This window comes from Triticum aestivum, chromosome 1D (assembly GCF_018294505.1).
Source record: "Triticum aestivum cultivar Chinese Spring chromosome 1D, IWGSC CS RefSeq v2.1, whole genome shotgun sequence".
In the NCBI taxonomy this organism is placed as follows: Eukaryota; Viridiplantae; Streptophyta; class Magnoliopsida; order Poales; family Poaceae; genus Triticum; species Triticum aestivum.
In genome coordinates, this window is record NC_057796.1 from 315308742 (window position 1) to 315380830 (window position 72089).

The 72089-nt window shown below is 45.2% G+C and overlaps 2 protein-coding genes across 3 annotated transcripts; one reads left to right on the forward strand and one right to left on the reverse strand.

Annotated features, from left to right (window-relative positions):
- Nucleotides 1-13339: 13339 nt before the first annotated feature.
- LOC123181713 (probable inactive receptor-like protein kinase At3g56050) lies at nt 13340-16244 on the forward strand. Its single transcript, XM_044594037.1, has 6 exons — nt 13340-13676; nt 13865-13907; nt 14348-14838; nt 14933-15123; nt 15236-15368; nt 15453-16244. The coding sequence occupies exons 1-6, from the start codon at nt 13553-13555 to the stop codon at nt 16061-16063; spliced, it is 1593 nt and encodes a 530-aa protein (XP_044449972.1). The 5' UTR covers nt 13340-13552; the 3' UTR covers nt 16064-16244.
- Nucleotides 16245-16273: 29 nt separating this feature from the next.
- LOC123181712 (importin subunit beta-1) lies at nt 16274-20557 on the reverse strand. 2 transcript variants are annotated; one of them, XM_044594034.1, is made up of 3 exons: nt 20387-20557; nt 16838-19264; nt 16274-16736 (listed from the first exon to the last, which is right to left on the reverse strand). In XM_044594034.1, exons 2-3 carry the CDS (start codon nt 19246-19248, stop codon nt 16541-16543), a joined length of 2607 nt encoding a protein of 868 aa, XP_044449969.1. In that variant the 5' UTR covers nt 19249-19264; nt 20387-20557; the 3' UTR covers nt 16274-16540. The 2 variants fall into 2 exon arrangements, with proteins under 2 accessions (XP_044449969.1, XP_044449970.1); XM_044594035.1 differs by having other exon boundaries at nt 16838-19259; nt 20387-20548.
- Between the last annotated feature and the right edge of the window lie 51532 nt (nt 20558-72089).

The window sequence follows — 72089 nt, forward strand, 5'->3', positions numbered from 1 at the left end:
AATCTGAGATAGGATCCATGTATGAGAACAAAGTGTGGACTTTGGTGGATTTGCCCAATGATCGGCAAACCATTGAGAATAAATGGATTTTCAAGAGGAAGACGGACGCTGATGGTAATATCACTATCTAAAAAGCTCGACTTGTCACAAAAGTGTTTTCGACAAGTTCAAGGGGTTGACTACAATGAGGCTTTCTCACCCGTAGCGATGCTTAAGTCCGTCTGAATCATGTTAGCAATTGCCCCATTTTATAATTATGAAATCTGGCAAATGGATGTCAAAAATTGCATTCCTTAATGGATATTAAAGAAGAGTTGTATATGATGCAACCAAAAGTTTTTGTCGATCCTAAAGGTGCTAACAAAGTGTGCAAGCTCCAACGATCCATCTATGGACTGGTGCAAGCATCTTGGAGTTGGAATATACGCTTTGATGAGGTGATCAAATCATATGGTTTTATACAGACTTATGGTGAAGCCTGTATTTACAAGAAAGTGAGTGGGAGCTCATATGTCGATGACATATTATTGATTGGAAATGATATAGAATTTCTGAATAGCATAAAAAGGATACTTGAATAAGAATTTTTCAATGAAAGACCTCGGTGAATCTACTTATATATTGGGCATCAAGATCCATAGGGATAGACCGAGACGCTTAATAGGACTTTCACAAAGCACATACCTTGACAAGATTTTGAAGAAGTTCAAAATGGATCAGTCAAAGAAAGGGTTCTTGCCTGTGTTGCAAGGTGTGAAGTTGAGTAAGACTCAAAACCCGACCACGACAGAAGAAAGAGAGAGAATGAAAGTCATGCCCTATGCCTCAGCCATAGGTTCTATAAAGTATGCCATGCCATGTACCAAACTTGTTGAGTACCTTACCATGAGTTTGGCAAGAGGGTACAATAGTGATCCATGAGTAGATCACTGAACAGCGGTCAAAATTATCCTTAGCTACCTAAGAGGACTAAGGAGATATTTCTCGATTATGGAGGTAATAAAGAGTTCGTCGTAAAGGGTTACGTCGATGCAAGCTTTGACACCAATTCGGATGACTCTGAGTCTCAATCTGGATACATATTGAAAGTGGGAGCAATTAGCTAGAGTAGCTCCATACAGAGCTTTGTAGACATAGAAATTTGCAAAAATACATACGGATCTGAATGTGGCAGACCCATTGACTAAACTTCTCTCACAAGCAAAACATGATCACTCCGCAATACTCTTTGGGTGTTAATAACATGGCGATGTGAACTAGATTATTGACTCTAGTAAACTCTTTGGGTGTTGGTCACATGGCGATGTGACCTATGGGTGTTAAATCACATGGCGATGTGAACTAGATTATTGACTCTAGTGCAAGTGGGAGACTGAAGGAAATATGCCCTAGAGGCAATAATAAAGTTGTTATTTTATATTATATTTCCTTATTCATCATAAAGGTTTATTATTCATGCGAGAAGTGTATTGATCGGAAACGTAAATACATGTGTGAATACATAAACAAATACCATGTCCCTAGTAAGCCTCTACTATACTAACTCGTTGATCAAAGATGGTTAAGGTTTCCTAACCATAGACATGTGTTTTCATTTGATAACGGGATCACATCATTAGGAGAATGATGTGATGGACAAGACCCATTCGTTAGCTTAGCATAATGGTCGTTCAGTTTATTGCTATTGCTTTCTTCATGTCAAATACATATTCCTTCGACTATGAGATTATGCAACTCCTAGATACCGGAGGAATACCTTGTGTGCTATCAAACATCAAAACATAACTGGGTGATCATAAAGATGCTCTACTGGTATCTCCGAAGGTGTTTGTTGAGTTGGCATAGATTGAGATTAGGATTTGTCACTCTGAGTATCGGACAGGTATCTCTGGGCCCTCTCGGTAATACACATCACCTTGCAAGCAAATGACTAAGTAGTTAGTCACAAGGTAATGTATTACAGAATGAGTGAAGTGACTTGCTGGTAATGAGATTGAAATAGGTATGAAGATACCGACGATTGAATCTCGGGCAAGTAACATACCGATGGACAAAGGGAATTACGTATGTTATCATAACGGTTTGACCGATAAAGATCTTTGTAGAATATGTAGGAGCCAATATGGGCATCCAGCATCCGCTATTGGTTATTGACCGAAGAGGTGTCTCGGTCATGTCTACATAGTTCTCGAACCCGTAGGGTCCGCACTCTTAACGTTCGTTGGCGATATAGTGTTATATGAGTTATATGTTTTGGTGACCGAATGTTGTTCGAAGTCCAGGATGAGATCACGGACATGACGAGGAGTCTCGAAATGGTCGAGAGGTAAAGATTGATATATAGGACGAGGGTATTTGGACAATGGAAGTGTTTCGGGAAGTACCGGGAAGGAATCTGGTCACGAGAAGGGGTTCCGGGCACCCCCCCCCCCCGGCAAGTTATGGGCCTTATGGGCCAACGGAGGGGACAGACCAGCCCACAAGGGGGCTGGTGCACCTCCTCCCTTGTTTGGTCAGCCCTAGGGAAGGAAAAGGGGGAGGGCTAGCCCTCCTGCCTTTCCCTCTCATCGGAGAAAGGAAAGGGGGGGCACCCACCCCTTCCTTTCCCCGCACTCCAAATAAGGAAAGGGGTGGCGCAGCTTGGGAGGGACCCCTAGTAGGACTCCTCCTTTGGCTGCTCCTCCCTCCCTCCCACCTATATATATGTGGGAGGGGGGCTCTTAGCACACAACAGACAATTGCCTAGCCGTGTGCGGCGCCCTCCTCCACTGTTTACACCCCCGGTCATATTTTCGTAGTGCTTAGGCGAAGCCCTGCGGAGATCACTTCACCATCACCGTCACCATGCCATCATGCTGCTGGAACTCATCTACTACCTCGCCATCTTGCTGGATCATGAAGGCGGAGGACGTCACCGAGCTGAACGTGTGCAGAACGTGGAGGTGCCGTACATTCGGTACTTGATCGGTTGGCGCGCGAAGAAGTTCGACTACATCAACCACGTTGTTAAATGCTTCTGCTTACGGTCTATGAGGGTACATAGACACACTCTCCCCTCTCATTGCTATGCATCTCCTTGATAGATCTTGCGTGTGCGTAGAAATGTTTTTGTTTTCCATGCAACTTTCCCAACAGGGTTGCCAAAGTTTACGGGTTAGGTGACCGCCCCCCAAGGGTTGCCATTTGTACGGGTTCGGTGACCGCCCTCAAGGGTCCCTTAGTGGAATCACATCATCTTGCATTGTGCGAGGGTGTGAGGAGATTATAGTGGCCCTAGTGGCTTCTTGGGGAGCATTGTGCCTCCACACCGCTCCACATAGAGATTTTCATCCGCAAGGGTGTGAACTTCGGGATATATCGCCGTCTCCTCGTGCATCAGTTATCTCTTACCCAAGCCCTTTACTTATGCATTTTACTTTGTGATAGCCATAGTGTTGCATGCTATATATATCTTGCTATCACTTAGTTGTTTATCTTGCTTAGCATAAGTTGTTGGTGCACATAGGTGAGCCTAGTTGTTTTAGGTTTTGTGCTTGACAAATTAACCGCTAGGTTTATTCCGCATTTGTTCAAGCCTAAACCGTAATTATTTTAAAGTGCCTATTCACCCCCCCCCTCTAGGCGACATCTACGATCTTTCACTCTTACTTATCGAGAAAGGCTACAATTGATCCCCTATACTTGTGGGTTATCAAGACATTTTTCTCGCGCCGTTGCCGGGGAGCAATAGCATGGGGTGAATATTCTCTTGTGTGCTTGTTTGCTTTATCACTAAGTAGATTTTATTTTCTGTTCTAAGTTGTTCTCTATCTTTAGTTATGGATATGGAACACAAAATGAAAAAAATAGGTGTACTTGCTTCTCATGAAGATGGGGAACCTCCTAAAACCCTCAATGCTCGTTATGTGAAAAATATTAAACACTACTTTGATGATCCTGAGAAAAACCCCATTCAACTTGATAATGGGAGACACGTTCGATCAACATGAATACTTTAGGGATTATCGCTTGACTCAGAAAGGGAAACTCTTATGGGATCAAATTGAAATATTGCATTGGTATGCTTGGAATTTATGCTTGAGATATGATTACACTTGTTGCTCTAGGATGAAGGCTCCACACCTTCCCTTTTCATGTAAATTTAATGATAATGAAACATTGGCTTCTTATGCTAATGGTATATACGATTACTATGATGTGGAACGAATAGAAGAATTTGTTTCTTTTAAGTGTGCTTATGAAATTGAATCTTTGTTTGAAAAGTGTAAAAATTATGATGATGTTGTTTATAGACCTGAAAATTATGATATACTTAAATATTTCTCCCTATGAGAATTATGAATTAATGTCGATACTAATGATTTTATTGAGAAAGTCTCCGCTGTCCAAGAAGAGACTAATATTTTGCAGGAATCTATGGAAGAAGAAATTGATGACACTGTGAGCTCATTAGATGAAAAAGATGATGAGGAGAGTGAAGAACAAAGGGGGATGAGCGGATTAGCTACCCGTGCCCACCTTCTAATGAGAGTAACTCTTCAACTTACACATTGTTTAATTTCCCTTCATGCTTACCGAAGGATGAATGATGATTGCTATGATCCCTTGGATTCGTTTGAAATTTCCCTTTTGATGATATTGATGCTTGCTATGCTTGTGGCCATGATGCCAATATGAATTATGCTTATGGAGATGAAATTACTATTGTTTCTTATGTTAAACATGAAAATGTTGCTATTGCACCCACACACGGTAATCCTATTATCTTTTTGAATTCTCCCAACTACACTATACCGAAGAAGTTTGCGCTTATTAAGGATTATATTGATGGGTTACGTTTTACTACTACACATGATGATTTTTATAAATATAATATGCATGTGCTTGCTGCTCCTAATTGCAATTATTATGAGAGGAACCACATCTCCACGTCTCTATGTTTCCAATACGATGAAATTGCAAGAAAAAGTTTATGCTATGTATCAGCATTTACTAGATGTGCATGAATTGTTATTTTATGACATGTCGATGCATAGGAAGAGAGTTAGACTTTGTTGTTGCGTGATATATGTTGTTTTGTGCTCACTATATAAACACAAATCATTGTTAATTAAAATTGGCTTTGATATACCTTGGGATCCGGGTAGATCAATTACTTGAGCACTTTATGCCTAGCTTAATGGCTTTAAAGAAAGCGCTGCCAGGGAGACAACCCGGAAGTTTTAGAGAGTCATTTTATTCTATTGTGTGCTTTTAAAAAAATTAAAAACAAAAAATATAGAGGGGAACCTAAATTTTTTCGAAAAGGAAAGTGAAAGTAAGAAAGACGAGCACCGTTGAAGTGGGGGAGCTCCTTGAACTTTGTTCATGCCCATGGAAACTTTGCAAACATTGATTACTGAAATTTTTCAACAAAAATAATTATCCCTTGTACAAATCCATTGTATAATAAAAATAATGTGCCAAGATTTGCCATTAGGATGTTTAGATTGCTTGTTTGGTATGTGCAGTGCAAAAACAGAAACTTTGGCTATGGTGCGTGAATTTACTTTTTTACTAGAACGTCAAAAGTTTATAAAATTGTTACACAGTACTTATATGAATTTTTTTATTTTTGCCTAATTTTTTATAATTTTAGGAGTTACATAAGTATGGCCAATGTTCAGATTGCTACTGATTGTTCTGTTTTTGACAAATTTTGTTTTTGTTGCGATGTTTGCTTGTTTTGATGAATCTATGGATTGTATCGGGGGATATAAGACATGGTGAAGTTAGAATACAGTAGGTATAATGAAAAAATAAAATATGAATGGGTTTGCAAAGTACTTAAAGTGATGATTTGCTTTATTATACTAACGGATCTCACGAGGGTTTTGTTAAGTTTTGTGTGATTGAAGTTTTCAAGCTTTGGGTGAGACCACGATGCATGAAGGAATAAGGAATGGCAAGAGCCTAAGCTTGGGGATGCCCGAGGCACCCCAACGTAATATTCATGGACTCCCAAGCAACTAAGCTTGGGGATGCCCCGGAAGGCATCCCTCTTTTTTCTAACAACCATCGGTAATTTTACTTGGAGCTATATTTTTTCGTCACATGATATGCGTAAATTCTTGGAGTGTCTTTTGTGTTTAATTTTCCTTTTTCTTTTATGCACCATGCTGGTATGAGATATTCCTTGGTTGATTTATAGAATGCGCTTTGCACTTAACTTATACTTTTGAGTATGGCTTTATAGAATGCTTCATGTGCTTCACTTATATCATTTAAAGTTTGGATTGCCTGTTTCTCTACACTTAGAAAACCACCATTTGTAGAATGCTCTTTTGCTTCACTTATATTTGTTAGAGCGTGGCCAAAGCTTTTGTAGAAAGAATTAAACTCTCTTGCTTCACTTATATCTATTTAGAGAGTCAACAGGAATTGGTCATTCACATGGTTAGTCATAAAATCGTACATGAAACTTGTAGATCACTGAGTATGATATGTTTGATTCCTTGCAATAGTTTTGCGATATAGAGATGGTAATATGTGGGGGGTACTAGTGAATGATTGTGGTTTATAAGAATATTGGTGTTAAGGTTTGTGATTCCCGAAGCATGCACGTATAGTCTCTCATTATGCGATGAAATCGGAGCATGATTTATTATTTATTGTCTTCCTTATGAGTGGCGGTCGGGGACGAGCGGTGGTCTTTTCCTACCAATCTATCACCCTAGGGGCATGCATAGTAGTACTTTGCTTCGAGGTCTAATAAAGCTTTCACAATAAGTATATGAGTTCTTTATGACTAATGTTGAGTCCATGGATTATACGCACTCTCACCTTTCCGCCATTGCTAGCTTCTCTAGTGCCGCGCAACTTTTGCCAGTGCATAAACCCTCCTTATACCTTCCTCAAAACAGCCACCATACCTACCTATCATGGCATTTCCATATCCATTCCGAGATATATTGGCATGCAACTTCCATCATACATGACTTGAGTGTTCATTGTCATATTGCTTTGCATGATCGTAAGATAGGTAGCATGATATTTTCATGGCTTGTCCATTTTTTTATATCTTTGCTATGCTAGATCATTGCACATCCTGGTACACTGCCAGAGGCATTCATATAGAGTCATCGTGTACTAGTTGTATCGAGTTGTAAGTAAATAAAAGTGTGATGATCATCATTATTAGAGCATTGTCCCGGAGAGGAAAGGACGATGGAGACTATGATTCCCCCACAAGTCGGGATGAGACTTTGGACAAAAAGGAGAGGCTAAAAAGAGCCAAAACATATTAAAAATTTAGAGAAAAAGAGAGAAGGGGCAATGTTACTATCCTTTTACCACACTTGTGCTTCAGAGTACCACCATGTTCTTCATATAGAGTCTCTTGAGTTATCACTTTCATATACTAGTTGGAATTTTTCATTATAGAACTTGGCTTCTATATTCCGATGATGGGCTTCCTCAAATGCCCGAGGTCTTCATGAGCAAGCGAGTTGGATGCACACCCACTTTGTTTCATTTGTGAGCTTTCATACACTTATACCTCTAGTGCATCCCTTGCATGGCAATACCTACTCCTCACATTGATATTGATTGATGGGCATCTCCATAGCCCGTTGATCCGCCTAGTTGATGCGAGACTTTCTTCCTTCTCCTATTGATCCCTACCACCGCATTCTATTCCACCCATAGTGTTGTATCCATGGCTCACACTTATGCAGTGAGTGAAGTTAAAAAAGCTGAAGCGCGTTAAAAAGTATGAACCAATTGCTCGGCTTGTCATCGGGGTTGTGCATGATAAATACTTTGTGTTAAGAAGATGGAGCATGACAAGACTATATGATTTTGTAGGGATAACATTCTTTAGCATTGATATTTTGAAAGACATGATTGTTTGTTGGGATGCCAGAGTATTGATGTATTTATATCAAATTATAGACTATTGCTTTGAATCGCTCTTATCTTAATATTCATGCCATGATTAGAATACATGATCAAGATTATGTTAGGTAGCAATCCACATCAAAATTATCTTTTTTATCATTTACCTACTCGAGTACGAGTAGAAATTAAGCTTGGGGATGCTGATACGTCTCCGTCGTATCTATAATTTTTTATTGTTTCATGCCAATATTATACAAATTTCACATACTTGTGACAACAATTTATATGATTTATTTGACTAACATATTGATCCAGTGCCCGGTGCCAGTTCCTGTTTGTTGCATATTTTTTGTTTCGCAGAATATCAATATCCATATCAAATGAAGTCCAAATGCGATAATATTTTACGGAAAATTATTTTGGAATATATGTGATTTTGGGGAATCGGAATCAACACGAAACGATGCCCGAGGGGCCCACAAGCTCAAGAGACGCGCCCCCGTACCCAGGGTGCGGCTGGCAAGCTTGTGGGCCCCTGTAAGGTGGTTGGTGCCCTTCTTCGGCCGCAAGAAAGCTACTCCCTCCGTCCGAAAAAGCTTGTCCCTCCAATGGATGTATCTAGCACTAACTTGATGCTAGATACATCCATTTGAGAGACAAGCTTGGGACAAGCTTTTTTGAACGGAGGGAGTAATATCCGGATAAAACTCGTGTTAAAATTTCAGCCCAATCGGAGTTACGGATCTCCGGAAATTTAAGAAACGGTGAAAGGCTAGAAAACAGAACACATAAACAGAAGGAAACGGAGAGAGAGAGATCCAATCTCGGAGGGGATCTCGCCCCTCCGCCGCCATGGAGGCCAAGGACCAAAGGGGAAACCATCCTCCCATCTAGGGGGAGGTCAAGGAAGAAGAAGAAGGAGGGGGCTCTCTCCCCCTCTCTCCCGGTGGCCCTGGAGTGTCGCCGGGGCAAGGATCGTGACGGCGATCTACACCAACAACCTCGCTACCGTCAACACCAACTCTCTCCCCCTCTATGCAGCAGTGTAACACCTTTTCTCCCCGATATAATTTCTACTTAAACATGGTGCTCAACGCTATGTATTATTATCCAATGATATGTGGCTATCCTACGATGTTTGAGTAGATTCGTTTTGTCCTATGGGTTGACTGATGATCATGATTGGTCTGAGTTGTATGTTTTATTATTGGTGCTATCCTATGGTGCTCTCCGTGTCGTGCAAGCGTGAGGGATCCCCACTGTAGGGTGTTGCAATATGTTCATGATTCTCTTATGGTGGGTGGCGTAAGTGACAGAAGCACAAACCCGAGTAAGTGGGTTGTTGTGTATGGGAGTAAACAGGACTTGATACTTAATGATATGGTTGGGTTTACCTTAATGATCTTTAGTTGTTGCGGATGCTTGCTAGAGTTCCAATCATAAGTGCATATGATCCAAGAAGAGAAAGTATGTTAGCTCATGCCTCTCCCTCATATAAAATTGCAATAATGATTACCGGTCTAATTATCAATTGCCTCGGGACAAATAACTTTCTTGTGACAAAAAGCTCTCTACTAAAACTAACTTAGTTGTTTGTTTATCTAAACAGCCCCTAGCTTTTATTTGCATGTTCTTTATTATCTTGCAAACCTATCCCTTTACACCTACAAAGTACTTCTAGTTTCATACTTGTTCTAGGTAAAGCGAACGTTAAGTGTGCGTAGAGTTGTATCGGTGGTCGATAGAACTTGAAGGGAATATAAATTCTACCTTTAGCTCCTCGTTGGGTTCGACACTCTTACTTATCGATAAAGGCTGCAATTGATCCCCTATACTTGTGGGTTATCAATCCCCAACTCCAACATGTAACTTAAACTCTATGGAGTGGTTGACCGACTAACTAATTAATATAAAAGTCAGTGGGTGTCTTACCCACTATCATCGGGTTTCAAAAAAAAGGCGGCAGTGGCGCCTGGCAGCCGTCTCAGTGGTGGTGATGGAGCGGTTGACCGCCCACGCCGCGGTGAGGTCCAGGTCATTGCGGACCCATTCGTGTGCCACGTCCGTCTTGGCGAAGACAGAGCGGCGGCTGGCATTGCATCGGTCGTACCTCGCCTGCTGCCGCGTCATGCGCTCGGCCTCAAGTACCATGGTCCGAGAGCCAAAGGCACCGCCGTAACCACCGCCTCCGAGGTAGTGGAGTATGCGGCCACAAGCCTTGGCGATCATGGGTGGCATGTCATCTTTTATCGGGCGATGGTGGCATCGTGGTGGTGGGGAGGACTCATCGATCCGTGCGTAGCGGCTGCGCGGCGGGAGCGGCGTCGACTCCTCCTTGACGCGGCGGATGCGCTGGAGGGACACAGGCTCCTACTTCACGCGGTCGCCGGTGTGGAGGTTGCGGTTGCATGGCGGGGACGCTGGCTCATTCTTCACGCGGCGGAGTGGGGACGTCGGCTCCTGCTTAATGCAAACCCGCGGCGGGGACGGTGGCTCCTCTTTCACATGCGCCGGCGATGGTGGCATCGGGCCCATCTGATGGATGAATTCTCATCCGTCAGAGCCTCCTCCGAGAGGAGATGGGCCGTTGCTAGTCCTCCTCGTTGTCGAAGGACATGACTATCTCGTCCTTGCCGGAGGAGCTCACTGTCGTGGATGCAGATGGTCCCGGTGAGCGAGGGCGGCGCCGCCACGATCCACCTGACGAGGAATTTCCACAGGCGCCGCCTGCCGGCGCGAAGAACCAGGACTTCGGCATCGCCGCTGGGCTCGGACAGGAGGAAGGCCTCGACGAGGAGGGGGGACGATGAGGTGCTCGGGAGGGGGAGGAGGACGGTGCGGATCTGTTCATCGCCGACACATGGCTTAAATAGTCGCGGCCAGGTCAGGAGGAGGGGCGGTAAGCCCGCTTCAATGTGGCGCAGCAGCCGGAGTTGGTTTCTCAAGACGTGACGTCCACATTGAAGTGGCGATGCCCGAGAGGTCGTGTATGTCTGTGCTGCATTCCCGTCCGGTCAAATTGCGGGCATCAATGTCGGCCGCTGCATGCTCTGGGCCGGCTTGAATGCGACGCATGGGATGAAAAGCACGTGAGGGCCGGGAGGGGGTTTACACGGGCCAGGACGGTCAGAAGCGGGCGTGGTAGCGGCCTGGACTCCCACAAAGCCCCTATGTCTGTCTCCGGTTTGCGAGAGAAATTACGTCCAGACCGCGCCGCGGACCGGCACAAGCCCGCGTTGCAAGGCTTCCACGGTCCAGACAACGTGGTCCGGACAGATGCGGACGGTTTAAGGGTCAGCGTTGAAAATGCCCTTACTCATTAAATTCGCTTCGTTTAGAAAAAGAAAGGGGATCATTATTTCTTGCACTAATTTTTACAGCTACAGAAAGATCTCCTCAATTGTATAGATATACAAGATCTTTGGCACTCCCATGAATATGCAGTACATAATAAGGACATTTCTAACCGATCCTCTAAAAATAGCGAAGGATCCGACGGGGTAAAACTTTAGTGGAGTATTTTCACTCCACTAAGGGCCCGTTCGGAAGTCCGCTGGCTTCCCAAAGTGGCCAGCTTCTCGGGGAACCAGCGCTAGCCAGCTTCTTGGCGGAGCCAGCGATGTTTTCGGCAGCAATGGCTGCTCTAGCTCTCATCTACATGGGCCGGCGGCCCAGGGCAAGCATGAAGCCCATTTGGGTGGTTTCTCGTACGGGAGAGAACGTATCGGTGAGAGAAACATATCGATCAAACCGGTACGCTGCCCCAGAGTTCACTTGGCGGTGGCATGTCGGGTAATTACATCTAACTCCGCCTCCTTCGATTTTTGAAGCTAGGTTTGACCTGCTTCTCGTTTTTGCACTGCGAGGGCAGTTCGCTCCGTGGAGCTGGCTTCTAGGAGTTGCCGCGTTCGGGGCGGCTCCACACGCTAACCAAAGAAGCTGGGAGTAGGAGAGGATCCGAACGGGCCCTAAGTTTTCGCTGAACCTAGCCGATCCCACATATAACGGGGTAAAAAATCATTTGCATTTCATTTTCGGTCAACGCACATTTATTTGCTTCTATTTCATTCAACAATATTTTGATGCATTGGAGTAAATAATTCATCAATTCTTCGCTATGAGAGAAATACCAAAGAAAACAAGAACCACAATGAGACACTTTAAAAGATATACAGCCCATAACTGCTCTCACTAGTTGGATTAATATCGTTTCTATGTCTTCATTGTTGATTCTCTCTACTGGCTTCTCGAGTTTGCACACTTCTCTCTTCTTCGATTCCGAAAATTTCAACGTTGTTTCATATCTAGTCTCATCTCTAGTCTCTATTCTAGTAACGAATGCACGACCATCTATTATATTTCATGCTATCAATAGATCGATGTAATCTTTTTCCCAATACCAAAACTTGCATCCATCCTACACATAAATTTGAGCAAACAATGAGCTACCGAAATGCGCCGAATCCGGTGAACAACCGAATCAAAAGAAGCACATACCCCGTCTTTTTTGCACTTGAAGAACACCCATCCGAAATGTTCTGGCGTGGTAGAAACTCGGCGCACCACCTGTCGCGGACAGTCGTCGCACTTTATGACTGGCAACGGTGAGCCGATGAGTCGTTGGGCCAGCGTTGAGCCCAGACGACGGCCATACGTGTCTTTGTCGGCGAACCGCCGACGGGAGAGATCCGAGCGGCTAGAGGCGCAGTCAATACTTGCATGCGGCGCGGAGGTATTGCCGGGGATGTGCGATCCAATACCTGGCCAATCCATGGCAAGGCGCAGTTGCCGGAGGTCGGATGCGCCAAATCCGGCAGCGGCGGCGGCCGCCACAGATCTACGAGGCAAGAGAGACACAAATTCGGGTGGTCAAGGACCGCGATGAAGCCTACGTAGCGTACGCGGTGGCGGGCGGTGGCCAGCGGGGGGTGGGAGAGGCGTCACCGGCGTAGATGAGGCACGGGAATGTGACGGGGGAGGCGGCAGAGAAGAGGAGATTTTTACTCGGCCGCCGAGCGATGGAGTAAATATAGGAAGGGGGGACGCTGCTGCGGATACTTTATCCTTCATTAACGCCAATTATGGATCGGTTAGATTTCGGTTAAAGAAATAAAACTGAATTTTTATTTTTCTAACCGATTACAGGGATCGGTCCGGTTATTAGGGATCGGTTAGAAATGCCGCCCGTCTATGAAAGTTGAAACCACGGTAGGTGGTGCTCGGCCGACTTGGACAATTCTATTAGACCAGCGAGTGAACCCGACCGCTCACGTTAGCGCATCCCCGCCGCGACAGACGGCGACGCATTTAGCCTTGTTTTCACCTGGAGCCGTCCAATGCGGCAGTCGGTAGACTGGACTCTGAGACCGAGAGTGGGCACGTACGCGCGTCGTACCGCTCTAATCCGAACAGAGCCAAGCAAGCAGGATTTCATCGGTGCGTGCCGTGGGCGGCGTGGCATTCGGTGGTCACGCCCCCAACAAAACAACAAAGCCATCGTCGCGACCCCCCTCCCTCCTCTCCTTCCAGGTGGCCGCCCGCCCAATATCCTCCCTGCTCCTTGCTCCTTGCTCGGTTATCTACCTCTTGACCCCGAGCCTTCTTCCTCCTCTCCCCTCCCTCGCGCCATCGCCACCATATTGTGCACGCGCGCTTGACCAGCCCAGGCCTCCCCATGTCGGAGCTCCAACCGTGTCGATCCATGGGGAGGCCGAGCTGTGCGCCGGCTGCGCTGCTGCTGCTGCTGCTCGTCACCTTCAGTCTCAGCCTTGGCACCTGCAGCTCCGATGCTCAGCGAGGTATGTCCGTGTGTGTACCTCTGCTGCTGCTGAAGAACCATTGCTGCTATTTGATTCTTTGTGTGTGTTTATGTTATAAGAGCAAGCTTCTTCCCTTCTTTTGGTTAATTTTTGCCTACTTGCTTGTTTTTGTTTCTTTAAAGTTGAGATGTATACTGATGGTAAGTTTTCGAACTCTCTCACTGTAGGAAGGGTGAACAACTGGGAGGAAGATGCACGCCCCGCAGACCGGTGAGATCTCTCTCACCATACCTTTCATGTTCGGTTCAGGAACGCTCTGAATTTCAGTGTCACTGGGAGAGAATAGAGTGTAAAATATCGTGAAAGCCATTATAGTAGTAGCATGGATTTTTCTTCGTCTAGGCAGAGTAGCTTGGTAACTTCTTCATCTGCATGTCTCGTCATCGCAACATTCCACTCTTCATTTTAAATTCGCAAGGAAAACGATTAAAAGACACTTAAAATACTGCAAAAACATTCTTGGCGCCCATCTTCTTAGATTGCATTGCATAGATAAACACCAATAAGATCGGAGGTGGGAATGGCGTGTCGGCTGTCAGAGATGGACAGCTGAACCACCGAGCAACCCCGCTTGGTGCATGTCCCTTGTCCAATTGTTCTTCACCGCTTCTGCTCACTCCCTCCCATCTGCCGACTCCAATCATTGGCAGGCAGGATATCCAAGCGGTACACATCCGAGAAGCTCTGCCACAACCAACCAGGTACAGGTCCAAGCAGTCGACGACGTTCCCGCAGTGGCCACCCTGGCCATGGGCACCGGCACCGACGCCGACGACGAGTTCTCCGGCGTTGCAGGATGCTGGCTCCCCATCAAGCGCCCCCGCGCCGTCGCCGGAGGTCGCCAAGCCTCTGGCGGTGCCGCCTCGGGATGTCGAGAAGCCTGCGCACAGCATCACGGTGCCACCGACGTCAGCCACGGTGGTGACCCACGGCGCTGCGGCGGTCGGAGAAGCTTCCACTGATGCGGCGGAGCATGCTCCTACCAGGCGGCGTATCTATGTCATCGCCGGAGCAGGAGCTTGCCTCCTTGTGGCCATTTCTGCGGCACTGTTCATCCTGTGCTACCGGTCCAGCAAGGTGGTCACCGTCAGGCCGTGGGCGACTGGCCTCAGCGGGCAGCTGCAGAAAGCGTTCGTGACAGGTTAAGCTCGCCCCCTGAAAACTGTGCCAAGTTTCCATCTGTACTGCTACGTGGCTCCCTTCTTTTCTTGGAAGTGATTGGGAGATGGCTGCAGGCGTGCCGGCGCTCAAGAGGTCGGAGCTCCAGGCGGCCTGCGAAGATTTCAGCAACGTCATCGGCTGCCTGTCTGACTACATGATGTACAAAGGGACGCTGTCGAGCGGCGTCGAGATCGCCGTCATATCGACGACGAAGAAGTCCGGCAAGGAGTGGTCCAAGCACTGCGAAGCGCGGTTCAGGAAAAAGGTGGCTGCAATGCTAGGACGAAACTGACCAATTTAGAATTTACTGTTTAAAAAAATCATCAAACCAAACAGTACCAGTAATTATTTGCCATTTTGCATTTGTGTTGTTTCAGATAACAAGCCTGTCCAGAGTTAACCACAAGAACTTTGTGAACCTGCTGGGCTACTGCCAGGAAGAGCAGCCATTCACAAGGATGATGGTGTTCGAGTATGCTCCCAACGGCACACTCTTCGACCATCTCCATGGTAAGATTAATGGAGTTTCATCCATCAGACGTTTTTACAAGAGCTGTAGCAGATTAACTAACAATATTGTGTGGTTCGCTGCAGTGAGGGAAGACGGTCACCTGGACTGGCCGACGCGGCTGCGAGTGGCGGTGGGGATCGCCTACTGCCTGGAGCACATGCACCAGCTGAGCCCGCCGGAGATCCTGAAGACGCTCGACACGTCCACCGTGTACCTGACCGACGACTTCGCGGCCAAGATCGCGGACGTCTTCTTCTGCTCCGACGATGCCGATGCCTCGTCGACAAGGGCGGAGATGGCGAGCCTGCAGTCCCTCCTGGCTCTGTCCGACAGGGAGAGCGTCGTGTACAGCTACGGCATGGTGCTGCTGGAGATCATGTCCGGCAGGTTCACGGCGTCGGCCGGCGGCCTGCTGGAGGGCTGGGCGGCGAGCTTCCTCCGAGGGGAGAGGCAGCTGAGGGACGTGATGGACCCTGGCCTGAGCTGGAACGCGCCCCGCCAGGCCGAGACCGTCAACAGGCTGGACGGCGTGATTCGGTCCTGCACCGACCGGGAGGCGAGGCGGCGACCCGCGATGTCAGAGGTGGCGAGGCGGCTGAGGGAGATCACGGCCATGCCGCCGGACGCCGCCACCCCCAAGGTGTCGCCGCTGTGGTGGGCGGAACTGGAGATCATCTCCACCGAGGCCACCTGAAGATGGCACCCGAGCTGCACCCTGATGGAGCATAGCATACAAGTTTGCTACAGTGAGTTCGTACACGAACAGTTGGAATCGCAGTGTGTGCAAGTGGTGTAGCATAGTGTGACGAAGTTGTGCGTGTATTTTCGCTTCACTAAAGACCTTTGTAGTTTGTCAAGATTTTGTAACCAGACTACACAACACCCTGCAGAAGCATAGTGCAAGTACGCAACACAAACGAGTAGAATACAATAATAAGTTTAGCTGTTCAAGACGTCCAATGACCATAAACCCCACTGCCGTCGAATGTGACGCATAACGACTTGACAGACTGAAAATAATAAACCACCACAGAAGACATCTACGACAATGTTCCTACGACTGACTGACGCTATACTTTGGTACCCTTCTGTTCATCTGAGCCAAACGGGGCATGGCGCAGCAACAAAACCCAACATCCACCATAACAGACGACGCAAGATAATTTCTCGTCTAGGAAACTATCGCTTGGTTTATCATCCCCTGGGTCCATGACGCCGTCTCCCTGACTTCATCATCCAGATCGAGGCACTCCCTCAAGAACTCAACATGGAAGAGGTGGCTCTTGAACAGATCCTTCGAGATTGGTCCAAGTGTGTCCGCAAGATCCCCCAGGACAGCAACTGCAGCCTTTGTCACGCTCTCATCCCTGAAAGTATAAACACATGCATATATATAATGTTAAGCAAGAGAACCAATCACCCATGTAATAATGTAACAAAAAAGAAAGGTAAGAGAAATGACATGGACCTGCTCCGATCTTTGTAGACAGCTTCAGTGAACTGCAATAGATGGCCTGCATAAGGTATCATCAGCTGAGCTTTTGCGCCCTTTATGCCCTGTAGTATGCCAGAGTACGCCTCAAATATTCCCCGTCTGAGCTGGTTACCATAATCAACCATATCCTCATCATTTTGATCCAAAACAACAAGAAGCTCAGCCGCCCCTTGAAGCATTGGCATAGCATACGGCAGGTATTTCTCAAAATTCTCACCGATTGCAAGAGCAATGTCTCCAAAGCATGAGAAAATGGGGGGCTTGACAGACCTGTTGAGCTGTGAGTTTGAGAGATCCTTGAGAAGCACAGTCATGATCCCATCACAGAAGGGCAAAATTTTATCTTCCAAGGCACGGCAAATATCACCCACCACCCCTACAGAGATGGAGCATACTTGGTATTCTTCATAATTCTGCAAGCCTGCCTCAAGGTACTTGAAAAACTCAGGCATGTATTTCACAAAATCTGGACCTGTGGCGTAAGCAAGAGCACCAATGGCAAGCATTGCTTCTTCATGTACAGTAGCACTGTGGCAGGCAAAGACGCGGAGAAACAGAAGCATCAGCTGATCAGCAGTCTGTGCAATTATGGACTTCGCATCTGAGCTGCTCAGTTTCTGGATAATGACCTGCAGTACACCACACAGCAAAGCCTGCAGATCGCTTTGCTTCTCCTTGTCGCCTGATGAAAATATTTGGTGATCAAATGTCAGGTTCAATCTTCTCATGATCTCCTGCAATAGCTGGCCTATAATGCTTGAAGTTTCAGGTATGTTACTGACTCTTACAATCTCATTCAGCGCTTCATAAGCAGATGCACGAAGCCTCACATGGGTCATATCACCACGATCCGCGGCAGTAAGGAGTGCAGCAATAACATTAGGAAGATAAGGTGTAAGCAAAGATGAGGCCGGCTCTGCATCTTCATAACCTTGGGCAAGAAAATATATGGCTCCACAGACTTTCTCAGCCACATTTGGAACATCTTTGCTACTCTCTAGCAACACAGCCATGATACGAGGAAGGTTTGCATTTGATATGATTGGATTAGTACTGCATGGAGAATGCAAAAGCTCAAATACCCGTCCAAGAGTCCATGCAGTGGTGTCTTTTACCTGGCTGTTTGGATCATTCATTGTATTGAGCAAGAAATCAAGTCCGGCCTGTACCAGGGGAGCAAGTTTCTCAAGGGATGGGCCATCAAGGATAGAACCAAATGCAAAAGTGGCTGCCTCACGACAACGCCAGTCTGGCTTTGTGATGTTAGCTTCCACAAATGGCATCACAAGAGGGACAATTGCATCACCGACAGTTCTAGCAATGAGTCCAAGGCATGTTCCGCCACTCATGGAAATGTTCCAAGCATTATCATCTTGCTCTTGATCTTCCTCTTGCTTCAACAGAGTTTCTAGCAGCATTGGAACAAGTGAAGGGAGGGCCTTCTCAATGAAGCGATAATTTACAGTTGAGTTAGCATCATCAGATCCCTCATATTCCTCTTGGAGTTCAATCTCTTCCTCACAAATAGTACTCCAGAACTCAACAGCCTGCAGTGCAACTGGTTCCTCATCTCCTTTGACAGCATTAGCTGTCAGGTTGAATATGGTTTGCATATAAGGATCTAAGTGCACATAATATGTGGATGCAATTGCCACAAGGCATTCAAAGGCTGCCTGTCTGATCTCCACTTCCTTAGATACAGCAGTATCACATATTACCTTCATTATAAAGGTCCTCTCCATCTCATTTGCAAAGTTGCTCTCAGCAAAGTCAAGAGCATTATACAGAGCTTTAACTGCTGCAAGACGGACTTCAGAGCTTAGCTCTGTCTGGTTCATCCCCTGAACCACAGCAGTCAGAACAGCGTTCACTTGATCCTGCTCCAAGTGCTCAGGAGGAATCTCCTCACACACATACCCCAATGCTTCTAGAGTTGCTTGCTTTAGTGGCGCAGAGGCCCCAGGCTGTGTCATGTTGCTCAATAATTTGGCAATGAGGTCTTGCCATTCCCGACGGGGTATCTCAATGGATGCAATCTTTGCAATGACTTGTGATGATGTCTGCCGTGCATCACCCACCGAAGATCCTAGTGTTATCAGCAATGACTCCTTAATCTGCAATTTGATTGACGGATCCAAGCTGACCCATTGCTGAATCAGCAGCTCCTTCTTTGCAGAATCCTTTGCGTCCAGTGAATTCTTAAGGATAATACCAGCAAGTCTTCTAGATTCTGGTGGTCTTTCATCATTTGATAACTCCACTGACAAGGATAGGAGGAAGTTGGGAAGATTCTGCTCCTGGAACTGCTTGATGTTGCCTTCTGCTGCTGAGCGAAGGTTGCCATCTGGAGACTGAGCAGCTAGCAGAATCTGAGTGATATCCATGACTGTTGCACCTGCCCTGGCAAATATTAAAAGACCAGATTGTATCAGTTAGCCAGACAAATATGGGAGGAACAGACTGTCAGTCAGCAACATTTAAGGATAAAGCATCTAAGTACAAATACAAATTAAAACAAAATAGCACTTGTGAGCTGTCCTAGACCTACAGGCTACTGACCAGTTTCACGTAGCTTAGTGTTCTTCCACAAGTAAAATTAAGAAAGGCTTGAGAACCACATAATGCAGTTACATGGTTAATCAAAAAATAGTTTTGCTAAAATACAGTTATAGGATGCAAAAACATCTACCACAAATGGAACAATGCATTCATAAGATAGTTACCGTCACTTCAGTAGATAGATACTGTTTATCTCTATCAGTAAGACATATTTCTTAGTTAAACAATTACAAAGGATCCGACCATTCGTTAAGTTTATTTGATTGAGGAGCCAAGCTAAAGAGGCTAAACACCCCCACAATAACTAGGTATTCATGAGGCAACTGCACACTACATCACCAGGGCTGATTGACAAAAAGGAAACCATATGAAGATGTTCTACAGCCAGATAAATTATGATGTGACTAATGCTACCACATGCATGGACAATTAGGAAATAAGAGAACAAAGTAATAGCAGGGCAATATATGCCTACACTACCAGGACCTTTAACATGCCAAATCAAATTATACTAATCAACAGCGCTAGATCAATTCATACTAATCCACGGCGAGCTAAGCTATACATACAAATACGCTGGTCGAACCAACTTGGACACAATATCCGATGCATCTGTATTCTGTAGGATGGCCAACTGGCCTACCACTACCAGGGTAAAGCTCCGATGCGTATATAGGCGGCTTACAATAATAAATAAATAAATAAAACGACTACTGGCCCATACGACTGGTTCCGCCGCCGGCTCACCACCGGTTGCTGCTTCCCGCCGACACCGCGCGCTTAACCGGCGGTGAGACGGATAGACAGGGTGAGGTGGAGGAAGGGGGGACCTGATTGGATACGGCGGAGACTGCCGGGGTAGGCGGCTAGGGTTAGGGATTGGGGACAAGTCCGAGAGAGATCGGGGATTGAGACAGCGGAAGGAAACAGGTTGAAACCAATCGAGGAAGCGGGAGAGCTTACCAGAAGAACGAATCTGCCGGGGGGATGCTTCCGCGCTCGCTCGCTCGGCCGCCTCTCCCAGACAAATGGAAGAGAACTGCGGAGGAGGGAGGGAGGGGAATATAGGCCGCGCCGGCGGCTAGGGTTTAGAGGCGGGATTCTGGGTTTTGGGGGTGGGCCTCTGGGGGGAGGGGAGGACGCGTGGTTTAGTACTAGTGGACGCGCTCGATCCAACGGCCCAGGCGACACCCGCCCGGGCCCGACAGGCTTGCTCGATGATCGGACGGTCGACTGGGTGTTGCGTTTTCTGTTCTCATCACGACGAAGGAAAAGGTGTCCTGTTTTCCTTGCCTGGTGAAAAATGGCAATGGCTTTTTACTTTTCGGATTGGAGGACTTTCTTTTTCCGTGTGGAGTTGATTCGTGAGAATCGCTTGATTACTGCACACACACACGCAATGTTTACTGCTTCAAGATTGACTATCAATAGAAATGTCGTCTCCACGTTAACGAGGCAAACATGTGTCAAATCTAGGGTTGTATTCTTGTTGTGCTATAAGATACAACGATGCTCATTGCCTTCAACCACATACTAATATTGTTTTTAAGGATCTTATCAGTGATGGAGCTAGACATGGATTCTTGATGGGGCAAACAAGAAAACACGAATTGTTAAGGGCAAAAAACTGTTTTTTTATCCAAGTGCCCCCAAAAAAACTTCAAGGTTGGGGGTGGGAGCAGTGACATGTGTGTAGATTCCACCAGTGGATGCTAGGGTGCATCCCTGCAAATGCATTTCCACATCTTCTTGCATAGTCTCGTCTAATGTAGTTTTCATCTTTTTCTGACACCATCGCACAACCTCCTCTCTTAGGGTTTCCTTGTGACCACACATCCTCTTCCGAACAGTTCCTCTTGTACGTTTATCTCCCGCCTCATCATTTACTAATTATATTCTACACTTCACAAATCAAGGTTTAGTTCAAGTGGTCACGCTCAATCGAACAGCCCAGACAACTCCCGCCCAGGCCCGACAAACTTGCTCGATGATTAGGCGACCAACTGGGTGTTTTGTTTTTTGTTCTTAGGGCAAAGAAAAGGTGTTCTGTTTTCTGTTTCCTTAGAAGAAAATGGCATGGCTTTTGGAGAGAACAATGAGTACAACATATATGTGGCAATCTTTATTGATCATCGGAGTCGCACAGTTTTAAGATTGACCACGGTCACATGTGTCTTGCTATAGATAAGAATATTGTCTCCGCATTGATGGGGGGCACAAGTGTCAAATCTAGGGTTTTTTGTGTGCCAAGAGTATGACGATCATTTGGCCTCACAACCACATATTATACCTTTTTTAAGGATCTTATCAATGTTGGAGCTAACCAAGGATTGCTGAGGGGGGCAAACGAGAAAACATGAATAAATTATTATTTTAAAGGCATCCAAAAGGTATCTTAGATCTAATTAATATCAAGGAAACAATAGCCAATACAAAGGATAGACAACTGGACGCAAAATAAAGTAAAATAAAATTACATTGTAGCCTTCTTGTTATTCCAATTGTATCTTACCCAGGATGGATTCAAAAATGCACTGAATCAAACAGTAAGGGAAAACAACACCTGTAAATTTCCTCACTTTTTCAAACTTTGAAGAACACAATAGCCACTCACCCTTGAGACAAGATTGGAGCATCATCTTGTGCAATACAGGTTTGCAGCCCATTGGCACCTGTTCAAAGGGTGGGAGAAATCGAACCATGCCATAGAACAACACAGAAAATGTCGAAGTCGCGACACCAATATCCAGCCAGTAGCTTTTCTTGAAAGACACACTAACTACAAAGATCTGAAGGGGACCAACAGATCTGAGGAGATGGATAAAATTGTGTAAGGTAGTTTTTCTCAACTTTAAGAACACAGGTAACTATCGCTAAACTAGCCTAACATATGCAACCACATGATAACCCACAAGTATAGGGGATCGCAACAGTTTTCGAGGGTAGAGTATTCAACCCAAATTTATTGATTCGACACAAAGGGAGCCAAAGAATATTCTCAAGTATTAGCAGCTGAGTTGTCAATTCAACCACACCTGGATAACTTAGTATCTGCAGCAAAGTATTTAGTAGCAAAGTAATATGGAAGTAATGGTAACGATAGCAAAAGTAATTTTTTTGGGTTTTTTAGTGATTGTAACAGCAGCAACGGAAAAGTAAATAAGCGAAGAACAATATATGAAAAGCTCGTAGGCATTGGATCGGTGATGGAGAATTATGCCGGATGCGGTTCATCATGTAACAGTCATAACATAGGGTGACACAGAACTAGCTCCAAATCATCAATGTAATGTAGGCATGTATTCCGAATATAGTCATACGTGCTTATGGAAAAGAACTTGCATGACATCTTTTGTCCTACCCTCCCGTGGCAGCGGGGTCCTATTGGAAACTAAGGGATATTAAGGCCTCCTTTTAATAGAGTACCGGAACAAAGCATTAGCACATAGTGAATACATGAACTCATCAAACTATGGTCATCACCGGGAGTGGTCCCGATTATTGTCACTTTGGGGTTGCCGGTTCATAACACATAGTAGGTGACTATAGACTTGCAAGATAGGATCAAGAACTCACATATATTCATGAAAACATAATAGGTTCAGATCTGAAATCATGGCACTCGGGCCCTAGTGACAAGCATTAAGCATAGCAAAGTCATAGCAACATCAATCTCAGAACATAGTGGATACTAGGGATCAAACCCTAACAAAACTAACTCGATTACATGATAGATCTCATCCAACCCATCACCGTCTAGCAAGCCTACGATGGAATTACTCACGCACGGCGGTGAGCATCATGAAATTGGTGATGGAGGATGGTTGATGATGACGACGGCGACGAATCCCCCTCTCCGGAGCCCCGAACGGACTCCAGATCAGCCCTTCCGAGAGGTTTTAGGGCTTGGCGGCGGCTCTGTATCGTAAAACGCGATGAATCCTTCTTCTTGATTTTTTTCTCCCCGAAAGTGAATATATGGAGTTGGAGTTGAGGTCGGTGGAGCATCAGGGGGCCCACGAGGTAGGGGGCGCGCCCTCCACCCTCGTGGACAGGGTGTGGGCCCCCTGATGTGGATTTTTCTTCCGGTATTTTTCTTATTTTCTAAATAGATGTTCCGTGGAGTTTTAGGTCATTCCGAGAACTTTTGTTTCTGCACATAAATAACACCATGGAAAGCCTGCTGAAAACAGCGTCAGTCCGGGTTAGTTCCATTCAAATCATGCAAGTTAGAGTCCAAAACAAGGGCAAAAGTGTTTGGAAAAGTAGATACGACGGAGACGTATCAACTCCCCCAAGCTTAAACCTTTGCTTGTCCTCAAGCAATTCAGTTGATAAACTGAAAGTGATAAAGAAAAACTTTTACAAGCTCTGTTTGCTCTTGTTGTTGTAAATATGTAAAGCCAGCATTCAAGTTTTCAGCAAAGATTATGACTAACCACATTCACAATAACTCTTAAGTCTCATGTCTACTCATATCAATGGCATAATCAACTAGCGAGCGATAATAATAAATCTCAGATGACAACACTTTCTCAAAACAATCATAATATGATATAACAGGATGGTATCTCGCTAGCCCTTTTTGAGACCGCAAAACATAAATGCAGAGCACCTTTAAAGATCAAGGACTGACTAGACATTGTAATTCATGGTAAAAGAGATCCAGTCATAGTCATACCTAATATAAATTAATAGTAATGGATGCAAATGACAGCAGCGCTCTCCAGCTAGTGCTTTTTAATAAGAGGGTGATGACTCAACATAAAAGTAAATAGATAGGCCCTTCGCAGAGGGAAGCAGGGATTTGTAGAGGTGCCAGAGCTCGGTTTTGAAATAGAGATAAGTAATATTTTGAGCGGCATACTTTCATTGTCAACATAACAACCAAGAGATGGCGATATCTTCCATGCTACACACATTATAGGCGGTTCCCAAACAGAATGGTAAAGTTTATACTCCCCCTCCACCAACAAGCATCAATCCATGACTTGCTCGAAACAACGAGTGTCTCCAACTAGCAACAGTCCCAGGGGGAGTTTTGTTTGCAATTATTTTGATTTAGTTTGCATAAAGCATGGGACTGGGCATCCCGGTGACCAGCCATTTTCTCGTGAATGAGGAGCGGAGTCCACTCCTCTTGAGAATAACCCGCCTAGCATGGAAGATAAGGGCAGCCCTAGTTGATACATGAGCTATTCGAGCATACAAAACAGAACGTTTATTTGAAGGTTTAGAGTTTGGCACATACAAATTTACTTGGGACGGCAGGTAGATACCGCATATAGGAAGGTATAGTGGACTCATATGGAATAACTTTGGGGTTCAGGGGATTGGATGCACAAGCAGTATTCCCGCTTAGTACAAGTGAAGGCTAGCAAAAGACTGGGAAGCGACCAACTAGAGAGCGACAACAGTCATGAACATGCATTAAAATTAATAAACATTGAGTGCAAGCATGAGTAGGATATAATCCACCATGAACATAAATATCGTGAAGGCTATGTTGATTTGTTTCAACTACATGTGTGAACATGTGCCAAGCCGAGTCACTTAAATCATTCAAAGGAGGATACCACCCCACTATACCACATCACAACCATTTTAATAGCATGTCGGCACGCAAGGTAAACCATTATAACTCATAGCTAATCAAGCATGGCATAAGCACATATGATCTCTGATTGTCATTGCAAACATGTTTATTCATAATAGGCTGAATTAGGAACGATGAACTCATCATATTTACAAAAACAAGAGAGGTTGAGTTCATACCAGCTTCTCCCATCTCAGTCAGTCCATCATATATCGTCATAATTGCCTTTCACTTGCATGACTAAACGTAGTGAAAATAATAGGAGTGCACGTGCATTGGACTAAGCTGGAATCTGCGAGCATTCAATAAACAGGAAAAGACAAGGCAATATGGGCTCTTGGTTAAATCAACAATAATGCATATAAGAGCCACTTCAACAATTTAATTATGGTCTTCTCCTATCGACCCCCAAAGATAAGAAAAGAAATAAAACTATTTACACGGGAAAGCTCCCAACAAGTAAAAGAAGAACGAGGAATATTTTTGGGTTTTCTTTTTAATTATTACTACTACAGCAAGAAAAGTAAACTAACTAAAAGCTACACTAATTCTTTTGGTTTTTCTTAAGGTTTATCAAACACACAAGAAGAAAGCAAGAAAAAGAAAATAAACTAGCATGGATATTACAGTGAAAAAGTATGAGCACCGACATCTAGCAATGAGTGTGTGAACATAAATGTAATGTCGGTGAGAGATACGTACTCCCCCAAGCTTAGGCTTTTGGCCTAAGTTGGTTTATTGCCACGGATGGCCTGGCGGATATCCATAGTTGTAGCTGGGGTCGTACTGAGATGAAGAAGACTCTGATTGCCACTGGCTGGCAGTCATCTCCGGATCCCAAAAGTAATCAGACTGTCGTGGAGGAAATCGGTGAGGCCAGCATTCTCAGCCAATGAATAGAAATCATCATAAATCCCGGCTTCTCTCAAGAAATCATCGTAAGGCCATTCACACGGACGAACCTCCGCGGTGCGAGGCAAATTATATTTGGGCCTCTGTGCTTCTTCATTCTGCTTTTCCTTCGAGCTTCGGCTCGATGAGCCCCTCAAAATTCTCTTCATTATTTTCTGAAAAATTCTGAAATTTTTAGTAACTTCAAATAAAAGTGAACCAAGCTCAACAAAATTGATAGCAACTACTCCTACAAGTGCCTAGAGCCTATATCAAGTAGAACTACTTGGAACCATATAAATTTGACATGCAAGCTCAAGAACATGGTCACCTAGGCAACACAAATTTGCAATGAATAAAGCACTAGAACAAAAACTAATTGGACCAATGGAGGAGTCACATACCAAGGAACAATCCCCCCAAGCAGTTTTGTGAGAGGTGCTTTGAGCAAGGAGATCGAAAATCGCAGCAAAATGAGCTAGAACTCGTGCTTGAGCCGGATAGTGATTTTTTTGGGAGGAAGAAGAAGTGTGTGGGTGCAGGAATAAGTGGAGGGGGGCCACCGTGGGCCCACGAGGCAGGGGGCGCGCCCAGGGGGGTAGGGCGCGCCCTCCACCCTCGTGGCCAGGTGCTTGCCCCTTCTGCTGTGTTCTCAGTGCCAGATATTCTCAAAAATTCTAGAAAAAATCATATTCCATTTTCAGGACATTTGGAGAACTTTTATTTTTGGGGTATTTTTATATTGCACGGATAAATCAGAAAACAGACAGAAAAACACTATTTTTACTTTATTTCAACTAAATAACAGAAAGTAGAAAGAAGGGTACAGAAGGTTGTGCCTTCTAGTTTCATCCATCTCATGCTCATCAAAAGGAATCCACTAACAAGGTTGATCAGGTCTTGTTAATAAACTCATTCCGAATAACATGGAACCGGAGAAATTTTGAATAACACTATGTTACCTCAACGGGGATATGCACATCCCCAATAATAAGAATATCATATTTCTTCTTGACGGTAGGAAGAGGAAATTCAACTCAAAAAATAATCGATGGAACTTTTCCAATAGAATTGATACTGTGGACTTGAGGTTGTTTCCTCGAAAAGTGTACCGTATGCTCATTACCATTAACATGAAAAGTGACATTGCCTTTGTTGCAATCAATAACAGCCCCTGCAGTATTCAAAAAAGGTCCTCCAAGAATAATAGACATACTATCGTCCTCGGGAATATCAAGAATAACAAAGTCCGTTAAGATAGTAACGTTTGCAACCACAACAGGCACATCCTCACAAATACCGACAGGTATAGCAGTTGATTTATCAGCCATTTGCAAAGATATTTCAGTTGGTGTCAACTTATTCAAATCAAGTCTACGATATAAAGAGAGAGGCATAACACTAACACCGGCTCCAAGATCACATAAAGCAGTTTTAACATAGTTTCTTTTAATGGAGCATGGTATAGTAGGTACTCCTGGATCTCCAAGTTTCTTTGTTATTCCACCCTTAAAAGTATAATTAGCAAGCATGGTGGAAATTTCAGCTTCCGGTATCTTTCTTTTATTTGTAACATATCTTTCATGTACTTAGCATAAGGATTCATTTTGAGCATATCAGTTAATCGCATACGCAAAAAGATAGGTCTAATCATTTCAGCAAAGCGCTCAAAATTCTCATCATCCTTTTTCTTGGATGGTTTGGGAGGAAAAGGCATGGGTTTCTGAACCCAAGGTTCTCTTTCTTTACCATGTTTCCTAGCAACAAAGTCTCTCTTATCATAACGTTGATTCTTTGATTGTGGGTTATCAAGATCAACAGCAGGTTCAATTTCTACATCATTATCATTACTAGGTTGAGCATCATCATGAACATCATCATTAATATTATCACTAGGTTCATGTTCATTACCAGATTGTGTTTCAGCATCAGAGATAGAAATATCATTTGGATTCTCAGGTGTTTCAGCAACAGGTTCACTAGAAGCATGCAAAGTCCTATCATTTTTCTTTTTCTTCTTTTTAGAAGAACTAGGTGCATCAATATTATTTCTCTAAGAATCTTGCTCAATTCTCTTAGGGTGGCCTTCAGGATACAAAGGTTCCTGAGTCATCTTACCAGTTCTAGTAGCCACTCTAACAGCATAATCATTTTTCTTACTATTCATTTCATTGAGCAAATCATTTTGAGCCTTAAGTACTTGTTCTACTTGAGTGGTAACCATAGAAGCATGTTTACTAATGAGTTTAAGTTCACCTTTAACATTAGCCATGTAATTACTCAAGTGTTCAAGCGTATCAGAATTGTATTTCAATTGTCAACCAAAATAAGCATTGAAGTTTTCTTGTTTGACAATAAAATTATCAAACTCTTCTAAGCATTGTCTAGCAGACTTATAGTGAGGAATATCACCTTCATCAAATCTGTAGAGAGAATTTACCTTTACTACCTATGTCGGGTTATCAAGACCGTGAGTTTCTTCAATAGGTGGAGGATTAAGATCACAAGTTTCTTCATCAGGCGGTAAATTAAGACCATGTATTTCTTCAATAGGAGGTAAATTCTTAACATCTTCAGCTTTAATACCCTTTTCTTTCATAGATTTCTTTGCCTCTTACATATCTCCAGGACTAAGAAATAGAACACCTCTCTTCTTCGGAGTTGGTTTAGGAATAGGCTCAGGAATTGGCTCAGGAAGTGTCCAATTATTTTCATTTGTCAACATATTATTCAATAGAATTTCAGCTTCATCCGGTGTTCTTTCCCTGAAAACAGAACCAGCACAACTATCCAGGTAATCTCTGGAAGCATCGGTTAGTCTGTTATAAAAGATATCAAGTATTTCATTTTTCTTAAGAGGATGATCAGGCAAAGCATTAAGTAACTGGAGAAGCCTCCGCCAAGCTTGTGGGAGACTCTCTTCTTCAATTTGCACAAAATTATATATGTCCCTTAAAGCAGCTTGTTTCTTATGAGCAGAGAAATATTTAGCAGAGAAGTAATAAATCATATCCTGGGGACTACGCACACAACCAGGATCAAGAGAATTGAACCATATCTTAGCATCACCCTTTAATGAGAACGGAAACATTTTTAGGATATAAAGGTAGCGGGTTCTCTCATCATTAGTGAACAGGGTGGCTATATCATTTAATTTAGTAAGATGTGCCACAACAGTTTCAGATTCATAGCCATGAAAAGGATCAGATTCAACCAAAGTAATTATATCAGGATCAACAGAGAATTCATAATCCTTATCAGTAACACAGATAGGTGAAGTAGCAAAAGCAGGGTCAGGTTTCATTCTGGCATTAAGAGATTGCTGCTTCCATTTAGCTAATAACCTCTTGAGTTCATATCTATCTTTGCAAGCTAAGATAGCTAAAGTAGCTTCTTTATCAAAAACATAACCCTCAGGAATAATAGGCAAGTCTTCATCATCACTTTCATCAATATAATCAGTTTCAATAATTTCTTTCTCTCTAACCCTAGCAATTTGTTCATCAAGAAATTTACTAAGTGGCACAGTAGTATCAAGCATAGAAGTAGTTTCATCATAAGTATCATGCATAGCAGAAGTGGCATCATCAATAACATGCGACATATCAGAACGAATAGCAGAAACAGGTTTAGGTGTCGCAAGCTTACTCAAAACAGAAGGTGAATCAAGTGCAGAGCTAGATGGCAGTTCCTTACCTCCCCTCGTAGTTGAGGGATAAATTGTTGTCTTAGCGTGTTTCAAGTTCTTCATAGTGACCACTAGATATAAATCCCTAGTGACTCAAAGAACAGAGCTATGCTCCCCATCAGCGGCGCCAGAAAATAGTCTTGATAACCCACAAGTATAGGGGATCGCAACAGTTTTCGAGGGTAAAGTATTCAACCCAAATTTATTGATTCGACACAAGGGGAGCCAAACAATATTCTCAAGTATTAGCAGCTGAGTTGTCAATTCAACCACATCTGGATAACTTAGTATCTGCAGCAAAGTATTTAGTAGCAAAGTAATATGGAAGTAACGGTAACGGTAGCAAAAGTAATATTTTTGGGGTTTTTTAGTGATTGTAACAGTAGCAACGGAAAAGTAAATAAGCGAAGAACAATATATGAAAAGCTCGTAGGCATTGGATCGGTGATGGAGAATTATGCCGGATGCGGTTCATCATGTAACAGTCATAACATAGGGTGACACAGAACTAGCTCCAAATCATCAATGTAATGTAGGCATGTATTCCGAATATAGTCATACGTGCTTATGGAAAAGAACTTGCATGACATCTTTTGTCCTACCCTCCCGTGGCAGCGGGGTCCTATTGGAAACTAAGGGATATTAAGGCCTCCTTTTAATAGAGTACCGGAACAAAGCATTAGCACATAGTGAATACATGAACTCCTCAAACTATGGTCATCACCGGGAGTGGTCCCGATTATTGTCACTTTGGGGTTGCCGGTTCATAACACATAGTAGGTGACTATAGACTTGCAAGATAGGATCAAGAACTCACATATATTCATGAAAACATAATAGGTTCAGATCTGAAATCATGGCACTCGGGCCCTAGTGACAAGCATTAAGCATAGCAAAGTCATAGCAACATCAATCTCAGAACATAGTGGATACTAGGGATCAAACCCTAACAAAACTAACTCGATTACATGATAGATCTCATCCAACCCATCACCGTCTAGCAAGCCTACGATGGAATTACTCACGCACGGCGGTGAGCATCATGAAATTGGTGATGGAGGATGGTTGATGATGACGACGGCGACGAATCCCCCTCTCCGGAGCCCCGAACGGACTCCGGATCAGCCCTCCCGAGAGGTTTTAGGGCTTGGCGGCGGCTCCGTATCGTAAAACGCGATGAATCCTTCTTCTTGATTTTTTTCTCCCCGAAAGTGAATATATGGAGTTGGAGTTGAGGTCGGTGGAGCGTCAGGGGGCCCACGAGGTAGGGGGGCGCGCCCTCCACCCTCGTGGACAGGGTGTGGGCCCCCTGATGTGGATTTTTCTTCCGGTATTTTTCTTATTTTCCAAATAGATGTTCCGTGGAGTTTCAGGTCATTCCGAGAACTTTTGTTTCTGCACATAAATAACACCATGGAAAGCCTGCTGAAAACAGCGTCAGTCCGGGTTAGTTCCATTCAAATCATGCAAGTTAGAGTCCAAAACAAGGGCAAAAGTGTTTGGAAAAGTAGATACGACGGAGACGTATCACCACATTACCCTAGTATAGGATGGGGCTAAAGTTAGTAACTTGGATAACCTAGCTTGCACATTATAGTGATGAGGGATAATGTAACTTCTCTAGGGACGGGGCAACTCCAAGAGAGTGGTCATAATTGAAGGAAATATGCCCTAGGGGCAATAATAAAGTTGTTATTTTATATTTCCTTATATCATGATAAATGTTCATTATTCATGCTAGAATTGTATTGATCGGAAACCCAAATACATGTGTGAATACATAGACAAACACTGTGTCCCTAGTGATCCTCTACTTGACTAGCTCGTTGATCAAAGATGGTTAAGGTTTCCTGACCATGGACATGAGTTGTCATTTGATAACGGGATCACATCATTAGCAGAATGATGTGATGGACAAGACCCATCCGTTAGCTTAGTATATTGATCGTTCAGTTTTATTGCTATTGCTTTCTTCATGTCAAATACATATTCCTTCGACTATGAGATTATGCAACTCCCGGATACCGAGGAATACCTTGTGTGCTATCAAACGTCACAAGATAACTGGGTGATTATAAAGATGCTCTACAGGTATCTCTGAAGGTGTTTGTTGGGTTGGCATAGATTGAGATTAGCATTTGTCACTGCAAGTATCGGAGAGGTATCTCTGGGCCCTCTCGGTAATGCACATCATAAGAAGCCTTGCAAGCAAAGTGACTAATGAGTTAGTTGTGGGATGATGTATTACGGAACGAGTAAAGAGACTTGCTGGTAACGAGATTGAACTAGGTATGAAGATACCGACGATCGAATCTCGGGCAAGTAACATACCGATGACAAAGGGAATAACATATGTTGTCATTACGGTTCGACCGATAAAGATCTTCATAGAATATGTAGGAGCCAATATGAGCATCCAGGTTCCGCTATTGGTTATTGACCAGAGAGGTGTCTCGGTCATGTCTACATAGTTCTCGAACCCGTAGGGTCCGCACACTTAACGTTCGATGATGATATAGTATTATATGAGTTATGTGATTTGGTGACCGAATGTTGCTCGGACTCCTGGATGAGATCACGTACATGACAAGGAGTCTCAAAATGGTCGAGAGGTAAAGATTGATATATAGGACGATGTTATTCGAACACCGAAAGTGTTTCGGAGGGTACCGGGTACATATAGGGTCACCGGAAGGGGTTCTGGGCACCCCCGACAAAAGATATGGGCTTAATGGGCCAAGGGAGGGACAAACCAACCTACAAGGGGCTGGTGCACCCCTCCACCAGGCCGGCTAGCCCTTGGGAAAGGAAAGGGGGGAGGGCAAGTCCCTCCTTCCTTCCCCTCCTCAAGGGAGAAAGGAAAGGGGGGCGCCACCTCCCCCTTCGTTCCCTGGCGCCTATACAAGGAAGGGGGGCGAACCAGGGCTGGAGCCAGTGGGATTCGGCCCCACTTGGGGCACCCCTTGGCCTCGTCCCTCTCCCTCCCACCTATATATATATGAGGAGGGGGGCGCCTAGAACAAACAACAACAATCGTTAGCCGTGTGCGGCGCCCCCTCCACAGTTTACACCCCCGGTCATAGTTTTGCGGTGCTTAGGCGAAGCCCTGCGAGAATCACTTCACCATCACCGTCACCATGCTGTCGTGCTGACGGAACTCATCTTCTTCCTCGACACCTTGCTGGATCAAGAAGGCGAGGGACATCATCGCGCTGAACGTGTGCAGAACTCGGAGGTGTCGTACGTTCGGTGCTTGATCGGTCGGAGCTAGAAGAACTTCAACTACATCAACCGCATTGTCAAACGCTTCCGCTTTCGGTCTACGAGGGTACGTAGACACACTCTCCCCCTCTCGTTGCTACGCATCTCCTAGATAGATCTTGCGTGAGCGTAGGAAATTTTTCTAAATTGCATGCTACGTTTCCAAACAGTGGCATCCGAGCCAGGTCTATGCGTAGATGATCTGCACGAGTAGAACACAAAGAGTTGTGGGCGGTGATAGTTGTCGTGGACTTAACACGGCAGAGGTCCTAGCGAAAGGACTTAGTCGTGGAGCCATCGCAACTAGGTTAGCTTAAAGGGGTTAATTGGGACAAAGGACACAAAGAGTTTATACTGGTTCAGCCCCTCGCGGTGGAGGTAAAGGCCTACTCCAGTTTGGGATTGTATTGCTTGGGTTTCGATTTCCAGGGAGCGAATACGCTTGACCTAGTTCTCGATCTCCTGTTTCTTGAGTCAAACCGCTGCCGGGTCACCCCTTTATATACACAGGTTGATGCCCGGCGGCTTACAGAGTCCCGGCCGACTCATATACATGTGTTCGGCTCGGTGACTTAACTAAGCTTGCCTTATAATACAAGTCATACATATGGCGGTTCATCCTCTTGGGCCTCAAGTCGCCTCTGGGTCTTGGGCCGTCAATAGACTTGCCATGATCCGCCATCTTCATTGTATAAGCCGTCAGTGGTATAACTCGGCCCCTCCTGGCGGGTCATACTGATAATCCCCAAGTGCAAGGAATCATCGTAGCAATTCCCAAAGGTGGAAGTGATAAGTATGGAGTGTCGAACCCACAAGGAGCTAAAGGTAAGATCAATATTCTCTCAAGTCCTATCTGCCACTAATACCACTCTACGTACACCGAACATTTGCTTCCAACTAGAAACGAGAAATAAAACTACGTTGTGGGTATGAAGATGATAACTTCGCATGGTATCGGAGAGCTAAAATATAAAAGTAGGTGCCGTTATCATAAAGTTAGAATATATTACTAAATATTATAAATAGCGAGTGTGGAATAATGAAGGGTCGGTGTGCAGAATTATCCTAGGCAATCATTAACAAGACCGGTAATCACTATTGCAATTTCATATGAGGAGAGGCATAAGCTAACATACTTTCTCATCTTGGATCATATGCACTTATGATTGGAACTCTAGCAAGCATCCGCGACTACTAAAGATCATTAAGGTAAAACCTAACCATAGCATTAAAGCATCAAGTCCCATTTATCCCATACGTCGTGACCCACTTATCCGTGTTTATGCTTCTGTCACTCAAGCAACGCAGACAATAAGTAAACCATGGACATATTGCAACACCCTACAGTGGGAATCCCTCACGCTTGCGCGACATGGAGGGCACCATAGGACAACACCAAAATAAAACATACAACTCATACCAATCTAGATCATCAATCAACCCAAAGACAAAGGATATCTACTCAAAACATCATAGGATGGCAACACATCATTGGATCATAATATGTGGCATAAAGCACCATGTTCAAGTAGGGATTACAGCGGGGTGCGGGAGAGTGGACCGCGTAAAAGAGATGAGGATGGTGGTGATGTTGATGAAGACGATCACCGTGGCGATGATTCCCCTCCCGGTGGCACTCCGGCGCCACCAAGAGAGAGGATGAGAGGTTCCCCCCCTTGTGCTTCCTCCTCCATGGCCTCCCCCCTAGATGGGCAGAGGTTCTCCCTCTGGTCCTTGGCCTTCATGGCGATGATGGCCCCTCCGGGATCCTCCTCCATGGCCTCCGGTGATGATGGCCCCCTCCGGTAGGGTGCCAGAGAGGGCCTAGATTGATTTCTCATGGCTACAGAGGCTTGCGGCGGCGGAACTTCTGATCTAGGTTCTGTTATGGGGTTTTCTTGATTTATAGGAGGAGTTGGCGTTGATTTCACGTCAGGGGGGGGGGGCCTCAGGGAGTCCACAAGGCAGGGGGCGCGCACCAGGGGGGTGGGCGCGCCCCCACCCTCACGGGGCCCACGGGACTCCCCTCCGGTAGATTTTTGTTCCAGTATTTTTCATATTTTCCAGAAAAAATCTCCGTTGATTTTCAGCCCATTCCGAGAACTTTTATTTCTGCACAAAAACAACACCACGGTAGTTCTGCTGAAAACATCGTCAGTCCGGGTTAGTTCTAATCAAATCATACCAAAATCATATAAAACTATTGTAAAATGGCATGAATACTTCATAAATTATAGATACATTGGAGACGTATCAGCATCCCCAAGCTTAATTCCTGCTCGTCCTCGTGTAGGTAAATTATAAAAGAAATAATTTATGAAGTGTGAATGCTAGTAAGTGCATTAGTTTGATCAATGATAGTTCCAATCACCTTTTCTAGCATCATTATATATCATAACAGTAGCTCAACTCATAAAACTTCTCATGATCAAGTAACAAGCTATTCACATGTTAAAGTATAGATCATAAACTTTCTTGAAACTAACACAATATATTCTCAGTCATCAAACAATTGCAATTCATCTTATTTTCAGGAAGGGTCTATGTTAGAGCTTTGATTTAGCAAACTCCACATACTCAACTATCATTTAATCTTTCACAATTGCTAACACTCATGTGATATTTATGGATTCAAAGTTTTAATCGGACACAGATAAAGATAGGGGCTTATAGTTTCGCCTCCCAACCTTTTACCTCAAGGGTAATGTCAACAATAATAGTTCATGATAACTTACATCCAATTATATATTTTTATATATATATATATATATATATATATATATATATCAGGATCTTTCCAACACAATGTGCTTGCCAAAGGATAAAATGTAAAAAGGAAAGGTGAAGATCACCATGACTCTTGTATAAGGTATAAGACAAGAATTAAAAGATAGGCCCTTCGCAGAGGGAAGCAGAGGTTGTCATGTGCTTTTAAGGTTGGATGCACAAAATCCTAATGCAAAAGAACGTCACTTTATATTGCCTCTTGTGATAGAGACCTTTATTATGCAGTCCGTCGCTTTTATTTCTTCCCTATCATACATATTTAGAGAGCAATTTTTATTGCATGCAACAATGACAACTTACTTGAAGGATCTTACTCAATTCATAGGTAGATATGGTGGACTCTCATGGCAAAACCGGGTTTAAGGATATTCGGAAGCACAAGTAGTATCTCTACTTGGTGCAAAGAATTTGGCTAGCATGAGGGGGAAAGGCAAGCTCAGCGTGTTGGATGATCCATGACAATATACTTTATTTCGGATATAAGAAAACATAACCCATTATGTTGTCTTCCTTGTCCAACATCAACCTTTTAGCATGTCATATTTTAATGAGTGCTCACAATTACAAAAGATGTCCAAGATAGTATATTTATATGTGAAATCTCTCTTCTTTCAATATTCTTTCATGAATTTTTCAAGTGGCCAATTCTGCGTTTGCTAACTTTCAATAAGTTTACTACCTATACTTATTATGTGTGAAGTCATTACTCCCCATGGTATAAGCATACGAAACATATATAAATTCAGATTTATGATATTCAATTCATTCAACCATTTACTCATAGGATATATGTGAAGCACATGAGTAAATGACAAACTACTCCAAAAAGATATAAGTGAGGAACACTGAGTAGTCAAATAATTAACTAGCCATGGTAGGATTATGTTTCATTTAAGATTTCAGATCCAATGATTTTATTCAAACAGCAAGTGAAATTAAAAATACGCTCCAAGCAAAACACATATCATGTGACGAATAAAAATATAGCTCCGAGTAAGGTATACCGATAGTTTTGAAGACGAAAGAGGGGATGCCTTCCGGGGCATCCCCAAGCTTAGGCGCTTGAGTCTTCCTTGAATATTACCTTGGGGTGCCTTGGTCATCCCCAAGCTTAGGGTCTTTCCACTCCTTATTCTCCTCATATCGATATCTCACCCAAAGCTTGAAAACTTCAATCACACAAAACTTAAAGGAACTTCGTGAGATAGGTTAGTATGATAAAGAGTAAACCATTCACTTTGGTACTGTCAAAGACAAGGTTCATAATTGTTCTCACACAATTCCTACTGTACCAAATCATTTCTACAATTTATATTGAGAAATATAAGCCATAGAAACTAGAAAACAAGCAAACTATGCAATGAAAACAAAATCTGTCAGAAACATAACAGTCTGTAATGATCTGAACAGCAACCATACTTCTGCTACTCCCAAAATTATGAAATAAATTGGTGGACATGAGTAATTTGTCTATTAATCTTCTGCAAAAAGAATCAACTCAAAAGCACTCTTCTGTAAAAAAAATGTCAGCTAATCTCGTGAGCGCAAAGTTTCTGTTTTTTTACAGCAAGATTACATTAACTTTCACCCCAAGTCTTCCCAAAGGTCTTACTTGGCACTTTATTGAAACAAAATCTATAAAACATGATTACTACAGTAGCTTAATCATGTAAACACACAAAAATAGTAAGGGTAAATATTGGGTTGTCTCCCAACAAGCGCTTTTCTTTAATGCCTTTTAGCTAGGCATGATGATTTCAATGATGCTCACATAAAAGATAAGAATTGAAACATGAAGGGAGCATCATGAAGAATATGACTAGCACATTTAAATCTAACCCACTTCCTATGCCTAGGGATTTTTTGAGCACATAATTTATAGGAACAAGAATCAACTAGCATAGGAAGGCAAAACAAGTATAACTTCAAAACTTTAAGCACATAGAGAGGAAACTTGATATTATTGCAACTCCTACAAGCATATATTCCTCCCTCATAATAAATTTCAGTAGCATCATGAATGAATTTAACAATATAACCATCACATAAAGCATTCTTTTCATGATCTACAAGCATAGAAATTTTTCTAATCTCCACATAAGCAAAATTCTTCTCATTCGGAATAGTGGGATCACTAATTCCTAAAGTTGACACTCTTCCAAACCCGCTTTAGATGATAGTATTATTCATACTCCAAAAGATATAAGTAAAGTTCATGGAGCATTATACAATTAATATAGACTAACCAATACCCAAGCTCAAAATATATAAGTGAAGCACACGAAGCATTCTATAAAACCATACTCGAAAGATTTAAGTGAAGCACAAAGAGCATTCTATAAGGTCATACTCAAAAGATATAAGTGAAGCACATGAATCATTATATAAATTGATGAAGGGACATCTCATACTAGCATGGTTCTTAAAGGAAAAACAAAAACACAAAGGACATAAATCATGTGAACAAAACAAAAACCGAGGTATACCAATATTTGTTGAAGAAGAAAGATGGGATGCCAACCGGGGCATCCCCAAGATTAGATGCTTGAGTATACTTTGAAATATTTACTTGGGGTGCCTTGGGAATCCCCAAGCTTGAACTCTTGCCTCTCTTTATTCTTCTCATATTGATAGCTCCTCGATCTTCGAACACTTCATCCACACAAAACTTTAACAAAAACTTTGTGAGATCCGTTAGTGTAATAAAGCAAAGTACCACCTTAAGGTACTGTAATGAACTCATAATTTATTCATATTGGTGTTAAACCTACTGTATTATAACTTCTCTATGGTTCATACCCCCCGATACTAGCCATAGATTCATCAAAATAAGCAAACAGCACGCGAAAAACAGAATCTGTCAAAAACAGGACAGTCTGTAGTAATCTGGAAGTTTAATAAACTTCTGTAACTCCAAAAATTATGAAATAAATTTTAGAATTTGAAAAAATTGTACATAAGTAATGTGCAAAAAGTTTCAGACCCATTTGACCTTCCAGTAAAAATGTAAAATCACGCGCTACAGCCAAAGTTTCTGTTTTTGTTCTGCACATAGTAAACAAGCAATCTAATCATCCTAAAACCAAAGCTTGGCACATTATTTTTATAATACAATGGATATATACAAGGGGATAATTATTTACAGAGAAAATTCCATGAAAATATCTACATTGTTTCCCTGAGCATGAACACAAGTGCTCAAGGTCGACCCTCACTTCTTCTATGCATAACTTTCCAATCACTTCTTTTTTTGAAAAACTTTTTAGGCATAAGAGGCAAGTAATTTTTTTATATTTTCATTATTTTAAATTAATTAATTTTTTTGTATGTTTCACCCACAACTAAACAAAACAAAAAAGGGAAAACAAAAACTACTTAGTGAAGAAAGCAAACAAGCATACACGAAAATATCAACCCCATGCTATTGCTCCCCGGCAATGGCGCCAGAAAAGAGCTTGATAATCCCCAAGTGCAGGGAATCATCGTAGCAATTACCAAAGGTGGAAGTGATAAGTATGGAGTGTCGAACCAACAAGGAGCTAAAGGTAAGATCAATATTCTCTCAAGTCCTATCTGCCACTGATACGACTCTACGTACACTGGACATTTGCTTCCAACTAGAAACGAGAAATAAAACTACGTTGTGGGTATGAAGAGGATAACTTTGCATGGTATTGGAGAGCTAAAATATAAAAGTAGGTGCTGTTATCATAAAGTTATAATATATTACTAAATATTATAAATAGCGAGTGTGGAATAATGATGGGTCGGTTTGCGGAATTATCCTAGGCAATCCTTAACAAGACCGGTAATCACTATTGCAATTTCATATGAGGGAGAGGCATAAGCTAACATACTTTCTCATCTTGGATCATATGAACTTATGATTGGAACTCTAGCAAGCATCCGCAACTACTAAAGATCATTAAGGTAAAACCCAACCATAGCATTAAAGCATCAAGTCCCCTTTATCCCATACGCCGTGACCCACTTATCCGTGTTTATGATTCTGTCACTCAAGCAACGCAGACAATAAGTAAACCATGGACATATTGCAACACCCTACAGTGGGAATCCCTCACGCTTGCGCGACATGGAGGGCACCATAGGACAGCACCAAAATAAAACATACAACTCATACCAATCTAGATCATCAATCAGCCCAGAGACAAAGGATATCTACTCAAAACATCATAGGATGGCAACACATCATTGGATCATAATATGTGGCATAAAGCACCATATTCAAGTAGGGATTACAGCGGGGTGCGGGAGAGTGGACCGCGTAAAAGAGATGATGATGGTGATGATGGTGGTGATGTTGATGAAGACGATCACTGTGGCGATGATTCCCCTCTCGATGGCACTCCGGCGCCACCAAGAGAGCGGAGGAGAGGTTCTCCCCCTTGTGCTTCCTCCTCCATGGCCTCCCCCTAGATGGGGAGAGGATCTCCCTCTTGAAAGTGCAACTATCCCTGGGTGGTTTTGGTAATTCCTAACAACATATAGCTCATTGAGCTAATGCTATTTCAAGATAAACATTCCAGGAAAGCTCAATGATTGGCATGGCATGGATGAGAAAAGTGGACCCCTCAAAATGCTAAGGACAAAGGATTGGCTCAAGATCAAAGCTCAGGACTCTACATTTTTCATTTTAAGTGATCCAAGATCACATTGAGTCCATAGGAAAAGCCAATACTATCAAGAGGGGGTGAGGTGTTGCTTAATGAGTTTCTTGCTCAAAGTGCTTAGTGATATGCTCCAAAAACCCTCAACTACTTTCTCACATCCACATATGTCCCAAACCAAAAGTCAAACTCGGCCCCACCGAAACTTTCTACTCCGGCGCCACCGAGTTCAGTTGACATAGCCACTGCCAGAAACCCTAGTCTTTTCGGTCTCACCGATAGGGATCTCGGTCTCACCGAGATGGGATTGTAATCTCTCTGTTTCCCTTTGTAATGGTTCGGTCAAACCGAGATGAGCGATCGGTCCCACCGAGATTGCAATGCAAACTCTCTGTTTCCCTTTCGAAATGTTTCGGTCCAACCGAGATGAGCGATCGGTCCCACCGGGTTTGCCTGACCAACTCTCTGTTTGTTTATTACCAAAATCGGTCTCACCGAGTTTGTGTAATTGGTCTCACCGAGATTACGTTATGCCCTAACCCTAACGAAATCGGTCTCACCGAGTTGACGTGTCGGTCCCACCGAAATGCCTAACGGTCACATTATGAACGAAATCGGTCCGACCGAGTTTCACGATTCGGTCCCACCGAGTTTGGTAAATTGTGTGTAACGGTTAGATTTTGTGTGGAGGCTATATATACCCCTCCACCCACTCTTCATTCGTGGAGAGAGCTATCAGAACATGCCTACACTTCGAACATACATTTTCTGAGAGAGAACCACCTACACTTGTGTTGAGGTCAAGATATTCCATTCCAACCACATAAATCTTGATCTCTAGCCTTCCCCAAGTTGTTTTCCACTCAAATCATCTTTCCACCAAATCCAATCCTATGAGAGAGAGTTGAGTGTTGGGGAGACTATCATTTGAAGCACAAGAGCAAGGAGTTCATCATCAACACACCATTTGTTACCTCTTGGAGAGTGGTGTCTCCTAGATTGGCTAGGTGTCACTTGGGAGCCTCCATCAAGATTGTGGAGTTGAACCAAGGAGTTTGTAAGGGCAAGGAGATCGCCTACTTCATGAGGATCTACCCGAGTGAGGCAAGTCCTTCATGGGCGACGGCCATGGTGGGATAGACAAGGTTGCTTCTTCGTGGACCCTTCGTGGGTGGAGCCCTCCGTGGACTCGCGCAACCGTTACCCTTCGTGGGTTGAAGTCTCCATCAACGTGGATGTACGATAGCACCACCTATCGGAACCACAGATAAAAAATCTCCGTGTCAACATTGCGTTTGCTCCCTCAAACTCCCCCCTTTACCTTCATATGCAATTGTTTACTTTCCGCTGCTACACTCTTAGAATTGCATGTGTAAGTTGATTGCTTGACTTGTGCTAAGTTGCTAAAATCTGCCAAGAACTAAAATTGGGAAAAGGCTAGATTTTTATTTGGTCAAGTAGTCTAATCACCCCCCCTCTAGACATACTTTCGATCCTACAAGTGGTATCAGAGCTTTGGTCTCCATTTGCTTTGATTTCCATAGCTTTTGGTGGTCATAGCCTTGGTTTCACAACCTAGGAGAGTATGGCGTCTAGCGAGGGAAATTACCACCGTAGAGGTCCTTACTTTGATGGTACAAATTTTGCTAGTTGGAAGCATAAGATGAAAATGCATATTCTTGGACATAACCCGGCCGTTTGGGCTATTGTGTGTATTGGCTTGCAAGGTGAATTCTTTGATGGGAGAGAACCAAACTGTGAAGCTACCGCGGAAGAGTTGAAGATGCTGCAATACAATGCTCAAGCTTGTGATATTCTCTTCAACGGATTGTGCCCCGAAGAATTCAACAAAATCAGCCGTCTTGAGAATGCAAAGGAAATTTGGGATACTTTGATTGATATGCACGAAGGTACCGACTCCGTCAAGGAATCCAAATTGGATGTGCTTCAAAGTCAACTTGACAAGTTCAAAATGAAGGATGGTGAAGGCGTCGCTGAAATGTACTCTAGGCTTGCTCTCATCACAAATGAGATTGCCGGCTTAGGAAGTGAAGAGATGACCGATAAATTCATCATCAAGAAGATCCTAAGAGCCTTGGATGGAAAATATGATACCGTGTGCACATTGATCCAAATGATGCCCAATTACAAAGATCTCAAGCCAACGGAAGTCATTGGAAGAATTGTTGCTCATGAGATGTCACTCAAGGATAAGGAAGAGCTCCACAACAAGTCAAGCGGTGCTTACAAAGCCTCATGTGAAGCTCCCACATCATCAAGTGAGAAACAAACCTTCAATGAAGAATTGAGCCTAATGGTGAAGAACTTCAACAAGTTCTACAAAAGTAGAAGCAAGGAAAGAAGTTCCAAGTCAAGGTCCTACAATGACAAAAGATCTTCTAGTCGTGAGCGTAATTGCTACAATTGTGGAAGACCCGGACACTATTCCAATGAGTGTACGGCTCCCTACAAAAGAAGAGAAGATTCTCCCAAAAGAAGGAGTAGAAGAGAAGAATCACCACCAAGAGAAAGAAGGAGTAGAGATGATCGTTATGAACGAAGACCCTCTCGGAGAAGCAAGGATTCGGAAAGGAAGGATAAGTCATCAAGGAGCTACACAAAAAGAAGACATCAAGCTCATGTTGGTGAATGGGTATCCGGCTCCGACTCCGACAATCACTCCGAAAGAAGTTATCACTCCGACTCCGAATATACTCAAGATGAAGGTGTTGCCGGACTAGCACTTGTGACAACCAACTCCTACGACATATTTGACTCACCAAATGAAGGAATTGGGAGATGCTTCATGGCTAAAGGTCCAAAGGTAACACACCCCGAGTATGTTGATTTCAATAGTGATGAAGATGATTTGCTAGGAGATGATGATTTACTTGTTGACAACTCTAGTTATGAAAACTATGATGAATTTGCTATTAATCATGCTAATCAAGATAAAACGAATGATGATGATAAGAAGGAGATTGAGCGTCTAACTAAAGAACTAAACACTCTTAAGTTAGCTCATGAAACTACCTTGGAAGATCATCGAGAACTTTTAAAGACTCATGAGAAGCTACGCTTTGAAAAGCTCAACCTTGAGCAAGAGCATGAGTTTTTAAAGGCAATCAATGATGATCTTCGCAAGAAAAGTTCTTCTTACATTGCCAAGCGTTTACTCTTGTCTACTTACATGCCACAAGTTAAATCTAACAACAAGAACAAGAAAGATTCTTCATCTAGTAGTAACAACAATCATGCTAAATCCAATGTTGTTGCTTCTAGTAGTTCTCTTGATTCCACTAATGACTCTCTTAGCCAAGTTACACTTGAGCAAGAAAATAGCTTATTGAAGGGAATTATAGAGAAAGGTGTTTACAAGAGCCTTGCCGGAAGTAAGCAATTTGAGGAAATTGTACGCAAGCAAGGAAGGCACCGGAAGAATCAAGGTGTTGGTTTTGAACGAAAGTTCAATGCCAATGGAGTTGAGTGGGAAGAAGATCAATACCCCAAGACGAAGTTTGTTCCTCAACAAGAGAAGTATGATCCTACTTCTTTCCAAGGAACACAAGCTCAAGATGATCTTCCACCACAAGACCACAAGCAAAAAGGCAAGGACAAGCTTCAAGAGGAGATTGATGCATTTGAAGAAGCACCTAAGGCCTTGGTCAAGTGGGTTCCCAAGACTACATCAAGTTCTACTTCATCAAGTACGACTACAACTCCAAGGATTCCCATCAAGATGGTGTGGATCCCGAAGAAGAAGAACTAGAGAGTTCTTGAGGGTGACTCCGCCAACATACTTCACTCTTATCATTTTGGCAAGGACAAGTGCAAACAACTTCCATATCTTGCACTAGTCCAAGGAGTCACAAACCCTCTTGTTGGTAAGACAAGGGACAAGGTAACCTAATGCTTTCATGGACAACATCTTGTGTATACATCACTCTATGTCTATGGATATCCTTGCTTGTTCCTTGTGGGACTAACCCGTGTAGGTATTGAAAGTGCAACTCACTCCAATGGATTGCTCCGAATGATCTACATCAACATTGAGATCCACATCTTCAACACCTACATGAAGTCATCATCGACAAAACCCAAGGTTAGTTCATCCCTCTTAGGGGGGATATCACATCTAGGGGGAGCTTTACTCTAAGAATTGAGCTAAAGCAACTCTAATGGTGTGAGCACAACAATGCTTTATGTAAAAGTGGTAACCCCACTTGTGCTTAAACGATGAGTATGACCTATGATCAAATGTTCTCATTTGACTCGTAAGTCAATATACTCATATATAGATGACCTAGTCATCGCCAATTGCTTGATAGATTCTAGAGTGTTTGTGCATGCTTTGTCACATACTTCATTTGCCATTTTAATTGTGTGAGCATGTTGGATGCATATTTTTCTCATTCGAGGACATCCATTTGTTGCTTTGATTGTTTGGCTTTTTCTCTTTTGCCAAATGGATGGACAAGAATGCCTAAGAACTCCCTCTAGCTATATATGCTTTCCTCGTCTCAAACTCTATTCATTCTACATCACAAAGCTGATCAAGTCAGATTCGGACCACTCTGTGTGAGGAGCACTCAAAGTCCCCAATTCGTCATAGACTTAAACTTCCAAAACCTCTTTGTGCATTTCGGTCTGACCGATTCATCCTTTTTGGTCCTACCGAGATCACTTAGTTGATCTAGGTTTTCAATCTCGGTGCAACCGATTAGAACCTTTCTGTCACACCGAGTTGCAGTAACTGCCTGCAGTTTTGCATCTCGGTGCCACCGAGTTGTTCCACTCGGTCACACCGACAGGGTCAGGTTATATATACTGACGGGTCAAATTTTGGAAAATTTTCCGAAACCCTTCACCCGCGCGTAACCTGCTCTGCCTCTTCGGGTCTCCGGATCGTCTTCTCGCCGCCAGCGACCTCTCGCCGCTGGTCTCTGCCACCGTCAACGGCAATCTGCTCCGCCGTTGCCGCCGTAGCGAACACTCGCCGCTCTAGGGTAAGTGTTCGACCCCTTGTGCTGTCTTTTTCACTCCAATTCCAATTCCTAGCACAAGGACAATGCCATGTTTCTTTCCATGATTGAGATTGATCCATCCAGCTAAAACTTCCTTCAGTCTAGATTGATTCAAAAAATTTAGGGTTAGCTCTCCGCAGAACTCATCTCGGACCGACCGAACTGTAGAAATCGGTCTCACCGATTCGGCCTTGGCCATTGCACATGCGCTTTTCGGTCTGACCGAAACGTGCAAATCGGTGTGACCGAGTTCAAGATTCTGTGAAACCCTAGCAATCTCGGTGCCACCGAACGGTGACTCGGCCCTACCGAGTTCACTAGTTTAGATTCCAAGTGTTGCTTCGGTATCACCGAGTTTGTCAATTTGGTAGCTCCGAGATCACTTCTGTAGAGAACTAAAACTAAGCTTTTTGACTCAATTATTTTGCAAAACCTCTGTACTTTGTGATGCTCATCTACTCTACCTCATCTACAACCTATTCACAGGGTCTGCTGACAGTTTGCCTGAAGATGTCTGATCAAAGTGACAGTCAGAACAAGTCAGAGGAACAGGTTCAGTTGAGTGAGGGCACTAGTCCCTCCAGCAGCTATGATGAGGGCAGCAGGAGCACACCCAGTAACTTGCCAAAGGCAGCTACCAGGACAAGGAAGAAGAAAACCTCAGATTCTGAAGATGAGGATTATGTGGCTGTTGAGGATGAGGCCACTTCAAGAAAGAAGGTGCTGAAGAAGGAGTATAGCACTACTGCTGCAACAAAGCCTGGAATGAAAACAAAGGCTCCAGCAAGAAGAGTTCCAATGTCAAAAGCCAGAGCCTCAACTGCTGAAGCTTCCAAGCCAAAGAAAGTTGCCATAGGTGAAACTATGAAGTTCACCATTGAATCAGATGATGGTGAAGTAGCAGGTGATGGTAAAAAGAAGAAGAGGGCAAGAACCACTACTGCCAAAGTTCTTGGCAAGCCATCAATGATGAGAGATTCTGAAGAAGAAGAAGAAGAACAAGAGGATGCTGCACCAGCACCCAAAGCTCAGAAGCTCATGGGAGATGCAATCAGATCAGGGGCTGCTCCATCTAAGCCCAAAGCTGCTCCCAAGGCTGCTGCTCCAGCTCAGAAGCCTAAACCCAAGAGGAACACCAGAAGTATACCAGCTGAGGAGAAGAACAAGGCCCCAGTGCCTGAAGCTGCTGAAGAAGAGGAAGATGACTCACTTGTTTTGAGAAAGCTGAAGCCCAAGATCCCTGACCACAATGATGCACATCCTGTTGCAGAAAACATGAAAATCAGGAAGGATTCAGGACTGAGATTATGGAGACAGTCTGATCCATATGCTGTCAGAAGGAGAACTGCTGTGGATTACAGGTTTCACACTAAGGAACAGCAAGACTTTTATGAGACAATTTTGCTTGACAAGAAGCCCATTGTGTGTCACATGAGATGGGTTGACTGGGAGTACATCAAGGAGAATGAAGATCACTATCCAGGTGTATATGACAGCTTCAAAGCATGTGGAGTTGATACATTTGTTGCCCAGAAGCTCACCAAGTGGAATGATGAGCTGATCATGCAGTTTTACTCCACTGCCCACTTCTACCCAGATGGGAAGATCATTTGGATGTCTGAAGGTACAAGGTACCAATCTACTATTGAAGAATGGGCTCAGTTGATCAATGCCCCGGAAGAAAATGAGGATGACTTGGATGTTTATGCTGAGAAGAAGAAAGACCATAACACTATGGCACACATGTACAGAGAGATCCCAGATGATGCTTTGGAGACTCATAAGTTTGGATCTGTCCACTTCTTGTTGTCTGGTCTGCCTACCATCAACTGGATCCTAAGGCACACATTGCTACCCAAGTCAGGTGATCACAAGATGATCAGAGGACATGCTATCAACTTGCTACATTTGTTTGATGTGCCTCAAAAGTTCAAAGTCATGAGTCTGATTGTGGAGACAATCAAAAGGACAACAACTGATCAGAAGAGAAGTTGTGGGTATGCCCCACAAATTCAGGTGCTCATCAACTCCAAGATGGGCATAGGCAAATATCTATTGGATAAGGAGCACCTGCCCATCTACCCTGAATTTGAAGACAACACTGTTGTCATGAATGAGAATGAACCATCATCAGCTCAAGCACATGAGAAGAGAGAGAAGGCAAGGGCAGAGAAAGCTGCAAAGATGCCAACTGCTGAAGAGGCATCTCAAGTGTTCTTGAAGAGCAAGCAAGATCAGCTTGGATATCTGATCCAATCCACTTGAGGATTGAGAAGGGATTGGCCACCCTGACTCAAAACCAGGAGAGTTTGGAGAGGATCATCGAGCAGAAATTCTATGATCTTGATGTCAAGGTAACTGAGATCCAAACTGCAGTTGAGCAGCTACAGGAGGAAGCAGAGGAGAAGAAGGGCAAGTCTACTACAGATGCTTTTGATAGAGTGCCCAGAGGACAGAGATCTGCTGCAGTGCCAGTCACGGATACTCGAGCTACAACATCAGCACCAACAGCTACAGCTCCAGTGCCACCTCCAGCAGCCACTCCACTAGCTCCACCTACATCAACAGATGCCTTCGTCCTTGGAGTTCTCTCTACACCACCTCCCGAAGACCAAGCCTGAGAGTCGTTTAGCACTATGCATTTTTGAACTTTTTGGTAACTTGTTGCCAAAGGGGGAGAAAAATGTATAGATCATAGGCTTCGAGAGAGAGTGTTGCTTTTTATCTCTCTTGCTATTTTGGTTGAACTTCTTGATTGTGTGCTTGTGTGAGATACTTTATATGCTTGTGAGATACTTGTTTGATCAAACACTACCCTTAATGCTTGTTGGATGATATTGTCTCTTATATCCTTATATGATCATTCACTTGCTTGGTGATGAGTGCATGCTTTTTACTTCTATCATTTTGAGCGCTCCACCAAGATGTATGTGGCATGGAAGAGTAACCCATGGTCCTAATCGATTGTGCATTTGCATTCAAAAGCAAATTTTAAATAGTGCACAAATTTAGGGGGAGCTCTTGCTTATCACATACTTCTCAAAGCGACGATGTTTTTCAATCTTATTATCATTTGTCGAAGCTTTGATCTAAATGTTGTCATCAATTACCAAAAAGGGGGAGATTGAAAGTGCAACTATCCTTGGGTGGTTTTGGTAATTCCTAACAACATATAGCTCATTGAGCTAATGCTATTTCAAGATAAACATTTCAGGAAAGCTCAATGATTGGCATGGCATGGATGAGAAAAGTGGACCCCTCAAAATGCTAAGGACAAAGGATTGGCTCAAGCTCAAAGCTCAGGACTCTACATTTTTCATTTTAAGTGATCCAAGATCACATTGAGTCCATAGGAAAAGCCAATACTATCAAGAGGGGGTGAGGTGTTGCTTAATGAGTTTCTTGCTCAAAGTGCTTAGTGATATGCTCCAAAAACCCTCAACTACTTTCTCACATCCACATATGTCCCAAACCAAAAGTCAAACTCGGCCCCACCTAAACTTTCTATCCGGCGCCACCGAGTTCAGTTGACATAGCCACTGCCAGAAACCCTAGTCTTTTCGGTCTCACCGATAGGGATCTCGGTCTCACCGAGATGGGATTGTAATATCTCTGTTTCCCTTCGTAACGTTTCGGTCAAACCGAGATGAGCGATCGGTCCCACCGAGATTGCAATGCAAACTCTCTGTTTCCCTTTCGTAACATTTCGGTCCAACCGAGATGAGCGATCGGTCCCATCGAGTTTGCCTGACCAACTCTCTGTTTTTCTATTACCAAAATCAGTCTCACCGAGTTTGTGTAATCGGTCTCACCGAGATTACGTTATGCCCTAACCCTAACGAAATCAGTCTCACCGAGTTGACGTGTCGGTCCCACCGAAATGCCTAACGGTCACATTATGAACTAAATCGGTCTGACCGAGTTTCATGATTCGGTCTCACCGAGTTTGGTAAATTGTGTGTAACGGTTAGATTTTGTGTGGAGGCTATATATACCCCTCCACCCACTCTTCATTCGTGGAGAGAGCCATCAGAACATGCCTACACTTCCAACATACATTTTCTGAGAGAGAACCACCTACACTTGTGTTGAGGTCAAGATATTCCATTCCAACCACATAAATCTTGATCTCTAGCCTTCCCCAAGTTGCTTTCCACTCAAATCATCTTTCCACCAAATCCAATCCTATGAGAGAGAGTTGAGTGTTGGGGAGACTATCATTTGAAGCACAAGAGCAAGGAGTTCATCATCAACACACCATTTGTTACCTCTTGGAGAGTGGTGTCTCCTAGATTGGCTAGGTGTCACTTGGGAGCCTCCGTCAAGATTGTGGAGTTGAACCAAGGAGTTTGTAAGGGCAAGGAGATCGCCTACTTCGTGAAGATCTACCCGAGTGAGGCAAGTCCTTCGTGGGCGACGACCATGGTGGGATAGACAAGGTTGCTTCTTCGTGGACCCTTCGTGGGTGGAGCCCTCCGTGGACTTGCGCAACCGTTACCCTTCGTGGGTTGAAGTCTCCATCAACGTGGATGTACGATAGCACCACCTATCGGAACCACGGATAAAAAATCTCCGTGTCAACATTGCGTTTGCTCCCTCAAACTCCTCCCTTTACCTTCATATGCAATTGTTTACTTTCCGCTGCTAAACTCTTAGAATTGCATGTGTAAGTTGATTGCTTGACTTGTGCTAAGTTGCTAAAATCTGCCAAAAACTAAAATTGGGAAAAGGCTAGATTTTTAATTGGTCAAGTAGTCTAATCACCCCCCTCTAGACATACTTTCGATCCTACACCTCTAGTCCTTGGCCTTCATGGCGATGATGGCCCCTTCGGGATCCTCCTCCATGGCCTCTGGTGATGATGGCCCCCTCCGGTAGGGTGCCAGAGAGGGCCTAGATTGATTTCTCATGGCTACAGAGGCTTGCGGCAGCGGAACTTCTGATCTAGGTTCTGTTCTGGGGTTTTCTTGATTTATAGGAGGAGTTGGCGTTGATTTCACGTCAGGGGGGCCCTTGCGGAGTCCACGAGGCAGGGGGCGCGCCCAGGGGGTGGGCACGCCCCCACCCTCGTGGGGCCCATGGGACTCCCCTCCGGTAGATTTTTGTTCCAGTATTTTTCATATTTTCCAGAAAAAAACTCCGTTGATTTTCAGCCCATTCCGAGAAGTTCTATTTCTGCACAAAAACAACACCACGGTAGTTCTGCTGAAAACAGCGTCAGTCTGGGTTAGTTCTAATCAAATCATACCAAAATCATATAAAACTATAGTAAACATAGCATGAATACTTCATAAATTATAGATACGTTGGAGACGTATCACATACCCAGTAGTTATATCCCCAACATTAGGCCCCAAGTTGATTTTAACTTGTTCACATCAATCTTCACTACCTGACTTGCAAAATTTTGCATCGTCCGTTTAATAAACCTTGCTGTAACCCGCCATGACATTAGCTCACAAAATCTTCTTAACCCGCCATGACGTCATTTCGCATTAATTTTGCACGAGGCTCAGAACATCTTAACTGATCCTTATCTTAATGAACATCCCAGAAATCGAGGCGTCCATATAGCCACATGATGATTTCGGCCTCCTCGATTCCCACGCATGCCTTGCATCCACCCTCTTATAAATAGGGACGGGGGTCCTTTTCATTTCCCCCCTGCCTTCCCATCTTCGTCTTCCTCTTGCGACTTCTCTGCCGCCTCGAGCTCCGCCGCGCCGTCCTCCGTCCGCTGCACCGACTCAGGCCGCTGCATCAACCTGACAGGTCTAGAGAACGCTGGCGCTCCACCGCAGTCCATCTGCATCCGTAAGCATTCATCTCCTTATACCTCAGATCTGTATTAGGGCTAGCCTTGTTCATCGGTGTTCTTCGCCGTTCTCCATTTTCTCCTTTAACTCGAGTATCTTTTGATCTGAACGTGGTATGTACTTGTGCGGTAGCAGTTTAGCATTTGCTTTTAATATCAGAATACCTCCTCTCCATAGAAAATCTCATCAAAGCACACCAATTTTCTGCTGCCGCCACCTTAGGTTTAGATTTTTACTGTTTTTTCTGAACTGATCTAGATCCAAAATTATTACTAGAGCCTTTGAAATCTGTTTGTCCATCACTTAGCAAAATTTTCACTGATAGCTTTGAAGTATCACAACTGCCATGGCGGCTTATACCAGATAACATTAAGCCCCGTGTTAAGCCACCAGCATGCCCTTCATAACTTGTACGACCCGGTAATATTTTCTGGTTTAACCATGCTTGCTCATTAATCCTCCTTTTTGGTTCCGCACAATGTATCTGATCTTTGAACTCTGGCCGGCTTAACAACATAATCCTTCTGGTTTAACTGCATATTCTTAACCCAACAGGTACCATTAGTCCCCTTTTAAGCCGCCAATGTGAATATCCGCATCCTTCAATGTTCATCTTCCGGCTTAACACATCCGCCGCTTATAGCACTTTACTTTTGAATCAGTGGTCCGGCTTAGCCACTTTAATCTTAAATCAGTAATATTTCTTTCTTTCAGGCCTTCATGAAAATGGGCAAGACTGTCACTACTTGCAACTGGGTCGTTTCCCGGGTCACCGAGGAAGACTTGAACGAATATGTTCAAACATGTGTCTTGGCCAAAAAAGATGTCATTCATTGGAGGATCCCAGGCACTAAAACTCCTCCTGAGCCCAAGGATGGTGAAGTTGTTGTTTTTACTAACCATATGCTCCGGGGTTTCAGTCCTCCCGGCTCAAAATTCTTCTGTGATGTGCTGCACTTTTTCAAGCTCCACCCACAAGACATCGGACCAAATTCCGTTTCAAACATCTGCAACTTCCAAGTATTCTACGAGGTGTACCATCAACAGGAGCCCACCATAGAATTATTCAGGGAGTTTTATAATCTAAACCGGCAGAACAAGTTCACAGATGGGCCCAGCCTGGTGCTAGGCGGTATTTCCATTCAGTGAAGGAAAGAAGCCACTTTCCCAGCTGCCACTCTACCCAGTCATCCTAAAGACTGGAACCAAACCTGGTTTTATTGCAAAGACACTTCTCCAGAAGGGGAAAATCCTTTGTCGGGTTATCGCGCCAACCGGCTTAGCAACAGGCATCATCTTCCAGATCGCATCAGCACAGCAGAACGGAAGAAGTATATGCCAGTTTTCTCAAAGATCCGAGCATTGATGGCCAACGGCTTGACTAGAATTGACCTGGTTCGATGCTGGGTTGCCTGGAGAATCTTGCCCTTAAGCTGCCGCCCTGGCTTAATGTGCGAGTATACTGGCGATTTAAAAGATCCCCAATGCCATTGCCAGATTGAATTGACTGACGAGGACGTCAATAATATGACCAAGTCTCTGCTAAACAAAGGCTTGGAAGACTGCAGTAAAGCCGGATTGAATCCCTTCTGCGTCCTTAACAAACCACCAGCTGTAAGTTTTTAACCAACTTTGCAATCAAATCATATCTTTACTTAAACTGCCCTTTCATGCCCATTTGATTCTTGCAGGCCGATTCACCCTTTTGGAGTAAGAAATTGCAGGATAAGCCGGCTAGAAACCTCGGACAAAGACCAAGGCTAGTAAAAAGCCTGCCAAGAAGAAGTCCAATCCTTCCGAGTTATTTGATTTGGATGATAATGATGAGTCAGAGGTAACACTTGACTCCATTGACTCATTTTTTATACATCTTATTGATAATGATTACTACCAGGATGACGCGGAAGGAAGCCAAGCCAATGTTGAAGAGGTAACTACCCTTTCCTTCGACTCTGAACCTCTGCCAAGACAGAAAGTTCGTCAAGCAAGCCGGAAAGTAAGGTTTTCTCATCCTTTAGCTTATTTGGATCCCAACTTTATTTTGAAAAAGCAGCAACATGAGGCTCGCTGCACGACCTGGAACAGTGGTGGTGGAATCCTATCCTCCGGTTTACCGAATACCCCAGCACCTCGCAAGCGTCGACCGGAGGTTTCAAACATTTATGACTTTGCTTATCCCAAAGCGGGTCTTTTTCGACAACCTCTTAATCCGTCTGATTCAAATTATCAAGGAACATCTCACTCCTCCTTCGGCGACTCAATGGGTACTCAAATCCCGGCTTTCAAAACCGTGCCTGAGTAAGGGTGTTAAATCTATCCACATTGCTCTTTTAATTGCCATATTAACTCTGTCTTATGCTTCCTTTTCAGTGGTATAGCCAAGCCCAGCAAGAAACAGAAAGTTGACAAACCGACTGAAGAATCCAAGACTGCTGAACCGGAGAAGCATGCCACATCTGAAACATTGCATCAAGTGTCAGAAACTGCTGTGGATGATCCCCCCTCCCGAAGACCGACCTGTTACTCAAGATGCCATGGACATTGATCCAGAAGATGATAAGCCGCCCAGTCCTGCTTAGACAGGTCAGGAATCTGATGATGTGATGATTACTGGGACAGCTTATCAGGCTCCAGGCAACCCCATTGCCCTGTCCAAACATAGCGCCAAGGAGGAGTTCTCCGCTGTTGATAAGGGCAAATGGAAAGTTGACTTGGAAAGCTATTCTCAATTTAGTGCTCAAGAAATTCATTCTGGTTACTTGTACCACCTTCACACCAGCCGTGACTTTGAAGTCGGCTTGGTCAACTTGACGAAGGAGCGCTTTGAGGTAATGCAGCACAATTCTTGTCATAAATATACCTCTCTCAGCCGCCAAGTCTATAGAACATGATAGCATTGAGTGTACTGTAGACTTTAGATAGTCATAAATATGTGAAAATCAAACTAGTAGCCCCCAAGGGCCGGCTTAATCTATCAAGTTAAGCCGGGACTTCAATTAGCAGTAATCAACTTTGCACCTATAGCCCCCAAGGACCGGTTTAATCAGTATGAATAAGCCGGGACTGATTCATCATTACTTATGAATAAAAACCAGATGTGTAGCCCCCATGAGTTGGCTATAGTCATAACAACATAGCCGGTCATAAAATGGTCTTCAATAAAGAGCAATATGCATTAGCCCCCAAGTGCCAAGTAAAATACTTGTATTGTGCTTGGGACTTCAAATAATATAATCATAATGTTGCAGGCTGAATTAAGCACGAAGGAATCCCAAGTCAACGATTTGAGGGCCAACATTGAAACCCAAACATCTGAAACTTCAAAAGCCAAGTCAGAGCTGAAGACTGCATTGGAACATATTGAGCAGTTGAAACAAAGCTTCAATACTGACAAATCTGGCTGGGAGACCGAGAAAGCAGCTCTACTAAAAAGAGCGGAAGACGCCGAAGCAGCCCTTAAACTGGTAACTAACGAGTTATCCGGCTTAAAGCATCAAATCAACAGCATGACATCGGACATCTTTGATAAGAAACAAAAAACACTCTCCTTTGCACCAACAGTATATCATAATCATCTGCCAGTTTACCAACAATTTTACTGATGTGGGCTCCCGAAGCGCCAAGTTGGGTTCAGACATGCGCATCAAGCTCAAGGCTGTCTATACTCTGGTAGAGCAGCTATACACTGGTGCTCAACGGACAATTTGCGTTGCTACTCATAAGAAACAGCCGCCCTCCCTCATCAAGGAAACACTTGAAAAGCTATCGGTGCTGCCCCAAAGGATGCAGATTTAAAGCGGTCGGCTGCCAGAGCCGGCGCCATGACTGCCCTAAGCCGGGCAAAGGCATGGCAAGCAGATGTTGATCCAGAAGATTTGGCTAATGGTTGCCCGAGTGTAAAAGAAGACGGGTCTCCCTTCAGCGGTGATGACTTTGCAAAAGTAGCAAGGGAAATGCGTCCAGTAGCAAGCAAACTGGCCGAAGACACAGACTTATCCCAATATCAGGCAGCTTATGATGCTGATAACAAGAAGGTGAAGGCGCCAGTTCATTAGGAGGTGGATCTCATCCCGCCGACTCGTAAGCATACCTTTGCTTCTGACATTGATGCATCAAATCTTACAAATGATGAGGTTGTGTTTAGAGCTTTGACTGGTATCAACTGGGCCACACCTGACTTCCAGCCAATGGATAATCAAGAAGAAGAAGAAGCGCAGGATGACCCGGAGACTTCGAACCGCCAAGACTAGTCTGAATTCATGAGCCGGCTTACCAGTCATAGCGTTTTGATGCTATGTTTCAAAAAACACTTATCCTTTTGGGCCATGAGATACCTTGTAATAGGCTAGTTAAACAGTCCTGATCTGTCACACCATCGTGCGTGTTTATGTGCATAACACTGCCTATCCATCATTTGAACATCTGCCACTTATGCGCTTATAATATCATCAATTATGCAGACCATGCTTATCATTCTTTTCCTACACATAAGCAGATACCAAGTGCCCTGGCGGTTTACCCCAGGGCGGGTCACGATACCCCATAAAAACCACTGATGACTAAATAGTCCATAATCAGGGTTGGTTTATCAAAACCTCATATAATAATAACAAAATAAATATCATACCTGTGATATTTATTCACACTGCCGGCTTATCACGCCAGTAAGGGTAATAGCCCAAAGACAGAGCACAACGCCCTGTTCAATTTATTCATAGCGCCAGCTTATCACGCCATATGCAGCAAGGGGTAAGATCCCAAAGCTTAGAGCACAACACTCCAAGCACATAATCATCATATACTGGCGACTTAAAGTCCAAATCCATGTCGGGTTAATAAAACTCCGGATAGATTCATATATGAATCATAAGGCACCGTGGCCCTAATCAGTTTTCAACCATGTATCAATATGGCACAAAAAATCAATCTCAAAAAATGTTCAAATCAAATATGAATCAAGAAAAATAGAAAACAAGGCATTCATAGGCTGCCAAGCCTCCACGTCAAGCGTTATTCAAGGGCCACGCAGCCGCTGAGTTAAACCTTAATTAAAACCCGTAAGCCGGACCTCACATGACCAATCGTCGTTTTAACTTTGACAAATTTAGGGTCTTTTACAAGATTGATTGTCAAGAGTATGGCAAGTCATTCCAGGATTACCTGGTCGGAGTGGCAGGCAAATAAAGGCAGGATAACCCGGATTTTTTGGTGAATACACCTGGCGTCCAAGCCTACTACAAGGGTCAACAAAGCTCTATTCATTAACAAGGAGCCCCCTAGTAATATTTCGTTCCATGCATATAAGTTGGATCAGTTGGGTAGTCATAGCTATGCTCAATGAGCAGGAAGCTGAGGGAGTCCTGGATTAAGGGGTCCTCGGGCGTCCGACCTGTGGGACATGGGCCGGACTGAGGGGCCATGAAGATACAAAACAAAAGACTCTCTCCCGTGTCCGGATGGGACTCTCCTTGGCGTGGATGGCAAGCTTGGCGTTCGGATATGAAGATTCCTTTCTTTGTAACCGACTTTGTACAACCCTAGTCCCCTCCGGTGTCTATATAAACCGGAGGGTTTAGTCCGTAGAGGCAATCATAATCATACAGGCTAGACTTCTAGGGTTTTAGCCATTACGATCTCATGGTAGATCAACTCTTGTAATACTCATATTCATCAAGATCAATCAAGCAGGAAGTAGGGTATTACCTCCATAGAGAGGGCCCGAACTTGGGTAAACATCGTGTCCCCTGTCTCCTGTTACCATCGACCTTAGATGCATAGTTCGGGACCCCCTACCCGAGATCCGCCAGTTTTGACACCGACATTGGTGCTTTCATTGAGAGTTTCACTGCATCGTCCCTAGAAGGTTCGATGGCTCCGTCAATCATCTACAACAATGCTGCCCCGGAGGAGGTTTTCCTCCCCGGCCAGATCTTTGTGTTCGGCGGCTTCGCACTGCGGGCCAACTCGCTTGGCCATCTAGAGCAGATCGACAGCTACGCCCCAGGTCACCAGATTAGTTTTGGAAATCTGGACTACGTCGCCGATATCCGAGGAGACTTGATCTTCCAAGGATTCGCGCCCCCAACTTCCGCTCTGGCCTTAGATCCGGAGCATATGGCTAGGTCCGAAGATGGGCTTCCTGAGCCCGCCGGACTATCTGCGGCCACTAAGCCCATTACGGGAGAGCCGGAGGAAGTAGTGTCGCTAGCAACCATCATGAAGCCGGACCCTTCTCCAGACACTGGCTCCGAACCCTCGGAGTCAGCATCGCATGAGTTCGACCAAGGAGTCTCCCTCTCGCCATACTCCACGGGCTCTCTTCTCTCGGGCCAAACCTCGCCTTTAAGCGAGGCTCTGGACTTAATGCGGTCCCTTGTCATTACAGAGGAGCAATGTCCAAACTATGCCCATCCCGTACTAGGGGCTGAGAGCAGGGAATTTTCCGTCCCACCCACCACCTACTTTATAGCCACTGTCGAGGACTTAACCGACATGATCGATTACGACTTCGAAGACATCGACGGTATGGACGACGATGCGAGAGAAGAGCAGGCCCAAAACCCGCCGTTGACCGGACGCTGGACGGCCACCTCTTCGTATGACGTGTACATGGTGGATACACCCAAAGAAGCTAACGACGATGACAAAGAAGACCCAGTCGAGGATAAACCTCCTGAGATACAGCCAAAGCGCCGACGACTGCGACGCCACTCTAAGTCATGGCATGGAAAAGACAGCAATACCGGCACAGGAGAAAACAATACTCTAGACGATGCCGAAGACAATGAAGACCCCGTTGAGCCAACCTCCGAACAGGACGAATGGGAAGATGGGCGAGTCAGCCCTGATGAACAGGCCGTAAACGAAGACTCGGAGGACAGTAATTATCTTCCGCTCTCCGAGGATGAGGTGAGCCTCGACAACGAGGATTTTATCGTGCCTGAGGAACCTCTCGAGTAGGAGCGCTTTAAGCGCCGGCTAATAGCCACTGCAAGGAGCCTGATGAGGCAGTCCTGGACTAAGGGGTCCTCGGGACTCCAGCCTGTTATCCATGGGCCGGACTAACGGGCTATGAAGACATGAAGGCCGAAGACTCTACCCGTGTCCGGATTGGACTCTACTTAGCGTGGAAGGCAAGCTTGGCGACCGAAGATTCCTTCTTATGTAACCGACTCCATGTAAACCCTAGATCCCCTCGGTGTCTATATAAACCGAAGGGGATAGTTCGGAAAGGACACCACATATACACATTACCATAGTCATAGGCTAGACTTCTAGGGCTTAGCCATTACGATCTCGTGGTAGATCCACTCTTGTAACACTCATATTCATCAAGATCAATCAAGCAGGAAGTAGGGTATTACCTCCATAGAGAGGGCCCGAACCTGGGTAAACATCGTGTCCCCCGTCTCCTGTTACCATCGATCCTAGACGCACAGTTCGGGACCCCCTACCCGAGATCCGTCGGTTTTGACACCGACATTGGTGCTTTCATTGAGAGTTCCACTGTGCCGTCGGCAAAGGGCTCGATGGCCCCTTCGATCGTCAGTAATGATGTTGTCCAGGGAGAAACCTTCCTCCCTGGACAGACCTTCGTATTCGGCGGCTTTGCACTGCGGGCCAACTCCCTTAGCCATCTGGAGCAGATCGACAGCTACGCCCCTGGCCATCTGGTCAGATTCGGGAGCTTGAACTACGTCGCGGATATCCGTGGAGACTTAATCTTCAAGGGATCTGAGCCCGCGGCGATCGCTCCCCCTCACCCCGATGAACGTGACTTAAATCTGTCATCGGATCACACCCAGGAGATGGTTCCTGCTGCTACAATGGCCTTAGAGCCAAAGCAGATCGCGCCATCCGAGGCCACAGAGTCCGCGGCGTTGGAGCCGCACATGGACTCAACGCCCTGCAATATTCGCTTTAACGGAACTTCAGACTTATATCCGGCTATAAGTTCCGGACTGTGTACGCCAGCGGACACCGAGCTAGGTCGGTTATCAATCTTCGAGAGCGCCGCTGACGTTTTCCAGCACTCGCCTTTGGGTGACGTGCTAAAATCTTTAAAGAATTTGTCCTTGGAGAAGGACTCACAGCCGAACTATGTCCGGTTCGAGCTAAAGACGGATGATGAGGAATTTTGCTTCCCACCCGCCACCCACTTCATAGCCACCGTCGATGACTTAACCGACGTGCTTGACTATGGCTCCGAAGACATCGACGGTATGGACGCCAATGCCGACAAGGAGCAAGGCCAAGACCCGCCATTCACTGGACGTTGGACAGCCACCTCTTCGTACGACGTGTACATGGTTGATACACCTAAAGGATCTGGCGATGACAAAGAAGAGCCAGATGCGAATAAAACCTCCGAGACGCAGTCCAAGCGCCGGCGGCCCAAACGCCGCTCTAAGCCCCGCCGCTCAAAGGACGGCAACACTGGCACCGGAGAAATTAATACTCCGGGCGACGCCGAAAACAATGAAGACCCTGCCGGGGCTACATCCGAACAAGAACATGACAGCAGGCAAGTCAACCCTGATGAACAGACCATAGAAGATGACTCGGAGGATGATAGTTACCATCCATCCTCCGGGGAGGAGACAAGCCTTGGCAACAAAGACGTCATCGTGCCTGAGGATCGTCTCGAGCAGGAGCGCTTTAAGCTCCAGCTCATAGCCACTGCAAGGAGACTGAAAAAGAAACAACAGCAGCTTCAAGCTGAACAAGACCTGCTCGTCGACAGATGGACTGACGTCCTGACAACCGAGGAATACGGCCTCAAGCGCCTAGTCAAGAGCTACCCGAAACGCAGATTGCTACCTCAATTCGAGGAAGAGGCGCCGGAGCACATATCTCCCTCGCGTAATGCGGAACGACCACCACGTGGCCGAGACAGGCCGGCTGAACGGCCACCCCGCGGTCGGGATAAAGCGGCAACTCAGGCCGAACAGCAGACCGCCCCACCCCCCGTCATAATAAGGACGGAAGAGTCTGGAGCCATGCATACGACCTCCGGCAAACCCTGGACAGTAGAGCAGGACATACAAGATCGATCTACGGATCGCGAGGACGTGCCCCCAGGCACGATGACGGCTACCTATTCGGGCGTGACAAACCTAACTACGCCCGGGCCGAATGCCGCAGACGGACTCCATCTGAGCTACGCTGCGATGTGGCCCGATACAGAGGTGCTGCACACCCTCTTTGCTTCACAGACGAAGTACTGGATCACAAATTCCTCGAGGGGTTCAAGCCCATCAATATTGAATCATACGACGGCACAACCGACCCCGCAGTGTGGATCGAAGATTTTATCCTCCACATCCACATGGCTCGAGGAGATGACCTCCACGCCATCAAATACCTCCCATTAAAACTCAAAGGACCAGCTCGACACTGGCTAAATAGTCTGCCTGAAAACTCCATCGTCATCTGGGAGGACTTGGAAGAGGCCTTCCTCGACAACTTCCAAGGTACATATGTCCGGCCACCCGATGCCGATGACTTAAGCCACATAGTTCAACAATCCGGAGAATCAGCCAGAAAATTCTGGACTAGGTTCCTAACCAAAAAGAACCAGATCGTTGATTGTCCGGATGCTGAAGCCCTAGCGGCCTTTAAGCATAGTATCCGGGACGAATGGCTCGCCCGCCACCTTGGCCAAGAAAAGCCGAGGTCCATGGCAGCCCTCACGACACTTATGACCCGCTTCTGCGCGGGAGAGGATAGTTGGCTGGCTCGAAGTACAAACACAGCCAACGAAACAGGCCCCTCTGAGGCCAACAATAGCACCGGCAAGCTCCGGCGCAACAAACACAAACGCCGAAGCAATGGCGATAACACCGATGACACTACAGTTCACGTCGGATTCAGTGGCTCCAAGTCCGGCCAGCGAAAGAAGCCCTATAAAAGGAGCAGTGGAGGACCATCTAGCTTGGACCGCATACTCGATCGTCCTTGCCAGATACATGGCACCACAGACAAACCGGCCAACCATACTAACAGAGATTGTCGGGTCTCCAAACAAGCCAGCAAGGCAAACAGTAGAATCAAGGAAGTGGAATCACAGAGCGAGGACGATGACGAAGGGCCCCGGCAGCCAAACACCGGAGGACAAAAGAAATTTCCCCCTCAAGTCAAAACGGTGAACATGATATACGCTACACACATCCCCAAAAGGGAACGCAAGCGCGCACTTAGGGACGTCTATGCGTTAGAGCAAGTCGCCCCGAAATTCAATCCGTGGTCGTCATTTCCGATCACCTTTGATCGCCGAGGTCATCCAACCAGCATCCGCCACGGTGATTCAGCCGCACTAGTCCTGGACCCAATCATTGACAGGTTTCACCTGACACGAGTCCTAATGACGGCGGTAGCAGCCTCAACCTGCTCTATCAGGATACAACACGTAAAATGAGCATCGACCCCTCACGGGTCAAGCCCACGAAGACTACCTTTCAAGGAGTCATACCAGGCGTAGAGGCCCGGTGTATGGGCTCAATAACGTTGGAGGTAGTATTTGGTTCATCGGATAACTTCCGAAGCGAAGAACTAATCTTCGACATCGCCCCATTCCGCAGCGGCTATCACGCCTTGCTCGGGCGAACCGCATTTGCTAAATTCAATGCGGTGCCACATTACGCTTATCTCAAACTCAAGATGCCCGGTCCGTGCGGCACCATTACAATAATTGGAAATATGGAACGCTCCCTCCATACAGAGGAGCACACTGCTGCCCTAGCAGCAGAAGTACAGAGCGGCCTTCTCAAGCAGCATTCTAACCAGGCTGCCGAGCCCCTGGACACCATTAAGAGTTTCCGGACCACACTGCAGCAGGACAGCTCGGCTCGTCAAGAGCCGAACTAACAATTTGACCTTCGTCCCAGCCCCGACGAGGCAACGACACTAATACTGCGCGTACATGAAACACGCACTCAAAACCCCACGGGAATTGACGGAGGCATAACTCGTTCGCGATCCACTGTATGGCTTGACCGACCCTGGGATCCGCACACTTTTACCTTTTCTTTTTTACGGGTTTTTTTCTCTTTTTTGAGGTTTATACGAACAACCCGCCTGCAGAACACACCAAGGAGGCAAGGAGCTCTGGCTCATAAGGGAATCCCCAGGTGGTCTCTACTCAACGATTGCCATATCCGCTTTTCATACCCGCATGTAGCTCGCCCTTGGTTTCGGCATGTCAAATAGCCTTACTTGCTTATCGCACTACTTGTGCAAAGTACGCCTTGATGTACTAGTAACATCACAACGGTGAATACACGGTAGCGTCAGCTTGTTATTTAAATTTCCTGTTTCCTCATCTTTGTATTTCTCACTCTTTGCACACGTACACAATGGTACGCATTACTAAGCCAGGGGCTCCATTATGCCCCGCATTACGGCAATAAAGTCCGAACACTTTTACAGTATAGTTCGGCACCCTGAACTTATAGCATTATATGCATCGGCTCTGAATCATGTCTTTGGTCAATAGTTGGGTTGCCCGGCTCCTATGCTTACTACCTTAGGTTCCATTGTATCGGCTAGGGTAGTAAAGGGAGAACTACTGCGATTGTGTCCCGGTTCTTCCGGACGAGCACCTCAGTAGAGAAAGCTGAAAACTGACTGTCATGATGTGGCGAGAGCTGGCCAGCTGTTCGAGAGGTTCTAAATCGTTGGAGATTTTTTCTGCTTCTTGCGAAGAATCGGTTCTTTCGATTAGGTGTCTATAGAGCCCCCAGTTCGGTCTTCCGAATACCAGGGGCTTCGCCGATTTTCTGAACTGTCAAACTCCTATGGCTAAGTGAGGGCGGTAAAGGCCGCATAGTCTAATTGCCTTGTTCGTTGCGCTAAACACCTCCTTCAAGGACCAGAATGTGGAGTAAAGAGTGTTTAGATTTATCCCGAACACCCCCGTACTATAGACGAGGGGCCAGAAGCCGACGACTGGTCAACCCTCAGATTTCATAAACGGCCGCACATGAGGTGAACGTTTAAAATAAACAAATATTATATTACATAACATCATCATTACATATCACAGGGCAAGTTAATACACATGTTCTCATGGGAATATGATATCCTTCGAACATTGCTCCGCCACAAGGCGGGACCCCTCCAAGACACCTTCAAAATAGTTCTCGGGTCGACGATGCTCCTTGCCCTCCGGCGGTCCCTCGGTCATCAGCTTCTTGGCATCCAGCTTCGCCCAATGCGTCTTGACGCGGGCAAAGGCCATACGCGCGCCTTCAACACAGACCGACCGCTTCACGGCTTCGAATCGCGGACAGGCACTCACAAGCCGCTGCACAAGTCCGAAGTACCTGCTAGGTACAGGATCGGCGGGCCACGGCCGGGCTGTCAAGTCCTTCATGGCTGGCTCCGCTAACCTGTGCAGCTCGACCAACTGCTTTAGCTGGTCGCTGAAGGGCACCAGATGTTCGGATCCCAGATATTGGGCCCAAAACAACTTCTCCGTAGACATCCCCTCTTCGGCTCTATAATGCTCGGTCGCATCTGACACACTATGCGGCAGATCTATAAACGCCCCTAGAAAAACCCACATCCAGGATAAGCACAAAGGAACGTTTCCTCTACATACTTGTTCTGCATAGGTGAAGAACTTACCCGCCGTAATCTTCTCGGCCACCTGAAGTTCCCGGAGGGCGCTTTGGGCCTCGGCTCGTGCGTCCTGGACGCTCTGGCGAGCCTTCGCCAACTCGGACTCTTGCGCCTTACAATCGCGCTCCAAGGACTCAAATTTTTCTATTGCGCCCTGGAGCTGTTGCTGCGCCTAGCCAACACGGGCCTCGTGCTTCTCGCGTGAAGCACGTTCCTTGGTCGCTTTGTCCTCGGCCTCGGCTAACAACTTTTTAAGGGTTGCCACCTCGGTTGTGGCCCCTAATAAAGTTTATGATACTTCAGTCCGGTCGGACTATCTCATTTTTTCGAAATATACCAACAGGTTACTGCATACCTCGGCTATCCTCCAACTGCTTCTTCACGAGGCCGAGCTCCTCCTCGTCCCGCTCCAGTTTCTGCTTCAGTCCGGAGACCTCCGCATCATGAGCAGTGGCAGCCTGCAGCGATACCTGCTTATTAACATAGACAACCCATGTTAGACTCCTGCGATATCCATTCTTGATCCTCTGTTTGGCTTTTCCCCCCGAACACCAAACAGAGCATCAGGGGCTACTGTCTATGCTGTGATATTTTTTCTACAATCACATTACTTACCTCAAAGCCTGTTAGAAGGCTAGTGCAGGCTTCGGTCAGTCCGCTTTTGGCGAACTGAACCTTCTCTATTACTATGTCCATAAGGACACGATGCTCATCCACGATAGAGGCGCCTCGTAGCGCCTCCAGCAGATTATCCGGTGCCTCTGGATGGACAGAGGTCACCGGTGGAACAGGCACGTTACCTCCTTGAGGAGAATGCCGATCGCTGGACCCCAGAGCCGTGTAAATCTCCGGAGTAGTATCCGGCTGTGGCCCGAAGGGAACTCGAGCCCCATCACCAGTCCCCGGGGGAACTTTCTCCCCCGTGTGTCCGACGGCCGAGGAGTCATCCTGGGACGTCACCCCGATGATCTCCGGAATTCCCCCCGGCCTGGGAAGGTCTTTTTGGACGCCACCTCGTCATCGCCCTTGGGTGAAACGAAATGAGCAGGTGGCGGAGACATGCTAGCCATCTCCTCTGTGGCCAGCGAATCCTCTGTCGAGGATCGCGGGGACCCATCGCGTGCCGGACTGCAGCGACAAAGTTTAAGATATGTCAATATTACAAAACCAGGAAGGCCAGACATTTGCAGCTCTTGGTACTTACGAAGCGGCCCGAGGTTTGGATCGGCGAGGTCGCTCCGGATTGCTATCAACATCCCACGCGGAGTTAACCGCGAGGGAACCTCTCCCCCTCTTGGGCGCCTCCGCCTCCAAACTTGTGGAGGCCTCCCTTTTCTTCCTTCCTCTTGCAGGGGGGGAGTCGCTTTCTTCCTTGTTGCCATCGTTGGCGGCTGAGGGGTCTGTCTCGTCGTCAGACGAGATGACCAGGGTGCTCCTTCGGCGAAGGCCACTCCTGGTTCCCTTGGCCGTGGTTTTGACTTTCTTTTCCGGCACGTCATAAGGCGCCGGAAATAGCATCTCCGCAAGGAGCGGGATTTCTTTGTTTTCGGGCAGCAGAGCCGGACTATTAATCCACCCTGCTAAATTGGCCTAGGCCTGAAAAGGAAGTTGATAAGAAGGCTTAGTATCCTTCCTCAAAGTATGTCCTTAAAGACTATACCTTGACGGCTTACCGAATTGGATTGACGCTTTAAGTTGAGCCCGCGATCTTTGGTCGAGGGTGGCGGTGTCTCGCTGCCCTTGAAGAGCACCTTCCAGATGTCTTCGTGCGTCATGCCGAAAAGCCTTAGCAGCGTCTGGTGCTTGGCCGAATCGAACTCCCATAAATAACAGGTCCGGCGCTGACATGGAAGGATCCGGCGTATAAGCATGACCTGGATCAAATCAACGAGCTTGATCTTCCGAGTTATCATATTCTGGAGGCACGTTTGGAGCCGTGTGATCTCTTCCAAAGATCCCCAGGTCAGGCCCTTCTCTTGCCAGGAGGTAAGCCGCATCGGGACCCCGGATCAGAATTCGGAGCCGCCGTCCAGTTGGCGTCGCGTGGCTCGGTGATATAGAACCACCCCGATTGCCATCCCTTCACCGTCTCTACAAAGAAGCCTTCGGGCCAGGTGATATTGGGCATCTTGCCCACCATGGCACCTCCGCACTCGGCCTGTTGGCCGCGCACCGCCTTTGGTTTTACATTAAAAGTCTTCAACCATAGGCCAAAGTGAGGTGGGATGCGGAGAAAGGCTTCGCACACAACTATGAATGCGGAGATATTAAGGACAAAGTTGGGGGCGAGGTCATGGAAGTCCAGTCCGTAGTAAAACATAAATCCATGAACAAATGGGTGGGGGGGGGGGGAATCCTAACCCATGGACAAAATGCGCAAGGAACACCACCCTCTCTTGAGGTTCGGGGGTAGGTACGATCTGTCCCTTGGCAGGGAGTCGGTGAACGATTCCCTCGGCGAGGTATCCGGCCTCTCGGAGCTCCTTGATATCCTCCGGCTTCACGGAGGAAGTCATCCACTTGCCTCCCGCTCCGGATCCAGACATGGCTAAATGATTTCTGAGAATAGGGGAAGGTGGGAGCTTCTGCGCTGGAGCTCGAGGACGGAAGGACGGAGAAGGAGGGGACATGGGCGAAAAGCACGAATCCTTATCCCCTTATAAAGGCTATGAATATTAGCCGCCCCCTGTTGGTCATAAAACCTGCCTGTTCCCAGTGGGTAGTGTAAATGACACAGTTGGATTACCAGCGCCCGTATTAATGGAAATCCCCAAATAAGGGGACACGATCTCCGCTTTGACAAGACGTGCCAATAGAACCGCATCTCAAGACGTGGGACGGTGGGCTGGCCAACGGTTCGAAAAAAGGACCAGGCGGGTGTGGCGTCGTATTGCTCAAAAACTATCGGCGGATGGAGCTCCCATGAAATATATATTCTCTCTGTGGTTGTGTGTGGTACATGGCAGGTCCGGATATTATCGTCGCATCCGAAGACTATCTTGGAGTTCGGAAAATGGAGAACCCGCCTTGCAATGCCGGAGACAATCTGCGCGCCGGACTCCTCGTCATTGAAGCCAGGTTCAGGGGCTACTGAGGGAGTCCTGGACTAAGGGGTCCTCGGGATTCCGGCCTATTATCCATGGGCCAGACTGACGGGCTATGAAGACATGAAGGCCAAAGACTCTACCCGTGTCCGGATTGGACTCTACTTGGCATGGAAGGCAAGCTTGGCGACCGAAGATTCCTTCTTATGTAACCGACTCCATGTAAACCCTAGATCCCCTCGGTGTCTATATAAACCGAAGGGGATAGTCCGGAAAGGAAACCACATATACACATTACCATAGTCATAGGCTAGACTTCTAGGGCTTAGCCATTACGATCTCATGGTAGATCCACTCTTGTAACACTCATATTCATCAAGATCAATCAAGCAGGAAGTAGGGTATTACCTCCATAGAGAGGGCCCGAACCTGGGTAAACATTGTGTCCCCCGTCTCCTGTTACCATCGATCCTAGACGCACAGTTCGGGACCCCCTACCCGAGATCCGCCGGTTTTGACACCGACACCTGAAAAAGAAGCAGCAGCAGCTTCAAGCTGATCGAGATCTGCTCAACGATAGATGGAGTAATGTCCTGGCAGCCGAGGAATACGGCCTCAAGTGCCCTACCAAAAGTTACCCGAAGCGCAAATTGCTACCTCAATTCGATGACGAGGCACTTGAGCCCATACCATCAGCGTGTAATGCGGCTGATCGACCACCACGTGGTCGGGACAAAGCGGCAACTCAAGCCAAACACCAGCCCGTACTACCTCATCGTAAAGGCAGAGATAAAACAGCTCGGGGATATACATATGACCTGCGGCAGGACCTGGACAGTAGAGTAGGACAAACCAGATCGATCTACGGATCGCGGGGGCGTGCCCCGACACGCGACGACGGCTATCTAGCCGGACGCGACAAGCATAATCACGCCCGGGCCAAAAACCGCAGACGGACTCCATCCGAGCTACGTTGCGATGCAGCTCGATATAGAGGCGCCGCACACCCCCTTTGCTTCACTGATGAAGTAATGGAGCACGAATTCCCAGAAGGGTTTAAACCCTTGAACATCGAATCATATGATGGGACAACAGACCCCGCGGTATGGATCGAAGATTTTCTTCTCCATATTCATATGGCCCGTGGTGATGATCTTCATGCCATCAAATACCTCCCACTAAAACTCAAGGGACCAGATCGACACTGGTTGAACAGCCTGCCCGAAAACTCCATTGGCAGCTGGGAGGACCTGGAAGACGCCTTCCGCGATAACTTCCAAGATACATATGTCCGACCTCCGGATGCCGATGACCTAAGTCACATAGTCCAACAGCCCGAAGAGTCAGCCAGGAAATTCTGGAATAGGTTCTTAACTAAAAAGAACCAGATCGTTGACTGTCCGGATGCCGAAGCCCTAGCAGCCTTTAAACACAGCATCCGCGATGAATGGCTCGCCTGACACCTCGGCCAGGAAAAGCCGAAGTCCATGGCAGCCCTCACAACACTCATGACCCACTTTTGCACGGGCGAAGATAGATGGCTAGCCCGTAGCAATAACAATGCAAGCAAACCTGGCACCTCTGAAGCCAGAAATAGCAACGGCAAGCCCCGACGCTACAGACACAAGCGTCGAAGCAACGATAACAATACCGATGACACGGGGGTCAACGCCGGATTCAGTGGCTCCAAGTCCGGCCAGCGGAAGAAGCCATTTAAAAGGAATAATCCGGGCTCATGCAGCTTGGACCGCATAATTAATCGTCCGTGTTAGATACACGGCACCCCCGATAAGCCAGCCAATCATACCAACAGAAGCCGTTGGGTCTTTAAACATGCCGGCAAGTTAAATGCCAAGAACAAGGAGAAGGGGTCGCAAAGCGAGGACGAGGACGATCGAGGAGGCCCGTCCACCGAATACAGGGGGACAAAAGAAGTTTCCCCCTTAGGTTAAAACGGTGAACATGATATATGTCACTGATACGTCCATTTTGCATCATGCTTTTATATTGATATTTATTGCATTATGGGCTGTTATTACACATTATGTCACAACACTTATGCCTATTCTCTCTTATTTTACAAGGTTTACATAAAGAGGGAGAATGCCGGCAGCTGGAATTCTGGGCTGGAAAAGGAGCAAATATTAGAGACCTATTCTGCACAACTCCAAAAGTCCTGAAACTCCACGGAAGTTATTTTTGAAAATAATAAAAAATACTGAGTGAAGAAAATACCAGAGAGGACCCACACCCTGGGCACGAGGGTGGGGGGCGCGCCCTACCCCTGGCCGCGCCCCCTGCCTCGTGGGCCCCCTGGTGGCCCTTCGGTGCCCATCTTCTGCTATATGAAGTCTTTCGTCCGAAGAAAAATCATAAGCAAGCTTTCGGGACGAGACTCCGCCACCACGAGGCGGAACCTTGGCGGAACCAATCTAGGGCTCCGGCGGAGCTGTTCTGCCGGGGATACTTCCCTCTGGGAGGGGGAAATCTTCGCCATCGTCATCACCAACGCTCCTCTCATCGGGAGGGGGCCAATCTCCATCAACATATTCACCAGCACCATCTCCTCTCAAACCCTAGTTCATCTCTTGTATCCAATTCTTGTCTCTAAGTCTGAGATTGGTACTTGTAGGTTGCTAGTAGTGTTGATTACTCCTTGTAGTTGATGCTAGTTGGTTTATTTGGTGGAAGATCATATGTTCAGATCCTTTATGCATATTAATACTCCTCTAATTATGAACATTAATATGCTTTGTGAGTAGTTACGTTTGTTCCTAAGGACATGGGAGAAGTCTTGCTGTTAGTAGTCATGTGAATTTGGTATTCGTTCGATATTTTGATGAGATGTATGTTGTCTCTCCTCTAGTGGTGTCATGTGAACGTCGACTACATGACACTTCACCATTATTTGGGCCTACAGGAAGGCATTGGGAAGTAATAAGTAGATGATGGGTTGCTAGAGTGACAGAAGCTTAAACCCTAGTTTATGCGTTGCTTCGTAAGGGGCTGATTTGGATCCATATGTTTCATGCTATGGTTAGGTTTACCTTAATACTTCTTTTGTAGTTGCGGATGCTTGCAATAGGAGTTAATCATAAGTGGGATGCTTGTCCAAGTAAGGGCAGCACCCAAGCACCGGTCCACCCACATATCAAATTATCAAAGTACCGAACGCGAATCATATGGACGTGATGAAAACTAGCTTGACGGTAATTCCCATGTGTCCTCGGGAGCGCTTTTCTCTATATAAGAGTTTGTCCAGGCTTCTCCTTTTCTACAAAAAGGATTGGGCCACCTTGCTGCACTTTATTTACTTTTTTTACTTGTTGCTCCTTACAAATTATCTTATCACAAAACTATCTGTTACCTATAATTTCAGTGTTTGCAGAGAATACCTTGCTGAAAACCGCTTATCATTTCCTTCTGCTCCTCGTTGGGTTCGACACTCTTACTTATCGAAAGGACTACGATAGATCCCCTATACTTGTGGGTCATCAAGACTCTTTTCTGGCGCCGTTGCCGGGAAGTGAAGCGCCTTTGGTAGGTGGAATTTGGTAAGGAAAAATTTATATAGTGTGCTGAAATTTACTGTCACTTGTTACTATGGAAAGTAATCCTCTGAGGGGCTTGTACGGGGTATCTTCACCCCGACCAGTAGAGCAAAGAGTTGCTCCTCAACCTACTGAACCTACTGACAATGAAAATGTCTACTTTGAAATTCCTTCGGGTATGATAGAGAAACTGCTAGCTAATCCTTTTGCAGGAGATGGAACATTGCATCCCGATTTACACTTAATCTATGTGGATGAAGTTTGTGGATTATTTAAGCTTGCAGGTATGCCTGATGATGTTATCAAGAAGAAGGTCTTCCCTTTATCTTTGAAGGGAGATGCATTGACATGGTATAGGCTATGTGATGATATGGGATCATGGGACTAGAAACGATTGAAATTGGAATTTCATCAGAAGTTTTATCCTATGCATCTTGTTCATCATGATCATAATTATATATATAATTTTTGGCCTCGTGAAGGAGAAAGCATCGCTCAAGCTTGGGGGAGGCTTAAGTTAATGTTATATTCATGCCCCAATCATGAGCTCTCAAGAGAAATGATTATTCAAAAATTTTATGCTCGGCTTTCTGATAACAATCGCTCCATGCTCGATACTTCTTGTACTGGTTCCTTTATGATGAAAACTATTGAATTCAAATGGAGTTTATTGGAGAGAATTAAACGCAACTCTGAAGATTGGGATCTCGACGAAGGTAAGGAGTCAGGGATAACACCTAAGTTTGATTGTGTTAAATCTTTTATGGATACCGATGTTTTCCGTAAATTTAGCACTAAATATGGACTTGACTCTGAGATAGTAGCTTCTTTCTGTGAATACTTTGCTACTCATGTTGATCTCCCTAAGGAGAAGTGGTTTAAATATAATCCTCCCGTTGAAGTAAAAGTAGTTGCACCTGTTAAAATTGAAGAAAAGACTATCACTTATAATGATCCTATTGTTCCTACTGCTTATGTTGAGAAACCACCCTTTCCTGTTAGGATAAAGGATCATGCTAAAGCTTCAACTGTTGTCAACAAAAGTAATATTAGAACTTATACACCCCCTGAACAAGTTAAAGTTGAACCTAATATTGCTATTGTTAAATATCTCTTGGCTGATAATATTGATGGGCATGTTATTTATTTCTGTGATGAGACTGCTAGAATTGCTAAACCCAGTGCTAAAGATAAACATATACCTGTGGTAGGCATGCCTGTTATTTCTGTTAAAATAGGAGATCATTTTTATCATGGCTTATGTGACATGGGTGCTAGTGCTAGTGCATTACCTATTGACTTATACAAAGAAATTATGCATGATATTGCACCTGCTGAGATAGAAGAAATTGATGTTACCATTAAGCTTGCCAATAGAGATACTATATCACCAATTGGAATTGTTAGAGATGTTGAAGTCTTGTGTGGGAAAACTAAATATCCTGCTTATTTTCTTGTTCTTGGTTCCCCACAAGATAGCTTTTGTCCCATTATATTTGGTAGACCCTTCTTAAACACTGTTAATGCTAAGATAGACTGCGAAAAGGATGTTGTTACTATTGGTTTGGGTGATATGTCTCATGAGTTTAACTTTTCTAAATTTAGTAGACAACACCGTGAAGAGGAATTGCCTATTAAAGATGAAATTATTGGTCTTGCTTCTATTGCCGTACCTCCTAGTGATCCTTTAGAACAATATTTGCTAGACCATGAAAATGATATGTTTATGAATGAAAGAAGGGAAATAGATGAAGTATTC

What these genes read in the sequence shown, in the direction of transcription:
- LOC123181712 (XM_044594034.1), bottom strand. Translation starts at nt 19,248, where the DNA reads ATGGATATCACTCAGATTCTGCTAGCTGCTCAGTCTCCAGATGGCAAC. An exon ending in GTCTACAAAGATCGGAGCAG is followed by an intron (nt 16,737 to 16,837) that starts GTCCATGTCATT and finishes TTATACTTTCAG; the next exon opens with GGATGAGAGCGTGACAAAGG.
- LOC123181713 (XM_044594037.1), top strand. Translation starts at nt 13,553, where the DNA reads ATGTCGGAGCTCCAACCGTGTCGATCCATGGGGAGGCCGAGCTGTGCG. An exon ending in CAGCTCCGATGCTCAGCGAG is followed by an intron (nt 13,677 to 13,864) that starts GTATGTCCGTGT and finishes CTCTCACTGTAG; the next exon opens with GAAGGGTGAACAACTGGGAG. An exon ending in ACTCTTCGACCATCTCCATG is followed by an intron (nt 15,369 to 15,452) that starts GTAAGATTAATG and finishes GGTTCGCTGCAG; the next exon opens with TGAGGGAAGACGGTCACCTG.